Here is a 61,397-nt window from a genome sequence, read left to right on the forward strand (position 1 = left end):
GACAGGGAGTTGTGCTGTGCCTTTTGCATGTTAGGCATGTCCACAGAAGAAAAAAAAACTTTGGGGTCACTGATGTTAGTTGTCAGACCTTCGTCCCCGTCTTGAGCTGAGAATTGAGATGTTAGTTTCAAACGTTTCGGCCAGTTACTCTCCGGCCGTCGTCACTCGTCAGGTGTTCTTTGACCCTCAGAATGACCTGGATGTTGGTGGCGTTGCGCCGTACGCGTCCAATCGTTCGAAAGCTCCTGTAGTCAGCGGAATCGAACTCGGGTTTTCCCGGTGATGGTCCACGGTTCTAACCACTCCACTATCGAGGCAGATTTGTCTATGGCCGGAGAAGTTACTTGCTGAAACGTTGTGAAACTAACATCTCAACTCAAGACGGGGACGAAAGTCCGACAACTAACATCAGTGATACTAACAGGTCTCGTCTCAAGCATTCAAAAAAGAAAAAAAAACTAAAGCTTTTGGGGGTTGATGGAATGATGTGGGGAGAGAAAAGGAGAAGAGTTGGTCTAATTGACTTTGTCTTACTTGCAGACCCATATTTCATGCTAATTTGCATGCATACCAGCCCGGTATCAGCTTTTATCATGCATATCAACTCACCACTTGATGGCATATCAACTCACCACCTGTCACTTTTCTTAAAATTATAAAAAAGCATTGTTATAGGTGAAACCCAAAACTACCTGGGATCAGCAGTAAATTGATGGTAGTTTCTTTCCCAGTGCATGTTGTTCCATGAATATCCACCGTCTTTGCTGTAGGGTGGGGACTTTTCCTTAGTTTCAAAATCAGAAGAAAAAAAGGACTTTGAAAAAAGTAATGTGTTAAGAAGGCACTGCACCACATGCATGCCTTTCTCAGCTATATGCATCACTTATTGGTTGCTTCACTTCACAGAAAAATAAAACTAAAAATTGGTTTACAAATGGATGAGCAGCACACATTTTAACATTTTTCGAGCAATTTATATCTACTCACCACCCCATATCAACTCACCCCGGTTTACGGTACTTATTAACCCTATTACTGGTGGGCTCTCTGGACTACGTTAACCCGCGCCCTGCTGGGGGGTGTTTGAACACCCCCTTGTGGTTTTTCGCGAAGCGCTCCGCGCCGCCGTTTTTGATATGCAACATGACCCTTTACGGTCAGGTCATGACCTTGACCTGAGGTCAAATTTTCAAGTTGACCTTTCAAGGTCAACTTGTAGTTTATTCGATGCGTCTTGACGAGAGGAACACGATGCCGGTAAAAGTAAGCTCGTACAAGGCTTGGGTCAAAAGTTATTGCAGAAAAACTGTTTCCGAAAAAAATCGGCTATTTTTTGCAGTTTTTGCCCCCTGCAGGCAAACCCGTTAACGTTAGGTCAAATCTGAGAAAACTGCTCAGAAAGGGCGTTAATAGGGCTATCGGATGCGCTTTTCCGCGGCACTGTAGCTCTATTGGTTCCCGAGTTATGCGTTGGCTTCTTGGAAATTGTCGACATTCGACCTGGAAATCGGCGAAATTTTGCCTTCAATGACCTCTGGTGACCTGACCTTTGACCTGACCAAAAAATTGACCGAAGTGATTTCCTCATTATTTTTGACGCCCTTTCGAACACCGCCTTCCGTGTATCGCTACGTGGCCCAGGAGCCGATTTAGAAGGGGGGTGTTCATTCACCCACCCCCCCCAGCAGGGCGTGGAAATCCAGGACCCCCAGCCGGGCGCGGGTTAAATGGTGGAGGGGGACCGATTCGGCCCTCCTTGATATCTCGAAAACTAAATGTCCGATTTTAATGGGACAAACGCCATTCGATTGCTCTCATCGTGAACTATCAGATTGGCTTTAAACAGTCAAAAAAGTTCAAAATTGGGGGTCCTGGCAGCAAAACTTTTCGAGAAAAAAATCGCGTTTTACACCTCATCAAGAAAAATGATATAACTTCTTCCTGTTTCGATGGATTTTGATGAAACTTCAGGAAACCCTTCTTTATGAGCTAGTCCTTCAAAGGTATATATTCCGGTATTTTGGATATTTCAAAAATCATAGGCGGATTCAGGTAAGCTAACTTGGGATGATGTTTTGAGTTTTTGTCATGGCATATCATGCGTCTTATGACATGATGTGTCATATATCATGTAAAATATGCAACGTGAGCTCAAAATACACGTTTTCGTTAAACATAGGCGGTTTCAGGCACGCTAAGACGGCGGGCAGTACATTGATATAACTCCCACCAGTAATAGGGTTAAGGAATATGCTTACTTTTGCGTCTCTTTCTCCGCATTGACACGATATCATCGGAGAAGTAAAGGGGGCAACAAGTTCCCCAGCGCCTGGCAGGTGCCGTGGAGGCCCAGTGGCGACCGGGTTTTCTACATTATACATGTTTAAAGAAAAACAAAACAAAAACGAGACACAAAATCTGGCTTCAGAGCGCCAATGAAGGCCAAAAACGTTTTTAAGTATATTTTTCATTAAATAAGTAAAAATGTCATAACATTGCTATTTCTTTTGGCCCAGATTAAGTGGCAATATTTTTTCACATTTATTGTATTTTTGTCGTCATAGAAAAATAATAGTCTGTTACCGTCTTACATCATTAATAAGCCCCCACCAGGGGGAGGCACTCGCCTTGGCCGTATATGGGCCAGAATGTCTAACGATTTCCGCCATGTTGTGTATACCAAAGTCTTGAAAAGTTGATCACTGCAATCAAACTGCAAGCATGAAGCAGCAGCACTTTTGAGTAGTGTACCTCTCACTAAACTGCACCTCTGCTACCGTACATGCAATTTATATTTCTGGTATACACAACATGGCGGGAATCGATAGACAAAAACAAGTCACCAATGCTCCTTCCAGTATATATTAGAGTTCAGTGGCCCCCACCCTCCACTCTCCAGCTCTCCTTACCTTCACCCACCTATGATCACATTTCATCATATTTGACATAATGCATGTGTAAAATATATCATTTAGGGACAAACTACTTGCGACTACTTATCTAACAGAACGTTACATGCTTCAAAGAGACTAAATATGACGTGGGGTACAAATTTTGGCCGATTCAAGTAAAAAATGGCTACCAGCGACAATATTGGCGAGAGTTCAGCAAAACGTACTCCCGATAAATTGACCTTGCGGAGGACACTTGCGGAGGAAAGGAACTCAAAATTTAGCGGTACCATTTATTCAATAATCATTTAAAAAATATGCATCCGAGTTTCGCATAGTGATGTCGACACGGCAAGTGATTATGAAGCTTGTGATAGACGTTTCGGAGTTCGAGACAATGAAGTTGACCGGTTCCAACTTCCGACTCACCAGACCCCCACTCTTGCTTGCTACCATGGCCACGACATGGGCGACTCCTATCTCGACTCCGCCTACAACCCTCTGGGTCTCCTCTGCAGGCTAACGTGCACAGCGCAGCCCATGAGTAGCAATTACTTGCCTGAATGTCACCATGTTTAAAAATAACTCCAATTGAGGTTCTCTTCACGCCCCTTTCAATTCATCATGTCTCCCTCCTTCACCATGACGACCTCTGCCCCACAGGAGGCCACGCCTCAGCAGCCGGGTTAGGTGAAAGCCACCTTCCGACGGTCTGTTCCCCGGCCAACTACAGTTTTATGGTCGTGCCGCACCATGCAGACGCTGAAGAAATCTGGGTCTGCATGCTTTAATGCCTTCCTGGCCGGCAGCATGCACTGATAGGCGTGACGCCTGAGCCACGGTCATGCCAAGAGGTACCCGACTGCTCGTAACGACCGGTGATATCGACAATTAAAGCGAGCTGTGGACTGGAAGATGGAGACTAGCCTCAAACAGGGCAGAGGTAAGGACAGCGCTGTTTAATGTGGAGCTAGCAAATAAACTTCTGGAGAAGTAACTGCGACAGATTCTATAACACTTAATTGTAGGTTGAATTGAATATGTTGCGGACGTCTCTGGCTTTCTTGTGTGGACTGTATAGTGTTTGTTACGTCTCGCAGCATTCGGGTTGGCGGCCGGGGGAAATTGTGAGAGGATGTAGGATTAATAGAGGCAGTGAACGAATAATGAAGAAGGGAAGTATCTAATCGGTAAATAAATAAACACGGATGAATAATTTACGGATCAAAGGTTCAACAGCGCCCGTCTCAGAGCGCATAAGGAGCACACCTCGCGGCATGCATGTTGGGTCGTTCAACAGCGCCCGTCTCAGAGCGCATAAGGAGCACACCCCGCGGCATGCATGTTGGGTCGTTCAACAGCGCACGTCTCAGAGCGCATAAGGTGCACACCTCGCGGCATGCATGTTGGGTCGTTCAACAGCGCCCGTCTCAGAGCGCATAAGGAGCACACCTCGCGGCATGCATATAATGTAGGATGACAGAGGATTGATAGGAATAGTGAGAAGACCCGGCCACCGTGAGAACTGTGAGCTGCGCGCCGCTCTCCTTTCCTCCACTCGCCACTTCGGTTTCACTCACACCACCACCACTTAAACACAGTCTTCTAAATAGAAGAGTTCGCTATTGACCGAAGACGGCGAGATGGCAGCAGTACAGCACAGACACAGTAGTTAGAAAAGTTAGACGTGAGCGGCAGCAGAGCGCCGCCGTCCGCGTTTGAGAGCGAAGTGAACTCGTCGGCGACTAACAGTGAAGTGAGACCGAGCAGAGCCCGGTATCGGTTCAAATACGTGGCCAAATGTCACTCGATACAGGGGTCGTGACATAGAGCACAAAAAAGGCGGCCGGCACGCCGCGTCCCCTCACACACCCTTCTAGTTCCCAGGCCCAGGGCCCCGCCGGCCCCATTCGGAACAGGCCACAGGTCAGCCGGGTCGCAGGGTCACAGGGGGACGCCAGTCCACCGTTCGCGGCGTCGATATGGCCCATTGCCTCTGTCTCAGAAAAAACCATGCGCGGCGACAGGTGGCCGCTGGGCGGGCGGCGGCCCGGCTCGGCGGCGGGACCGGCGGGGCGGGGTGACGGGCGGCGCGGCGGCGGCTCGTCTCGGCATCGGCGGCGCGACATTTGCCTAGTTTGTCGGCAACATCACTCCCCCCTGTGTTCGGTCGTACGTTCCGAACACACCCAAATGACCGACAAACTTCTCATACGCTATTCCTATGACTACTCACTAGTAAGCGGCACACATAGACATCAGACATTTGCCGAGCGAATAAGCCAAGCCAGACCAGGCCGACCAACACGGCGCTCGCTCGCCATGCGTTGACTTTTCTCCTCTCGATTCGTCTCGTTCTCAGCTTCAATTCACTTGTGGTCCTCTACTTCATCGTCTTCTTCCTTCTTCGTCTTCCTTCATCTTCTCGACATCCTCCTTCTCCCCGTCTGCACAGATTCACTTGCATTCTTCTTCTCAGAAGCAGATCTTTTGGTGGCTGGTCGCGTGTGCAGTTTCGCGATAGCCGTTTGAAGCTCGGCCGACCGGACTCTACCACCGCTGCCGGAAACACGTGGCGGATGCGTGCCAATGGCCCCGAGCCCCGAGACATGTTTCATTCTTCTATCAGCACCATGTCCCTGACTTCCAGGTTTCGCTGCTCTTTACGCCACTTGCTCCGCTGGATGAGAGTCGGCACGTACTCTCTTGTCCACCTCTTCCACACATGTTCCGCCACAGCTTGGACATGCTTCCATCGGCGTCGGCGGCGCATGTCTCTGTCTCTCACGAGCCCTGGCGCGAGATGCCTCGAGGCGCCACCGAGCAGAACATGATTTTGCGTCAGAACCTCTGGGTCTGGCGGCTCCGAGCTGACGTGGATCAGGGGTCGATTGTCGACCATGTGCTCAACTTCCGTGGGTGCCGTCACAAGCGCTTCGTCTGTGAGCGTCTGTGGACCCACCACCTTCCTCAGAGTGTTCTTCACCGATCGCACAACTCTCCCCCACACTCCCCCCATGTGGCTAGCAGCCGGGAGGTTGAAGAGCCAGTCAAGTTCGAAGACACTGAGCTTTCCTGCGATCTCTCTTTCCATGGCTTGTAGCTCCGCCTTTAGCTCGAGACAGCTTCCCACGAGGCTGGCGCCGTTATCGGAGAGGATAACTGATGGTCTCCCTCGCCTTGCGTCGTGGTATGGTGAGTGCGGAGGCAGACCACTCTTCCCAGGTAGCTCTTTCCCCAGCGCCAGACTGTGGGTTTCCTCCGGATAGCTTGTCCTCTGCACTCGTTTGAGTATCCAGACTTCGGCATCCCTGAGTTCTTGGGCACTGAGAGGTCCGCTGAGACGTGTTTCATCGTCTGAGGCGCATATGGTTGTGTTGTGAGTGAAACGTCTCACACAGGCCGCCGCTCGACGGTACTTGGGCCAGCCTGAGCTCTTCATGGCGTCTGGTAGCACGGGCTGTCGTTGGGTTGTGAGTCCCATGAAGCTCTCTTCCTTCACTTCCTCTTGTCCTGGTCTGAGCGGGCTTGCGTCTTGCTTTGATGGCCATTCTCCCTCATCTTGCCACAGAAGCCCGGGTCCGCGGAGCCATCTGCAGTCTGGCGCTAGCTCTGACGCGGCCAGCTCTCTTGAGCAGTCGTCTGCAGGATTCAGCGTTCCTGACCCGTGACAGCACTGCTCCTTTCTGGTCAGGTCGTAGTTGCGTTTGAGTTTTCGTTCCGTGGCTTCGAGCCGTTTCATTGCGATCCGTCCGTTGTCGGGGAGCTCCACCCGGTCTTCCTTCCACAGCATGCCTGTTTCACACCTGTCCGGAGGCCCTTTAGTTTTGCCTTTCAGGATTGACAGCGCACGCTCATCCTCCCTGGACTGTTCTACAGGCTTGTCGTACTTGGTCCCAAAAGCCTCCGTGGACCAGTCCATCACGGCGGTTGCTAGGTCGTCGTCGCTGTTCTGGGCGTTGCGTTGAAGGAACATAACCTGGCGCAGGCTGCTTGGCACCACTGATGATATGTAGCCAGCTAGTGCCCATCCAAACCCGGTTCTTATAGCTGCTGGCTGGTTGGAACGACCCTTTCGTACTTCCTGTTGGAGAACAGCTTCCAGCACGTTCCCTCCGAGCAGCAGTTTCACATCCCCGCCATCATACTGCGGGAATTTTAGTCCACGGAGATGTTCGCATTGCTTGAGTTGGCGGTGAGATACCGTTGGGGCAGTCACATTCAGTGATGGTACAGCCCAGGCTTCAGGGATTTCGATGTACCCTCTCTTCACACCATCGCCGAGTGCGCTAACCGTCAGGGTAACGCGTTCAGATGGTTTCTGAGCTCCGCTTCCCTCCACATTTTGGATGCAGAGCTGGCGAAGGTCCCCGGTGATGCCCAACTCCTGCAGGACATCAGCGCTGCACAGTGACGTCTGAGCTCCGGTATCTAGCAGCGCCAGGACGTCTTTTGACTTGGCCGCTCCGTGGACGCGAACCTGAACGATCTGCAGCAGTGTGTCGGTCTCATTGCTGAGGGAGGCTGCTACAAACGGCGAGTTTCCCCTGCCTTTAGGTTGGGGCTGTGGTGCCGCAGCCGTCGATGATCCGCTCGAAGAGTCTTCTTCCCTTGAGCTTCCCTCCTCGTGTCTCGCGTTTCCTGAGCCTTTGTGTAGCATTGGATGATGAGTGAGCTTGCAGCCCTCCACTCCGCACTTCCGTGAGGATCTGCATCTCCTGGTCCAGTGGCCCTTCCTCAGACATGAGAAGCAAAGACCGTTCTCGTACACCATCTCCATTCTCGATTCCAGTGTTTTGCCCTTGAACGACGGGCAGTCAGTTACCCTGTGTTTTTCACTGCACACCAGACAGGGCGGCGGTGAACGTGGCTCCACTTCTCCAGCTTCGTGGGTCGCTCCAGTCGTGAGCGCTGTCCTCCGTACAGCTCCTTCCCGCTGCGTGCCTGTTGCACGTTTCCGTTCCGACGTCCCGGACTGGACGGCCGAGAAGCTGAGGATGCTGACTTGCACCTGAAGCCATTCGCTGAAGGTCTTCAGAGTGGGTCGTTCTGGCCGTAGCCGAAACACTTCACGACCCCATTCTCTGGCCAGCTCATTCGGCAGCTTCTCCACCACCCTCCTGAGGTTCTCACTACTGGACAGATCGCTTGAATAGCCAAGATTCTGTAGGACGGTCACTGTGTTATGAACGATGGCGTAGAACTTTTCCATGGCTGGAAGATCCGTGAGAGCTGGTGGGTTGGAAGTGAAGATTTTCCTCAAGTGACTTTGGATGATGTCTTCTTCTCTCCCAAATCTTTCTTGTAGGGTTCTCAGAGCTTCCAGGTAGAGGCTACCATTGAACAGCATGCCTTCAATAGCTTGGGCTGCCGGCCCTTCTACTGCGTTCTGCAAGTGAGCCATTCGCTCTGAGTCCGATAGAGACGGCTGGTCGTGGACGAGAGCCTTAAATAGGCCGATCCAGCGAGGCCACTCCTGAGGGCTGCCTCGGAAGGTAGGCAGTGTCAGACGTGGTATACTTTTCACGAATGCTGATGGACCCGGGACGTCACATCGCCGCTCGGAACCCAACGCTGTCACCCAGCTGGCTGGGTCCTGGTTGGCAGTTCTCGGCGTCTCGTCGGCCATCGGAGAGGTACTAGTAGCTTTCGGTGGCGGCGGCTTGCGCCGGAGCTCTCCCAAGCCACTGATCACGCGTCCTTGCTCTTGCTCGTTTCCCTTCTCGCGGCCGCATCCGGTGTTGTTTTGACGACTAGGCGCCACTTCCACAGCGACCTCATCTTCAAAGTCGTGTCTTCGTTCCCACTCCAACTCGTTGCCAGCGGCCCTCCAGAGACGCGCCTTCAAAGTCGCACGTTCCACTTCCTCTTCTAGAGCCCTTTCTTCCAGCAAATCTTCTTGTTTTCTCATCTCTCGTTCTCTTTCTTTCCTTGCTTCTTCCGTCGCCCGTTCTCTTTCTTTCCTTGCTTCTTCCAGCATATCTTCCTGTTTTCTCATCTCTCGTTCTCTTTCTTTCCTTGCTTTGAGATGCTTTAGTTCGAGAGCTTTCAATTCCGCGGTGATTTCAGCCTCCTTGAAAGTGGCTGAAGCCTTTGAGCCTCGTGATATATGAGACCCGCACACTTTGCTTCCTTCCTCAAGTTGCACCGATGGTAGGGGGAGCATTCCTGTGCGTGACGCTGAGCGGCTCGCTGATGGGCGAGTTATCGCCTCTTCAATTCTTGCGACCGTTTCGGCGTGCCGCGCTGTCATTCTTGTGGCGTACTCCTCCGCTTCTTCCAGCTCGCTCACATCTTGCAACTTCTCTACAAACTCCTCATTTGCATCCATGAAGGCGTCCAGCGTTGTGTGCAGCGTCTCGAGCCGCTTCTTCAATTCCTCCTCACTGGCTCGCCGCGCTATTTGCGCGTCAGCCCTGTTACACGAGCGTGTGAACATGGCTGCCTTGCGACCGCGATGAAGCTTTAATGCTTTCCGTTCAGCGGTGATATCTCCATCCTCTCCTCCTGCAGGGTCGCAGTTCTCTAGCATCGTCTCCCGGTTCTCCGTCTCCGTCTCCTCTTGCCCTGCAGGCTCGCAATTCTCAGGCGTCGTCTCCTGGTGCTCCGTCTCCATCGCGTCTTCCATCGGTCCACGATACTTCTCAACTCGACTGACACGGTGGGAGCAGAACTTATCGACGTCACGGACGGTTGTTCACGCACAGTATCGACTTATTGTACATTCTCTTCTAGACTTCTTACTTTCTTAGCTGATATCATCCGGCCCGGAGGACCAGCGAATGTTGCGGACGTCTCTGGCTTTCTTGTGTGGACTGTATAGTGTTTGTTACGTCTCGCAGCATTCGGGTTGGCGGCCGGGGGAAATTGTGAGAGGATGTAGGATTAATAGAGGCAGTGAACGAATAATGAAGAAGGGAAGTATCTAATCGGTAAATAAATAAACACGGATGAATAATTTACGGATCAAAGGTTCAACAGCGCCCGTCTCAGAGCGCATAAGGAGCACACCTCGCGGCATGCATGTTGGGTCGTTCAACAGCGCCCGTCTCAGAGCGCATAAGGAGCACACCCCGCGGCATGCATGTTGGGTCGTTCAACAGCGCACGTCTCAGAGCGCATAAGGTGCACACCTCGCGGCATGCATGTTGGGTCGTTCAACAGCGCCCGTCTCAGAGCGCATAAGGAGCACACCTCGCGGCATGCATATAATGTAGGATGACAGAGGATTGATAGGAATAGTGAGAAGACCCGGCCACCGTGAGAACTGTGAGCTGCGCGCCGCTCTCCTTTCCTCCACTCGCCACTTCGGTTTCACTCACACCACCACCACTTAAACACAGTCTTCTAAATAGAAGAGTTCGCTATTGACCGAAGACGGCGAGATGGCAGCAGTACAGCACAGACACAGTAGTTAGAAAAGTTAGACGTGAGCGGCAGCAGAGCGCCGCCGTCCGCGTTTGAGAGCGAAGTGAACTCGTCGGCGACTAACAGTGAAGTGAGACCGAGCAGAGCCCGGTATCGGTTCAAATACGTGGCCAAATGTCACTCGATACAGGGGTCGTGACATAGAGCACAAAAAAGGCGGCCGGCACGCCGCGTCCCCTCACACACCCTTCTAGTTCCCAGGCCCAGGGCCCCGCCGGCCCCATTCGGAACAGGCCACAGGTCAGCCGGGTCGCAGGGTCACAGGGGGACGCCAGTCCACCGTTCGCGGCGTCGATATGGCCCATTGCCTCTGTCTCAGAAAAAACCATGCGCGGCGACAGGTGGCCGCTGGGCGGGCGGCGGCCCGGCTCGGCGGCGGGACCGGCGGGGCGGGGTGACGGGCGGCGCGGCGGCGGCTCGTCTCGGCATCGGCGGCGCGACATTTGCCTAGTTTGTCGGCAACAGAATATGTAAAGCTGTGAAGGCATGGGTTTCAATTGCATCTTTTAGGCACATGTATGCCCCTCACACGCCGCTATTGACTAGAGCAACGTCGTTTATAGCCCTTACTAGAATAAAATATTCCCATTTCGTCTCACTTTCGGAAAGAGGCGTCTATAGTTGCTAGAAACGTCTAACGATATCACCGCCTATTTCCGAGTTCATGGCGAAGGACATAAAAGGCTTGCTTACATTAACACAAGTACGACGAAAACAACGTGCCGCTGCTCTGTGGGCTCAATGAAAGACATATCCATCACACTGTACATTGCACGCTACATACCCCTTTTCCTATATCATAAAAGATCGAGCACAGTGGTTTCCAGTTCCGCCTACTTTCTTTGCATTCTTGCCCACCGTAACCGCACGTGTGGTGTTAGCCCGCGGGGGGGAGGACGGAGGGGGGTCCTCACAGCCGCGCGTGCCGAACTGGTCGGCTGGCGGCGCGCGGAAGACGCGATCGCGGTCGAAAACCTGGCGACGGACGGACGGACGGACGAACAGACGGACGGACACCCTCCCCTCCCTCCCAGCCGCTTGGCTACCGCGCCGCTCCGCGCTGGGTAAGTGGGGACGGGGAGGGAGGATGGTCCGTTTGGCTACCAAGCGACGGCCGCCGAGCCGCGCTGGTGCGCTGGAGGTGCCGTTTCGGTTCGCTGGTTCACGAAGCTTGCTAGCCGGTAAGCCACAGCGCTGCCTCGCTTGCTGTCTAATGTCTGCTGCGATAGCTCGCCAGTTTGTCCTACAGTACGGGCTCATCCGAGTGACTCCCCCCGCTAAATTATCCTCCTAGCCATCCGATGTTCCGAGCTTTCTACATGGCTCTTGGAGCTGGCTTGCTTCGTCTGCTCACCATTTTAATTCACGACCCTGGCTCAAAACGCTTATTTACGTTTCTCGCTCACCACGCTGGCTCACGGCACTAACTCACGTCCTAGCTCACGCCCCCGGCTCACATCGCTGGGTCTGTCCCTGGCTCACATCCGTGCAGCTCACGCCGCTATAGCTCACGTTCTAGCTCACGTCGCCGCCCCATCACGCCGCGCCGGCCGTTGGGCGGTCGGCCAGGCGGTCGTCAGTGCGGCGCTCGACTGACCTTATTTCGGTCAGCTGACCATGCGGTGACTGGCCAGTGGTGGACACCCGGACATGGCGACCCGCTACACAGCTGATCGAGGTCTGAGTTAGGAGCTGAGTTCACTGAGTTCACTGAGTTCACTGAGTTCGCTGAGTCCGCCGACTGATAGAGACGAGAGGCTAATCGTTAATTGTTTAGAGCCTGAGTGAGGTCGTCTGGAGCCTGGATCGGTACTCAAGTTAAAATAAAATAAAACTTAGACTTCATGTCGCTAGGCTCATGTCAAGGAGTGTTCACGTACTTCATATCAAAACTCCAATATATTTAGTGCAAATGTTAATTATATGTGTCTGTGACCGCATATCACCCTCAGATCAGTCTTTGATTGAATTCACGCATTTATGTCCGGCTAGAATGCGGGTAGCGGTGCTCCGGCTGGCCTAATCGGCAGCGGGATGGCATTTATGCTGATTTAGTATCTTTTCATTTCAAGTGAAAGGGCTTACCAAATGTGTCGGATGGCTGTAATAAGCATCCGAAGAGTTTGGTACACCAAAGTATCTGGAGAATTCTATGAAAGTTAGGCCAGCTCTTTTTTCGGCACTGTTCAAAATAGACATTCAGCGTTGGACATTGAGCTTTGAAAATTGGACATGCTAGACATTGGGCTGTGCTGGTGGTGACAAAGTGAGCTCGGGTAGCTCACATGAATAAAGCTATTGGACTGGACAGAAGCAGCGTTTTGACAGCCCCGTTCATTATCTTTGTAAGCCTTTTGCTTTTACCCAATCCTATACCTAGCGATTGACGTTTCATCCTACTCCGAAGCTGGTTTGTTTAGTTTATAAGTTTTTAGACTCGACCCATACCAGGAAGGTTACTTGTTCTTTTATTTCTTTATTGCTAAGTTGTAGTGTAATTTGTCAGTTGGTTTTATTTACTGGTCGATACATTTATTGAGAGGTCTAATTCTAGTGCCGAACATAATGCTTGGGGATATAAATCAGTTGTCTTGTCCGGAAGTGTCTGTATCTGCTTGCTCCTTTCAGCTTATCCAGCCGTAGACATCTTTATACCGTGTATAGAGTTCTATGATCGTTATACAGAGGTCAATAATCTCACATTTGTATAGCAATCTAAATTGTGCTATAATTGCAGTTTGCACTCGCTGCTTTTTTCTTGACCGATGTCAAAGCCATTGAGCCAGCGGCCAGCGATGTGAACATGTGAACATTTCCCCCTCTCTGCTCCGGGTCTCGTCTCAGTCGCGCCGTTTCCCGTCACCACGGCGGCGAAAGTGTCGCGCCGTCTCACCGGCCCCGGAATGACAGTCACTGGAACAAAATGCCGCTGGTACGGCGTGGTCGGCTGCCGGCGGGTCTCACGAGGTGCCGGCAGCGGTACGGTCGGACCGGCTCCTATCGGGGTCAGTGGAACGGACCGGCCGGCGGGTCGACAGACCAGTCGGTCGGCCGAGCCGGACGGACGGCACGGGGGGGGGAGAGGGGGAGAGAGGTGTGGGAGGAGGGAGGGAAGGTGTGGCTTGGGAAAGAGGAAGGGGAGAGAGGCACCAGAGTTGGAAAAAAGAGAATGAACCGAACATGAAGGAGGCGACTGGCATAACATGTGAAAACTCCGAAGAAATAAGAGCTTGTTAGATAAAAAGCTATATCTGGAAGAAAAGATAAATATATCGGAAGAAGCAATGAAGTTAAAAGGGCCTGGCGATGATTAACAAACTGAAAACCGGTTATCTGTACACCAACGGCAAAAAAGTAGAACATACACAGACAAGAAAAAGATGGTGGAAATAGAGCCGCAAACGTTACAATACCCGAAGTGATTCGTTTATGACCTGGAAGTCAAGTTGGCTAAACTAGCTCATGTCCTTCCAACCAACACATCCCCCTGGCGAATCTAGCTCGTCGCTGCTGCTCCATTTGGCCGTCCCAGCCCACAAACGCGGCCAGCATGACATTGGAGCGCTCGGCGGCGCGGCGGCGCGCGCGGCGACTTTCGAGGCGGGCGGCGCGGAGAAACCGGCCCAGTGGCACTGAGTTCAGTGACCTGGTGGGGCGGGCGGGGTGGCCGCCCAGCCGACTCAGCTTTCACGACGGTCGGGACAGCGAGCCGACGGCGGGGCGCGGGCGGAGCTGGAGGAGAGCGGATATCGGGTCTGAGGGAATACAGATCGGGGAGAGAGGGAGCAGAGATCGGGTCCAGATCAGGGTCCCAGAGACCAGAAACCGGGTTCCAAAAACCAGAGATCAGGATCAAAGGGAGCAGAGATCGGGAAGGGGTCTGACCTTTTGGAAATGTTAGGCAAAAGGAGATTTGTCGCAGAGGCTGCCTTAAAATAAGAAATATCGGAGTTCAGAGCATAAAAAAAAATCGGCCAAAACCGAAATTCCTGAGACTTCCGTGACTGATATATTAACCAGTAAAACGCCTTTTGGGCGAAGAACGAGCGAGCGAGATAGGAGCCCTGCACGTGCAGAAGGGCGAGAGGGTACTTCCAACGGACTTGCGCAAAGCACCCTTCTAACCGGTCGATAGCCGTGTGCCAAATTTGAACGCAATCGGCCCAGCCATTCCTGAGATCTGGAAGCGGCATTCTGCACGTGCGCACGTGCAAACGGGGTCCAAAATGACTTTTGCACGGCACCCTACTAACTGGTCCCCAACCGTGTACCAAATTTGAGCGCAATCGGCCCAGTCGTTCTCGAGATCTGGAAACGCCCCCTGCACGTGCTCACGTGCAGTAGCACCCTAACTGCAACACATGGGAATGCATTGCCTGGTGGGTGCCTACCTGTATGCCAAGTTTCAGCGAAATCGCCCCAGTAATTACCGAGTTACTGAAATGGGAACAAATTTGGCACCTTTTATTGTTGTATTTTGCACGTGCAGTGGGGGTCACTCACATAGATGAAGAGTATCCGACCTTTGGTAGAAGGGATGCAGCTACCTTATAAAAATGACCGCAAGACAATCGCTCAAGCCGCTGCTGAGATATGGGCCTCTCAAAATCATTACTTTTGCAAAACTGCTTGAACACCCTTGACTTTTCACGTGGCACGTGCCACGGCGGTCACTGAGATGTATCAAAAGTAGTTAATTACGGGGTAGAAGGGATGGAGCTACCCAGAAAAAAAGACCGCAGGCCATTCGGTCCAGCGGCTGCTGAGATATAAGCCTCTCAAAAGCGTTACAGGCCGGGCCGGGCCGGGCCGGGCCGGGCCGCTCATACTGAGATTTTTCCGTTATATTGAAAAGACTTCGCTTCGCTCGCTGCGCTCGCTCGCTCGTAACCACAAATGCTTCCATATATAGTTAAATGCACAGGCCACAGCCCATAAAACATTGTGAAATGACACCCGTACTCCGTAAATTTTGCTCACTGAAAATCAACCGACAACGTAGGGGAGAGTGGGGTAAGATGCCCAGGGTGGGAAAGACGCCCCACCCCCTCTAGCGGCGAAACAATGAATCGAACCTGGAAATTAATGTTCATAACGTAAAGCGGAAGCCTGCCTTGTTAACTGCACAAAAATTTGCGAAGCTCAGTTGGGCAACGGCTGGCTGGTGATTGCATGTTTTTTATTTGCTGCTTTCAAAAAATATTTTGGTGTCAAAACATTGTAAATATCAAAGAAGATAGATAATTTTTGCGTCCCTTGTTATAGTCGTGATACATTAACATGCGTGCACTGTGTCCCAAACAGTTTGTTTCAGGGTGTAGTTTTATGGCTAACAAATTGTACTGATTTAATGTTACTTCGGTACCTTGGGGTAAGATGCCCCCTGTCCTGATGGGGAAAGACGCCCCCCTAAATCTGTAGGCTGTCCTTCAAGCAGCCCGTCAAATCATTTATTACATACTTGTGATGAGAGACAAAAGCCGATCTGGGACTATTGAGAGTCCAGTACGGTCGGGTGCTCCCCATGCCGGTCTCTCGGCCCACACAGCGACTTTTGGGGCGGCATCTGACTCTGAGCCCTCACGACGGCCTCTGTGGGCCCCATTATTGGCTCCAGGGCCCCTCACGACATCCTTTGAGGGCTCCCACGTTGGCTCCACGGGTCGCGCTGGCATCTGGGGTCCCCACGATGGGCTTGATGGCCCCCAAGCATCATAAAGACCTATAAGGGCCCCACAGTGGTCTCCGAACGCCACCACGGAGGCTTGTTTGGCCGCGCTGGACTATGATGGCCCTAACGATGACCTCTGAAGCCCCTTACGACTACTTTTGAGGGCCCTTACGATGACGTTTGATGTCTACTGCAGGCTCGAAGGGACTACTGATTCGTTCAGGCGATTCACGTGCCCATTTATGTCACTTATAGTGCAGGGGGCATCTTTCCCAACGCCAGGGGGCGTCTTTCCCACCCTGTGGGGTAAGATGCCCCCTTTCACTTATTCAGGAAAATGCTTAATAGCAAAAAAAGTTATCATATTTCAGGCGCGAAAGTGTGATATTTTTGGAGAAAAATGATGTCGGCTTCCGTTGAAACTCGAAGTTTTTGCTTTCCGATCGTCATTTTCGAATAATATATGACATAGTAAAACACTGGGCATCTTTCCCCACTCTCCCCTACACACGATTGCCTATTTTCTGGCGGAAGACGGGAATGTAGACGGGACGGAGACGGGACGGAAGGTGGGACGGGGATGAGACGGAAAACGCGACGGGAGACGTGACTGGTGATCTTTCACCGAGAAATGCCACAATTTGAGCATACATACTGCAGTGTTAGCGGCAGACTTCTACGTCGAGTTTCTCTCCTGGTGGCCAGGTACCGAACTACTGCTTCCACGACTGCTCGCCAGGTATCAGGGTGGCTGAGGCGGTGCAAGCGCTCCACTCGGGGCAGCCTTCAATCTCAAATGGTCTTTGAGAACGCCTTCGTCGTGGAACGGATACCGTTTATCATTTGATGAGACTCCACTGACCGTTCTTATCTGCTGCTTCCAGCTGACGGCTACTCTACCAAACAGCTGGTGAAAGGACGAAGATCTTACAAAATCATACCCTCCACGGTGACTGTTTGAGTCCTCCATTCCGTCGTTTCCATCCTCAGGAGTCAGGATAATCAAATCCTTCTCCTCCACGCCTCCACTTCTGTTCCAGGGCTGGACGGGCAACTTTATCCCATGCGGGTAGCTCCAATAGGAGCAGGCCCGTAGCCGGGTGATGTGAGTGTCAGGGGGCTGGGAGGCCTGTCCTCGTGAATGGCTCAGCCCCAACGAGAGTCACAGGGGGTTCGTCCAGACCAATGTCTCCCCCTAATTCCTGTCATCCTTCCGGCCCTGAAATGGTCTTCGTTAGACCGAAAGAGGCTAACCCAACAAACAGTTTGAGTGGTTGAGTGGTCTGTCCTCCTTAACGTCACTTCCAACGAGGCGGACTTGACATCTGAAAGCTATTCCTCATAAGTTCGTGGCTATTCCGCTTCATTTCTTCGATTTATGGCATGCATTAGCATGACTCCGCCTTTAAATAGCAAGCCAATCAATACGGCTGAGAATTAAAACAGCTGAAAACATCTGACTTTTTCCGAACCATTATAGAACCTTCAACACTGTTTAAAGGCACCAGGCCAATACAGACGTCCAATGTATTGACCAGCCCCATCAACAGCTATGGTCGCCCGTCACATGTCTGCCCCCTCCCCCTCCCCGTACAACCCCTCTCCCCCCTCCTCCTATGCATTATTGGTTGGCGAACGGTGGCCCAGTGTTGAGCGTTTCTCGTTACCCGGCCAACCAGTTGCATTCCACGGGTGGGGGCGATCGATGCACGAGACTGTGACCTGATTGGTCCGGTGGGTGGCCGGAGGGTGGTGACACAGGGGCGGTGTCAGTGGGTCAGAAAAGGGGTATGGGGGTAGCAAGGAGGGTAGGATGAGAAAAAGGGGAGGACCAAGAAAGGGTGTAGAAATTGGGAAGGGAAGAGGTGATGCGTGACGGAAATAGCTAGACAATCAGGTGTGATGTTTTTTTCTAAATGATATACATATATTCATAGATATGGTAAATTTCTTTGCCCACTGAGTGTTGATAACTGATGAATGCTTTCATGCTGATACGTCTAACATGCGCTGGCGATGATGAGTATCTGCGGTTTTATTGAGACCGTCAGTCATTTGATCTACACTTTCGCCTCATTCTATGTTCTATAGCATTGCACCCTCTGACACCCCACTCCTCGCCTCGCCCTCTTTACCTACTGCAATGGAATGTCGAGACCGTCGACCCCCTCCCCCTCCTACCGGCGCCGCCCCTGACGCCAGTGGAATGTTGTCGTCGACAACCGACGAAGGCGCGTCGATCGCGCTGCCGATCCTCATCGGTCTCGACGCTCACTCCAGTGCTTCCTGCTGTCCGTGACCGTCGCCTTCGACGCAGGGTGCATCCGGCTGTCTGTGTCTCGAGAGCCCTCCAGAATGCCCAAGAAGGCGGCTAAAGAAGACGAGCACGCATGGGTGTTCGATTCACTCGTGGATTTCCTCCGGGGTCCGCTCTGGAACATTCCGATCATGAACTTCATCGAAGAGAGGTCGATGTTATTCGAACCTGACGGAGCCAACAGCAAGGCCTACAAGAAGGTTCACGATGACTACAAGAACCTGGTGGATCTGATGCTGGGTTCCTACATGGAAGACATCGGCATCACGCCAGAGCAGTTCGAGAAGGCCTGCAGCAACGCGGCCGCCGAGATGAAGTCCAAGTTCCACCAGCTGCAGTTCGAGCAGCTGTGGGCGGCCGACGACTTCGACATGTTCCAGAGGATGATGATCCGCACCAACATCGAGCTGCAGTTGCAGGCGCTGGAGCTGCTGCAGCACCGCCACGGCGTCATCCCGGCCAGCTTCCTGCCGGGCGACGTTAGCGAGCAGGAGCGCCGCATCCTGGAGGAGGTGACGCGCCGCTCGCTGGAGGACCAGGGCGGCAGCGTGGACGGCGACACCCGCGCCCTCGAGGAGGCCATCGTCAGCACCGAGCAGACCAAGCAGCAACTGCGGGCCGGCCGCGACCGCGAGCAGGAGATCATCAACAGCACCATGAAACTGTCCATCTCCGACCCGCCGCAGGCCGCGCCGCAAACGGCGGCTGATAAAATCTCGCCCGAGGAGCTGAAGAGAAGGCAGGAGTACCTGCGTCAGCAGCGGGACAAGCTTCTGCTGATGAAGAGAGCAGAACGTGAGAAGATGCTGGCGGCAGAGGGAGAGTCCAAACAGGCGAGACCCAAGTCTTCACGCGCGGCGCGGTCGGCCATGGCCGGCAAAGTCGACCCCAAGACCGTGGAGATGAGGAGGAGCTTGGCCAAGGTTCTTCGTCAAGAGGTGGTTGACAAGAAGTAAGAGTGAAACAGATGAAGTCAGCAAGAGAGAGAAAAGAGGTACTGCGGCATGAGGTAATGTGTTCTGTGGAAATATTGTCCTGGTAATGGCGTGGTGAAGATTCACAAGTGAGTATCTAGAATCGATAGTTAGTTGAAAATATGCGATTGAAATTGAAAAGCATGCGATGAGAGGTGTGAGACGAGGAACGCATTTGTTCTGGCGATTGTACCATGCGGTGACACAGAGGCTTTCAGTGTCACTAACTGAGCACATGGACGAAGATTGAGATATTTGTGAAGTGGGTACCGTAATGTAGGTACTGCCGAATACACAGTGAACAGGACATGTCTGGTGCCTTACGTCGAAAGAGCGTTGACTGCAACCGAGTAGTAAGTCGTTTGTTGCACCATTGCAATTTTCGTTTTTCGCTTCACCTGTCGATATGTTAAGTTTTCGCGCTTCTTCGTCTTGACAGAACCCTCGTGCTCAAGTAGTCAAATAAATCAGAAAAGACAAAGACGTTTGTGAAAATGGAAAAGAATGAAAGATGACACGATCATTTTCTTTTTAGCTATTGCTTGTTTTAGCTATTGCAAACGACACAAAACTAGCCCTTTTCACGACGGGTTTCTGGTACACAGTTATTGCAGAGTAGGTGCAGATTTGGTGCAGATTTGGTCAAATTAGATTCATTTTGTTTCTTAAAAGTTGTCAGTGTGGATTGCACAGATTGTTACCTATATGCCTCATTTTTGACATTATGATATTATTTTCGATAACACTGAAATAAATTCATGATATGAAGATATTTATTGGAATTTGGTGCAGATTTGGTCAAATTAGGTGCATTCGCCAGACAGCCCGTTGTTAAAACGGCCAATATGCACCATGTTCGGCGGATCCGGCTGAGGCCTGCCTCTCCGACGGCCGTGCTGCGCCTGTCGTGGCGCCATCTCGCCGCCTCTAGCGCTGCCTGGTGGCCAAAACGGCTCACCTATGGACTGAAGCCGGGCCCCGTATACAGCTGTGCAATAGGCCACCTCAGGTGACAGGTCTAGCTGTTCATTTGTTCAACCGTGATTTTACAAATGGAGAGGTGCTTTGCAACAGATTGAAGTGATTGAAATAACTATAACAAAACAGATTTAACAGTTTTTTACAGTTGCGATTCAGAGTCGGCACCTGCAAGCAGTGGCGGATCCAGGGGGGGGGGCAAAATGGGCATTTGCCCCTCCCAAACGGCATAATTTTAACATTACGCCTATGGACGAGGCATGGAAAGAATCGATAAATTGTCATGATTTGCCCCCCCCCCCAAAAAAAAAACTCTGAGCTGGATCCGCCAGTGCCTGCAAGCGGATGTGACATGTCGGTGACTTACGATCAGCCCGATGAGACAGAGGCATTTGGCCCTCAACAACTAGTCCGCTATATCAAAATTCAAAATCGCTATATCAAAGTAAATTATTTTCATCTATTTACCGTGGACAAAAGCTCAAAGTCTTTTTAATGAATTCAAATGGACTCAATGACCCATCCTTTTCATTGTTAGGACCAATACCTGGCTAAATCGATCTTGCTCACACTTCACTTCTCTGGACCCCACCCCCTGCGGAATGCCTTCAGCCGCCGGACTCACCAGTCTATTAGCAACTCGTGGTGCTTCTCGTTTACCCATTATTCAAGGTAGTTTGATCAGTGTACGAGGCTAGGTTTCCTCACAGTTTTGGTTTTTCTTATTTATTCGTGGATTTTGTTAACCTGCGCAATACTAACTTGGTGAAATTTAAGAGCAACAAGCTGTTTTATTTGCATTGTTCATCCTTGTGATGCATGATGAAATCAGTGACAGTATGCACTTAGGCCATGGGCATAAATAACGGAATGCCACCGCCCTCCTGAGACGGAGCAGTTTGGTCGACTGCCTCACTCTAGCCGATAAGACATGTTCACTCACTTCATGGGTGTGCTCTATCAGATGATCGGATCGTTCCTCGCTGTAACGGTATTCCGTGCATCGCACGAGGACGTCTTACCTCACACCTCCTCCTGGTAGCGTTTAGTAGGAAAACTGGGCTCTTTCCTGATGGGTAAGAGTATATTCTTTCGTTCCGGAACTTCGATACAATGATCAGGAACAGAAGACAGGATTAATTGAATTTCGAGCAGACCAAGGATCTTAAAATGAGGTGAACTAGAGATATCATTTAGATGATGCGCTGAGTTTCATTTTCATTCATGATTCTAGCCAAATTTATTCATGTTTGTCCCCGTATGTGCATTTCAAACTGAAACACAAATAAAAACACACAGAAGTATTTACAGGGTGGACCAAAAAGGATGGAAACATTTTAAACTCGTATAAAACATGCAATATTGCATGCAGGTGACTGAAAATATTACTGTATGCCTGGTCTATTCAAATACATTAGCCAGAGGGGTGTGGTAATAACTGGTGTAAGCAAATTGACCACGGTCAAAAATGCATTACCAGAATGCACTTAAGCCAACATTTTGGGATGTTCTCGTTCCTAAGTCGGCTAAGAGCTTCGGTCCAGAAAATAAATTTATCGTTGGCATCGTTGGCATACAGTAAAATACATACCAAACTCGGCCGGTGATAAATTTTCAAGACCTCAGTCCTTACTGATTTTTGAACTCGGCCTTCGGCCTCGTTCAAAAATCCAGTAAGGACCTCGGTCTTGAAAATTTATTTACACCGGCCTCGTTCAGTATTATATAATACCAAACGAGAGTGCATTTTGTGGAAATTCATAATGACATCATGCTCAGCTGCTTTCTCTCGTTTTCAGTCTCTCACAGCAAATGTTCGAAGAGACCATCTTTGCGAGACAGGCACAGATCGGCCCGCCTGGCGGCTGACGCGATAGCCCGACGACACATGTCCTCTGGTATGACTCGCACAGCCTTGGTGATCGCTCTCTTCAGGTCACTAAAGCTTACAGAACCTTCTTTATAGACCTGACCGGTGACCCTTGAGATGACCCTACAGGAAAAAAATCCATAGGGTCAGGTCGGTTAGTGAGCAGACAGGCCAGTTCCACTTCGGTTCGAGGGTGGGAGCGACGTGGCTGACCTACCAAGCGACGCTTAAGAAGTTCTTGAAGTGAGATCAAGCGACATATGGCAGTATCTTGGACCTCATGTGGCTCCAGCAAGGCGGTGCGTCTCCTCACATTGCAAAACAATGCTCAAGTGGATCGAGAACCACTCTGGTGACCGGCTGATATCCCGCGGTGCCAGTCGGAACTGGCCCGTCTGCTCACTTGACTTGACCCCTATGGATTTTTTCCCTGTAGCGTCATCTCAAGGGCTAGGTCTACAAAGAAGGTCCAGCAAGCTTCTGTGGCCTGAAGAGAGCGATCATCAAGGCTGTGCGAGTCATACCAGAGGACATGTGTCGTCGGGCTATCGCGTCAGCCGCCAGGCAGGCCGATCTGTGCCTGTCTCGCAAAGGTGGTCTCCTCGAACATCTATTGTGAGAGACTGAAAACGAGAGAAAGCAGCTGAGGATGATGTTATTATGAATTTCCACAAAATGTACTCTCGTTTGGTATCATTTTCAGTCACCTGCATGCAATATTGCATGTTTTATACGAGTTTAAAATGTTTCCATCCTTTTTGGTCCACCCTGTATTACGGAGCGAGCGAAGCGAGCGTAGTCTTTCCTTAGATTAACGGAAATTTCTGAGTATGAGCGGCCGGCCGGCCTGCCGGCCGGCCGGCCGGCCGTGGTCACGCTTTTGCGAGGCTTATATCTCAGCAACCACTTGACCGATTTACATGCGGTAATTTTTGTAGGGTAGCTTCATTCCTTCTACCAAGTATTGGACTATTCCCGATGCATGTGGGTGACCCCTTATGCACGTGCCACGTGCAAAACGAAGAGGTGTCACTTTTGTAATTGTTCAATATCTCGGTAACTACTTGGCCGATTGCGCTGAAAGTTGGCATGTGGGTAGGCACCCACTATGCAATGCATATCCATGTGCCAGAGTTGAGGTGCTGCTGCACGTGCGCACGTGCAGGGGTCGATTCCAGATCTCGAGAACGGCTGGACCGATGGCGCTCAAATTTGGTACATGGCTAGGGACCGGTTAGTAGGGTGCTGTGCAAAAGTCAGTTGGGACCCATTTTGCACGTGCGCACGTGCAGGGTGCCGCTTCCAGATCTCGAGAACGGCTGGGCCGATTGTGCTCAAATTTGGCACATCGCTAGAGACCGGTTAGTAGGATGCCGTGCACAACTCAGTTGGAGGTACCCCCTCGCAATTTCGCACGTGCAAGGCTCACCATCTCGCTCGCTCCGTTAGTCGCCCCAAAAGGCGTTATACTGGTTCATACATGAATAATTACATATTAAAAGCATTTGGTTTTAATGCAGAGTAACAGCGATGCTCACGTATACAATATATCACTAGCTAAAGCTATGAAAAGTTTCTCCAACTTAACCCTCGCCGGCCGAGGGGGGGGGGGCGGTGCCGCCCCCCATAGGGTTTTTTCTCGATAGCTCCGAGCACGCTGGCGATAGAGAGCTGAAACTTGGTATACCTGACCTTTGATTCAAGCTGAATCTTTTGAAACCAACCGCATTTTTGGGTCAGGTCAGGTCACTGACATATGACGTCATAAGTGAACCTCTGCACGGTCTCCAGATGTCGCAACTTCGCAACGCCCTCACTGCCAGAGCAGATGTCACAGGGAAATGAAACTTGCAGGATCTAGTATCCATTATGAGTCACACAACTTGTATGTCTCGGATTTTTCCTAAAGGTCATATGAGGTCAGGTCATTTTCGTGACCTCACCATTATAAGTCAATGGGGAAAAATGAAAACTGCTTTTCTGGCGCCGGGAACGATCTCCAACTATCTCAAGCACACAGAATCGTGATTTGATGCACTCCTTGCAAGGTTAGATGCGTCACTTTTGCAATGTTGACCTTGCGTGACGTCATTTATGACGTCATCCAGGTCATGTTAGTTTTTCGTCAATAACTCCTGATCAAATTGGGCTAGCGAGTCGGGAAAGCCACCAATGGACTCAGGAAGACTTGCCGAATCGAATGATATGCGACATGACCTCTTTCGACCAACTTCGTGACCTGGGGATGCTGACCTGACCTTGACCTGAGGTCAACACCCAAAGTTGACCTGACCCGGACAAAAAGTATATCATTCGACGCGCCTGAGCAAGTCGAACATGATGCTGCCAAAATCGGCGCTCTGCGGCCGTTTTTTGCGAAGTTATTCACCAAAAACTGAACCGTACCTTGGGGCACTTGACCTGACCTCAGAGGTCACCGGTTGACCTAGGACCTTAAGATCGGGTACCAATCTCTGCGTCTCGTAACGGCGCACACGCTCGTTTCTTCCGCGACGCGCTAGCTTCACCAGGGGCGAAACGGCGAGGGGGGTCGTACCCGCCCCCCCCCCCCCGGCCGGCGCGTATGTAGAAAACCAATAGGTCCGGCGAGGGTTAAAGGGACCCTGCGGCCTCCCACCTTCAAAAAGCTCATGAATTGGGCATAGAAGTGATGTCCCTTGGATCAGAAAGATCAAAAATGAATATCTACCAAATTTCACCGAAAATCATTCACGGCCTTTCAAGATATTAGACTTTCACTTTTGTTTACTTTCTCTGAGACCTCCGCTGTTCCTACGACGTCATTTGGAAGCAGTAATTTGGCATTCTAAAATTGCAGCAGATGTTGTGCGCAAAGCAGCATATAACACCACGCGTTATACCACCACGCGTTACCAAAACGTTTTAGTAAAAGATTTAAAATTGGTAGAACTGCGCTGACGTCACAAATTCTAAGGGGGCATTTAAATGCATTAGCCCCTTAGGATCGGAAAACTGCAAGTTTGAAGTTAAACATCTCCAAATTAAAGCAATTCTCGATGTTGTGAGTGCCCAAACTGGTAAGTGCAAGCCATGGACCCCAATTTGGCTATCTCAACTCAAAAGTAATCTTAAGGTGCGATGGTCACTTTAACAGAAACTTGGTTTTTGTTTCATTGTCATTTGTTTTGCAGTTTAAAACAATCTGGTCCTATTAAACGTTGCTTAATTTTCTTTCTATGCCAGGAATGAGGAAAACTTACAAATTTCCGTCCACTTCTAGCGCTGCAGAAGAGGCAAATCCCCAAATGCCCCCAGGCCCCATGATTCGCCAGACAGGTTTTCACAAAACTATTGTCATCATGATGACAATAGTTTTGTCATGTGAAACACATGCATTCATGCATACCTTATTTTACATGCATGTGTATATGTGTACCTTATTTTATTGTATGATCAGTAATACACTTGAACGACACGTTCAAAAAGTGAGAACGAAACTCGGTCTCATTTTCGGTTGAAACTGCTGACAGCGACTTGTGTTAAGTTTTTACGTAGTTTTCAGTTTATTTTACAGTGAAGCATTGTTGGGGCAGAGACCGATGCATTTATGCCGGGGCGCTAGAGCATATAAACTGCCGCTGGGCGTTGCAAGTGATATCGTTCCAGAATCCGTCAGAGCTGGAGGTAGCCTCTGCCTCTCCACAGCGCATCGAGGCTGGACTGGGCTCGGTGCCCCCGTCCCAGTCCATGTAGCCGCTGGGGTAGTCCGTGCCGTCCTCCCACTCCCAGGCGGTCCCGCTCTCGGCAGTCAGACCGATCCATACTTTGTCGTTGGACGCCATGTCAGCCAGGGCGTACAGAGCCGCCGCGTTGTCGGCGGTCATGGTGGCCAGGGTGCCTCCCTGCTCCTCGCAAATGCCCTGGGCGTCCTCGAAGTTCGACGAGCCTTCGGAGAGTGCGAAACACTGACCGTTTACAGGCATAGAGCCATCGGCGCAGGAGCCCATCAGTTTGCTGATAATTGTGTCGAGCTTGGCATCGAGCGCCTCGATTTTGTCGCAAATCTCTTCCTGACCGGTCTGCAGTTCGTCCAGCTTCGTGTCAACGTCAGAAAGCTCGGCTAGGATCGACGTTTCCACGTTAGTCAGTTGCGTTGACAAATCAGAAATATCCGACCCCAGCGCGGTCTGTCCGTTCAAAATCATAGTCTTGGCGACATCGATTTGACTCGAGACGTCGGCTATGTCGTCATCAAGATCACCGATTGCGTCCAGAATCATCGATTTTGTAGTTGACAGGTCGGATGACAGTGTGTCAATGCTACTCGATATCATTCCTTGACCGTCCAAAATCATAGATTTGGTTGTGGCTAGTTCGTCGGACAGAGTGTCAATCCCATCAGAGATGTCCATTTGTCCATCAAGAATCTCTGTTTTTGCATTCTCCAGGTTGCTGTTCAGGTCAGCAATATCCTTAGTAATCTCATCCTGACCATCCAGTATAGCAGCCTCAGCCGATTCCACCGCCTTCAGAATATCGTCCAACTTCTCCGCTTCCGTTCCCAGCTCTCCCAGCGACGATTTGATGTGCGCCTGGCCTTCTTCCAGCTCGGTGAGGTCGCAGGTGCCACCCCCTCCGGACACCGCCTCCAGAATCTCCATCTGTCCGGCAATCAACATGTCCTTGGCGCTCATCACCGCCTCCAGCAGTTCGTCCAGCGCCAGGGTCTGGTTGTCCAGATGACCGGAGAGCGAGTCGAGCTTCTTCTTGGTGTCTTTGCTGCTGGAGCCGCGCAGGGTCAGGAAGCGCCCAGGCAGTCTCTGCTCCGGGGAGGAGGTTCCAGTGAAGGGTAGTCGATCGGATGAGTCGGCTGTGACCGGGGAGCGGCTTCCGAGGGCCGCGGAGGCCGCGGGCTGTAAAAGAGAAAACATTGTCACAAAGGCAACTATGGCAAGCTTTACATATATAAGACTTTATATAAGTTACATTAGCAAGAAGCCTCTTAGCCTCTATGATGAAAAAAGATAATTCTACATAGTTTTTCTTTTTATAATATCTTATCGAATATCCTACATTTTGTCAAGCCAGTCAGTGTCACTCATATGCTTCATGAAATGTAGGCAATAGGTAGGTTTATGTATTTGGTGAAGTGCGTAGCACTTTCGGATTGTCATCTTATCCTGAAGAAGATGTTAAACTAACCCATTCCTTTCTCCCGCTTTTGTCACGGAAAGATAACCGACGTTGCAGAGCTTTCGTGACCTTCCTGTGGACTGTTTTGGTGGCTGTTTTTATATAAACATTCAACACACTGACTGTCTTAGTCCACCTGCCCTGCCATTATCAGCTGCATTCAAAAGTTCAAAAACTGAATTATACACGGAATGACACCTTCCCATCCCAACAATTCTGGGACACCGACAGGAACCCTGTACTTACCAGCTCTGGTTTTCGTCGGTCGTTGGTCTGGTGCGGTGTGGGAACTGACACCGCTGACAGGTGGCCAATCAGTAGGAACAAGATCAACAGAGATAAAGACAAAGTGGTTTGCATGCTCGGCACAACGGTCCAGTCAAGTGAGACTGAACTGGAGAACCGAGCTGCTGAGCTGGAGGTTCAAGTTGCCGAGCTGGAGGTCCACGTCGACGAACTGATGTTCACGTTGCCGAACTGGAGGTCCACAAAGCTGAAGAAGCTGTTCACCAACTTCAATAGCCAGCCTGGTGAACTAAGCTGACCGCCCGCGAGATTGAAGGAACAGTGAAGCACCCGTCCAATAACTGGCGGTCTGGGCTGCTGAATTGGTTGATGTTGAAGGTAGAGGTGCTCCCACGAATCGGAGGCCCTTCGTCAGTCCACAATCCAGTCCCAGACCACCAGCACTATGGCACTCCTGTCCGATGTGGAGGGTCGACTGGACACGTTCCGCGGGCGGCACTTCACAGACGGTGCCGGGGGCTTTCACATGTAGTTCGTTGGTCAGTAAGAGCCTTGTTTTTGTGTGCAGCTTCCTGAATATCCACCGGGAACGGGGTTTTGTTGCGGAGTCTGGTGTTTTTGTCGTGGGTAGGTTTACAACTATTTGTTTTTTCAGTTGTGTATCACTTTGATCTTGATCAGGCATCAGTTAGTCAAGCACCGAGAAATAACGTAGTACCTAACAAGAGCGCACACAATGGCAATAAATCATAGCAACGTCATTTTGTTGATACGACAATGCCTCTTATATTTGTATGCATTCAGAACCTAACACCTTTTATTATCACACATGATACTTTATAATTTACCTTATATCAACCGTTTGTTGAAGACGTTTATGTAGGTGAGGCAGCCGAGGTCATTATCAGAGTGTATCTGACGTCAGGGTATTGGTGCTAACTACTGGCACACGGCCCGAACATAACCGTTAGTGAGTGCCCGACCATCTCTGTTAGCTCACTAATAAGAGCCAGAGGGCCTGCAAGCCTGTGTTCTGACTGACCCAGACCGTCACGACCCGCTAAGAAGAGCTTCGCATGTCATTACCTATCTAAATCCGTACTGAGGCGCTCCAACAGAAAGCTAAAGTTATTGACAGCATCCAGTTGCAGAGACGAACGGGTAGCCTGAAAATCTGAGCTTTGCGGATGTGACGTTACGTGCTGTAAATTGTTTGGTCACACATTTCGTCTATTTATAGTCCGGATTAAGCTATATTTTCGTCAACAAAGCGCATCAGAAGCGAGATGTTCAATGTAGCATCGTGTCACTCAAGCTTCCTTGTTTTATATTTTCATATACAGGGTGATCCAAAAAAAATTGGAACCCCTAACTTAAAATGTCTGTAAGTCAGGAAATTTTCACTTGATTGATAAATTTCAAACACCATTAGAAAGAGCGTTCAATTCTCTATAAGACCAAGATGATTGTACTTACTTATTATTATTAATATTGCCCTAGACATATGCCTATAAAATTTGTGTCACGAAACTCAGTGAAACGGTTTTGAACATTATGCGCAAATCAGTGATTGGCGGTTTGCTGTTCTGATTTGCTGTTCTGCTTGTTGGAGGTTCATCAATAAAAATAGCTCATTCACGTGCTATTGTAAGGAAAGGAAAGGCTGACAGCCTGCTGGGACCAGTTGTCCCAGAGACTGCTGGCCCGCGCAGTCGGAGCTGTCCCCAAGCAACTGCAGGCCTGCGGGACGGCCCCCGGAGCTCGCGTTGAGCACATGCTGTGATGAACAGCGGAAGTTAGGACGCGTGTATCTGTTCTACTGTGTGCTTCTGTGTTAACTTTTATGAAATAAAACTGAATTTGGAAGTGGTGTTATTCGCAAAAAGACAACAGATAGAGTGCTAACGGATTTCAGCTCATTGTTAAATTGGACGATTTCGTTTCACTCAGTTTTCTGTCGCTCATTCCAAAAGCTAATAGTGTGCCAATGCTTTACAACAAACATGCACCAATTTGACGTGATTTTATAGAAAATTTAATGCTCTTTCTAATGGAGTTCGCAATTTGTCAATAAAATGAATACTTTCGGACTTATAGACATTTCAAGTTAGGGGTTCCAAATTTTTTGGATCACCCTGTATATCACGGTTGAATGGAGCTGTAGTTCAAGGGATGATCAAAGTTATGCCCGATAAAAACCGGCCTATTTCAGCGTAAGTCGTATAGGAGTAAAATATGCTGCATGATGTGTTCTTATTGTGGTTCCTTCGATGTATGACGTCGAAACTACCATGGCTCAGCCTACCATACTCTTACCAGATGCATATGTATGCTAATACCAGGTATTGCCGTGCCATTTCATACGTCCAGCCCCTATGAAGCTGTCCAGCAGCTACCCATTACCGATCAGCCCACCTAATAGATGGCCTGTAGGAACTGACCGCTGCTGTCAACCCTCTGGGTCTGAGAGCATCACCTGACGACTCTGCAGCGTCCGAACGGTAACCGGTGACCTGTGTGGTCAGCCGGCACCGTTACCGAGCCGCCCCCACCGCCAGCCGCCCGGTAAGCAGGTCAGGTCACCGCTGCACTGGCGGGGGTTACCCGCCCGAGAGGCAGCTCTGCAGGCGGCCAGATCACGAGAGGTGACGGCAGTCTCGGCCGTGGTCAGCATGCGGCCGGCGGTGCAGCTTCTGGCCGCTTTGGCCACCTGTTTGGGAGTTGTGGGGGCCTCCACCCTGTCAAAGGTTCCAGTGGCTACTGGGAAGGGGCTGGATGATGGGGACAGCTTGGCAGCGGAACAGCAGGTAAGGGTAAAGGGTTAAAGGCGGGCTGAGTCGGATAAGCCCCGGGAAGGTAGCTCTGCTAGTGTAATTATCTGATGTTTATAAATGCAGTTTGATGATGAATAGGAGAAGAATACAGAACACAGGTGAAAGCAATAAACAACTTTGAGCTCAATAGTAGGTAGTAGCATATATGTGCGTTGTGTAATTTGCATGGTCACCGATAGGCAGTCACGCTCTAAAGTGAACATCCCACTTTAACATTAGTTTTGACTTGAAATAGCCAAAATGGGGTCCCTGGCTTGCACTTACCGGTTTGAACATTCACAACATCGAGAAATGCCTCAACGCGAAAATATCTAATTTCAAAGTAGCCGCACTTTGGATTCAGAGGGGCTAATGCATTGGAATGCCCCCTTTGAATGTGTGACGTCAGCGCGCATCTAACGATTTTAAATCTTTTACTAAAACGTTTGGTAGCACGCGGTGGTATATCACATACCGGGGTTACATGAGCAAGTAAATGCGTATCAGGAACGGATTTTCCTATTCGCTCACCATTGTAGTCCGTTTGTAATGCGTATTAACTCTGCTCATGTAACCCCGAGAGTGTGGTATATGCTGCTTTGCGCGCAACAAGTGCCGCACTTTCAGCTGCAAAACTATTGCTTCCAAATAAAGTCGCTAGGAACAGCGGAGATCCCAAACAGTAAACAAAAGTAAAAGTCTTATGTAGATTGAAAACCGGTGAATATTTTTCGGTGAAATTTGGTAGATATTCGTTTTCGCTCTTTCTGAACCGAGCGACATCAATTTCATGTCAATTCATTGACTTTTTGAAGGTGGGAGGGTTCCTTTAAGGAAATGACCTAGCGGACATCGGGCGTAAAGTTATCATTTGATTAAGCAATAAGTGTGTTATCGTGTACCTGAGACGGGAGAACTCTGAAGCTCACATCGTTAGGCGTACAGCAAGGTTACGAGATATCTTTAAAAAAAAATATTTATTGCCAACTTCTTTACTTAGGAACGAATTGTTTGCTGAATTATTCAATGACTGAGATATATAGCTGTCGGTCAGAGATATTTACCCCGTTTACATGAGTCAGCGAAAGTTCCGTTTAGAAAGGATTTTTTCGCTTAGCGAAAAGTGCGCGACTTTCGACTCATGTAAAGTGGTTAGCGCGGGCTAAGATTACGTGGAACGCAAATATCCGATGAATTAATTAATGTGATCTGTCCGTTTAGAACGTCATGTCCAAACGTATTTATTGTTGTGCGACGTATGCCTATTGGTGAAGTTGGCTGAAAGTGGTCTGGGTAGAGTTTTACACTCGACTGTTAGTTAAAATGCTGATTCATTTCACATTTTTATATCTTTAAAAAATTTCAAACTCTTCAATAAGCACTCTGTAAAAAAATCGTTATTTACCAAGAAAAGCTTTCAAATAATATTCGAGTGGCAGCTGTTAATTCGTAAATAACTCAAACTTCTACTGTTGCATCTTGCACTGTAAAAATACTTGTTTTCATTTTTCGATAGTAGATAACTGTAGCCAAAAAGGGCGTTCGTGACTAGGTCACTTCTTGCAAAGTTCGGTTATACCATGAGCTCCCGGAAAAGACGAAAATTTTGCTACTTCACTTCGGCCTTTTTTGCAAACGGTGGACAATAGTTGCAAGCGACTGGTACCCCTTAGCTGGATAATCCGATTGGTTTTTCTTTTCTTTATTGAGCTATCACTACAATGTGTCGAGTGTCGAAAAACGTAAAATGCCAGTGTGCATGTATGTCTCGTTTGTGCGTCAAGCTGTATGGAATTAGCGTGCCATATAACTAACTTAACATTGCGCACCTTAGCCCAAATAACTATGCTTCAAAAGCACATCATGGTGACAAATGTCATACAGCACATTCACCGAATGTGACGATTAATTCTCGAGTACCTACCTACCCGAGCAAACTCAATGCCCCTGTTCGAGCCTTGGTACCCTGATGTTCACCGCCACCTCACGGATACGCGGGGTCACGCTGAGTCTACAGAAGGCACAGCATATGCATCTGGGGCTGGAGGAGGGTCACGGACTCCCTGACCGCGTTTACGTAACAAGGGACAGTTGTGTTGTGCTCTTTGACATCAACAGTCGCTGGATGCTCTGAACAGTTTGCACGTCATTGTCATCTCCGTTCAACTTGTGTTCCACATGAACCTGTTGTCGAGCTTTCTGTATACGACGGACCTGTCGAAAACAGTGATATTAGCATTGAGGGACGTCATGCGACATGACCCCGACAGAAATCACGGGACGGACGGTTGACGCGGAGGCATATGCCATGTCATGTACCCCGTTTGTCCGTGTCCACAGACGAGAGCTGATGTTCCGGAGTACGTCCGACCCACGACCGTTGTGGAGCTGGCCGCTGTGCCGCCGGTCCTCCCACCACCCAGCTCACCCAGCGCCCCGACCGCTGCCTCGCGAGTCGCTCGTATCTTCCTCCCGCGCAGACAGTTCACCAAGACCTGCGTGGCAATAACAGCCGGGTCAGATGACAACAGCGAGGCACTTGCTCAGATCCTGGAGGCCATCAACAGCAGCAAGGACATGTTGACCGCCGGCCAGGCCGCGATCCTTCAGGCGATCGCCGGAGTGAGCACCGGTGGAGGCACGGGCACGTGCGACCTCTCCGGGCTGGAGGAGGGCCAAACGACGATTATGAACCAGCTAACCACCATCTCAATGGATCTAGAACAGCTGGATGATATTCAAGCTCTCATTGAAAGTGCTAAGAGTATGATCCTTGCCGGACAGACAGCACTTGCCACTAGCATCAGCGACCTGGGTGATGATATAGACATGGCAAAGACAGATATCTTAGCTGGACAGAGCACAATCATTACCGACATAGCCGGCGTGGCGACCGATATCGACATGGCCAAGACCATGCTGCTCAACGGACAAACCACCATCACCACCGACATTGCGACTCTCTCAACGGACCTCGGCATTGCCAAACAAATGATACTGGATGCCATCGACGCCCTTTCTACAGACATCGATAACATATCAACTCTGATCGACTCGCTAAAGACGATGGTCCTGGAAGGCCAGGATGCCATCAACAATAACATTGAAAACCTGTCCACTCAGATCACGACCCTGCAGACGACGCTGGAGTCGGAGCTGACTGACATCGACAACCAGCTGGACGCCTTGGAGGCGGGCCAGCAGGAAATCTGCGACAAGATCGAGGCACTCGACGCCAAGCTCGACACCATCATCGCCAAGCTGATGGAAGGCAGCATGGATATGTGCGATGATGGCTCTGAGCCAATCAACGGACAGTGCTTCTTCCTATCGCCGCAGGCAGAAAACTTTGATGACGCCCGGGCTGCCTGTGAGGCCCAGGGAGGTACCCTGGCCACCATGACCGCCGACAACGCGGCGGCTCTGTACGCCCTGGCTGACATGGCGTCCAACGACAAAGTATGGATCGGTCTGACTGCCGAGAGCGGCGCCTGGGAGTGGGAGGACGGCACGGACTACCCCAGCGGCTACATGGACTGGGACGGGGGCACCGAGCCCAGTCCAGCCTCGATGCGCTGTGGAGAGGCAGAGGCTACCTCCAGCTCAGACGGATTCTGGAACGATATCACTTGCAACGCCCAGCGGCAGTTTATCTGTTCTACCACTCCCTGAGGTCAGCAGGTCAGCACTCGTTACGGGCACAGTGACGTCTTCAGCCCGACATGTTAAAAGCACTGAGCTGATGGCTGCCATGTCGCTTTTCTACAGGGTGACACAAAAAAAGGTCATCACCAAATTTCGAATAACTTCGGAAGTTTTATTCAGATCATCACCAAACTTCGGCCCCTTAAGGTCACACCTATGTAGCATACATCCACCAAGTTTCAAGTCTTCACTACGAATACTTTTAGTACAGTGTGTGTTTTACTGACGATCCACAATGTGCTCCAGGTGAGCGCCACGGCGCTGCAGGGCGTAGGCACACTTGCATCCGGCGGGCAAAGTTGTCGATAACCCGATGGCTGTGCACTTTACAGAGTGCAATGGCCTCTGGAGACAGTGCTCAGGGGGTGTGCTACCCCTGAAACGTTATTATTATCGGGTTATCGACAACTTTGCCCGCCGGATGCAGGTGTGCCTACGCCCTGCAGCGCCGGGGCGCTCACCTGGAGCACATTGTGGAGCGTCCGTAAAACACACACTGTACTAAAAGTATTCGTAGTGAAGACTTGAAACTTGGTGGATGTCTGCTACATAGGTGTGACCTTAAGTGGCCGAAGTTTGGTGATGATCTGAATAAAACTTCCGAAGTTATTTGAATTTTGGTGATGACCGTTTTTTTGTGTCACCCGTGTCCCCTGTATGTCACCCTGTTTTGTGTGTATGTGTCAAAGGCGTGTGATAGTTGTGGTTTGATGACGTGTTAGCACGTCTGGTGATCGGTAGTATTTATTTACATTATGTCTGTAGTGACGTTGAAGTTTGTATGAGAATGAGGAATTGCATTATGAGACTCGCACAAGGGCGTGATGAGAATATTTTGGAAGGCTCTCTGTGTAAGAAACGCGCATTTGTGAGGGAATAAATTATTTATTGATTCGTTTGTATTATGTCAGTAATATTCAGTGATCTCGAACAGATAAGTGACAGCTAACAAAGTAAAGAAACTCAAGCGCAGAACAGAAACATTGCAATATAGCCAAGAAGTCTATATTATTTATGATTCAAAATTTCAAAGCAAAAACATTTTTTCACGGTAGTAAGAATAGTTCATCGTAGGAGAGCTTAGCATTAATACCCGCTGAGAAACGAGTTAAAGTAAATGGAGCTCAGTACCTATGTACATCAAGCTTCAATGCATGTAAAAAGGCGAATAACGTTCAAATAACGTATCATAAAATCTCGTCAACCAAAGAAACACTGATACCGGAGTGCACTCTTGCGAAAATCTTAATAGCTCACCGATCAATGATGATGCAGATTTCAGGCTCTTTAACCCGGCCGGGCCCGGGGGTAATCCCAACCACCGCAGCCCGGGGGGGGGCGTTTTTCGCCCCCCCCCCCTCCCTGTCTAACTCCGTAAATAAGGGAGCTACGGAAGCAAAAGGGATACCAAACGAAAGGTCCTCACGAGTGACGAGACGATTCTAAAGCACCTAAAATTTTTGACCCCAGGTCAATTTTCAAGGTCAGAGGTCAAGGTCAAAGGCAAAAACCGGCACACGTGTAGTGATCTCAAAGTAAGCGTTCTAGAGGACGGCAGGATGTATAAAACCGGCAAAATTGGGTGTCAAACAACAGAAGAGAATCTGAGTATTCCGTAAAAATGCTCAAAATTAAAGATCAAGGTCAAGCTCATGCTCAACATTGACCTCAAACATTGCACTTTTTCGTACATCTTGCGTGTTAATTTCCAATATGTTTTGAAATGTTTTGAGGCTTATCAGGTCCCTATTTGTGGTTCATCTTACGAAACAAGGCTGCTCAAAGGTCAAGGTCACAGAAGAGTATCCTTGCCAGAGGCCATTTCACTGATTCAAGCTTAGCTAGTAATAATAAATAAGACAATTTTGCCATCCGGTGGCTCTAAATGAAGGAAAAGAGGAAAATAGGTTCCAGATTCGTGATCAGCGGGTGCGAATGCATCATTAACGACCTTTCATGTGTCAAGGTCAACCAAAGGTCATTCGAGGTCACATGAGGTCAATATAAAAAAATCCGTAAAAATGCTCAAAATTAAAGATCAAGGTCAAGCTCATGCTCAACATTGACCTCAAACTTTGCACTTTTTCGTACATCTTGCGTGTTAATTTCCAATATGTTTTGAAATGTTTTGAGGCTATCAGGTCCCTATTTGTGGTTCATCTTACGAAACAAGGCTGCTCAAAGGTCAAGGTTACAGAAGAGTATCCTTGCCAGAGGCCATTTCACTGATTCAAGCTTAGCTAGTAATAATAAATAAGACAATTTTGCCATCCGGAGGCTCTAAATGAAGGATTAGAGGAAAATAGGTTCCAGATTCGTGATCAGCGGGTGCGAATGCATCATTAACGACCTTTCATGTGTCAAGGTCAACCAAAGGTCATTCGAGGTCACATGAGGTCAATATAAAACTTTACCTTTTCCAAACAAAATATATAGGTATCATTTGACGCTGCTTGACAAGGCAAATGCGATAGTACCACTGCCGTAGCTCTAGGGTCATTTTTATCGAAGTTATTTGCGAAAAACTAAAACCATATTTCGAGATCCTTGCCCTGACCTCTGACCTCAGGTCACCAAAATATTTTTTCTATTTTTCTCTAGGTCTAACGCTACACAAAGTGCTCGTAATTTGTCTTTATCTCTAAAACTCTATTTTTAGCAGCTATTTGAAGTTCGCGTCTGTGACGCCGAAGTTTGCCGTGCAGGGGTCTAGAAAAATCGACCCTGTAACGTCATCTAGGGGGCTAGGCCCACATTTTTTACTTCAGAAGATGTCAAATTGATGGGAGAAAAGCTACTGAAAGTTTCGCTTTCTTATTCTTAAGCGTTCAGGAGCTATCACAAATATTCGCCAAGGGGGGGGGGGCGAAAAACGCCCCCGGGCCCGCGAGGGTTAATTAGTCTAAGTGCCATTATAATTACTTTACTTTTGCACCTAGTTGATTCAAATATCGGCTTGTACCATGCCTTTCTTCATGAAGTAGGACACCACTACATAACACAATATTAGTAGTAGTAGTAGTAGTTTATTGACACAGTCTTAGGTACTAGATGGATAAAACCCAGAAGACAAGTGTCCATTAAAACAGATCATATACAAAACATATTAAAACCGTCAAACATTTCATACAGAGAACCAGCGTCAATTAAAACTATACCTAAACACCACGTTAAAATCCGTCGCGTCATACGTTCTCACATGCCAGCAAAACTCTCTGAGAGTATATGGCCAAATCATTTGGACTACTTTTCATTAAGCTTGCCAAACTATCAAAGCTCAGCATTGTAAAATTTCTCCTAAGTGGCTCAGTGATTGGGCAGTCCAAAAGCACATGCGCCTCTGTTTGCACACCGAGCCGACAGGAGCATAGCCTCTCTTCTGTTGGGATTCTAGCCCACCTCCCTGTTTCTATCCTAAGGCGGTGTGAGCATAGCCTTAGTCGTGTAAATGCTGTACGAGCCCGTTCTGAAACATTGTTAGTATAAATCGGGTGAACCGTAAAATCATTATTAAAATCGATGTATGTTTTTCTCCTGGAAGATTCAGACCCTGTTATTTTCATGTGTATGTTTTAAAGGCTCCGCTCGCGAATGGACCCTGGTGTTTCTCTCATAATATTACCGATATATGAGCTCGCGGCTGTGTTTGCCTGCCTGTTCAGTTGCATGGCAAAGTGAGCTGGGCTGCCCACAAAATCAGATCGGCTTGTGAGCTTCCTCAGAAAGGAAATTTGAATTTCCTGGACCACTGCTTTGCCGTCTGGGGAAGCTAACTCTGCATGTACTAAGTCGTTGCAGGTTTGGCTTCTTACAGATAATAATTGCTTTTGAGCCGTTAATATTGGGGAGATCACTGCTTGGAGGTTGTTGCACAACCAGCTCTCGCAGCCATACAAAACTGTGCTGCTCAAAGCACTCTCAAAAACTAATTTCTTTACTGAAAACGGAGCTTCACTGTTTTTCTTTAAAAAGGAACCGAACTTGATCAAGTGACTCCGTTTCATGTCTATGTTTGTTTTCACTTGATCAGACAATCGGGCATTCATTATTTGAGAGCCTAAATACACGTACTTTTCCACATGTCCTATAACAATGTGATCGTTATAAAACGGAACATCATCGTTGCTATTTACTGTCATAAACTTTGATTTTTCGGGATGAATCTCCATATCGATATTCTTCGCTGCCCGAATCAAAAGCGATAGTTTTTTGTCTAAAGCTTTTCTGGACGTTGCTAGGACGACTGTGTCGTCCATGAATAATAGACAATGCAGGTTTTTTAAATACGTGTCGTTACCAAATTCTTTCAAAGCCCTGATGGTGCTGTTAATGTAAAAAGTAAACATAGAGCAGCTGTTTGCCGCTCTCTGTTTTACTCCCGTAGTTGATTTGAAGCAAACGTTTCCTAACACGTTCTTGGTGTCTGTTAAACTACTCGCAATAGCTCGGAGATACCTTTTGCCACAGCCGTGATCTACTAGTTTCTGAAGAAGGGTCTTTCGATTAACCTTGTCGTAGGCTTTTACATAGTCTATGTAGGCTATATACAGCACTTGCTTTGTTTTTCTTGCATATTCAATAAGTAGCCGTAGTGTAAACAACTGTTCAGCACAGCCCTTACCTACACAGCCTCCCGCTTGTTCATCATCAGGTCTGAACCAGCTATTGAATCGGCTGTTAAGTACACTTTCATAAATTTTTACTAGAGCCCCTTGTATGCTAATACCACGGTAATTATTTGTATCACTCGGGCTGCCTTTTTTAAAAATCATAAAAATCTTTGCATATGACCATTGATCGGGGTATTCACCTGAGAAAACTAAATTGAACAAAACCGTTAAAATATCCAACCATTCGCTTGATAGGAGTTTGAAAATCCCCGGAGGTACACCATCGATTCCTGCTGCTTTATTTCTATGCAATTTTCTAATCGCTGCATTGACCTCGGCCGGTGTGATTGGGTCGTCCAGAACGGGCACGTACATATCTGAATTCGGAATTTCCATGTCAGTATACCCGGTGGGTGGGTTCAGTAGCTTCTCGAAATGTTGTCGAAAATCTTCATCGCTTGGTTTGTTCCTTTGGTCTCCTTTATACTCGAAATCTCCTTTCCAGTTAATTGAGGACCAAATTAACTTTGGATCATTTTTAGCGACTAATACCTGCCACCGCGCATGTGCATCGCTAATGGCTGTTGCTGGAGCACGATCGTCCACATGATTAGTCTGCCCCGCACGTTTACAAGCGTTGTACAGTACCTCGCTGAGTCTACTTACTCAGTTCGCTAGCTGGGTTGTCCCCGCCAGCCAGCCCCGCTCCGTTCTGGTTCCACCAGGAAACCGGGTCCGGTATTACATGAGACTGTCCCGGTCCAAAATAGCCATATGTGATGAAGTAGAGATGGGCAATAAAAAGAACGCTGTAATCCCTTATTCACGGATGCGCCAGATGCTGCCTACATAATGTGGCACCTTTTGTGCACACGGCCTGCCTTGCTCATGTATCATGGGATCTTGATGCATAAATTTCCGAAGGAGCTCGACAACTGTACTGACTCCAGGATGTCATGTAAAAACACCTGATCAAATGATTAAAATTGACACAGATGAGCCAACGTACGTTTGTGACGCAATTCGATGAAGAAAAAGAGGCTGTCACTAAAAAAATGTTGCTCATTCTACTGCAAAAAGAAAGGTGTACCATCAAACAATTACGAACCCAAGAAAATAGAAAATAAATGAAATAAACTCCTACAATTTCTTGCCTAGGTAGTAGGTAGGTACACTGTGCGCAGTATCATTGATAAACTCCACTCACGCTAAAACCCTTCTGCAGTTACACAGCCGAGCCATTTTTCACGAGCCCAATGGCATGGTAATCGGTGCAGCTCGCTGTTTCCACTGTGCCGGTTAGGTCGATTGGGTCGTGCGGGTCGCCTCAGGATGGAAGTGTCCGCCGGGGGGTCCGGTGAGCTGCAGCAGGACCAGTCACGGTCAGACGGTCAAGTCTGGTGTCAGTTGCTCGGTGTCCGTGTGTCAGCTGTTTGGTGTCAGGTGTCAGATGTCGGCTGTCAGCTGCGTCAGGTGCCAGCTGTTCGGTCATCGGTGTCAATGTGTCAGCTGTTCGGTGTCAGTGTGTTAGCTGCCAGCTGTTGGGTATCAGTGTGTTAGCTGTTTGGTGTCAGGTGTCAGCTGTTGGGTGTCAGTGTGCTAGCTGTTTGGTGTCAGAGTGTCAGCTGTTGTGTGTCAAGTGTGCCAGGTGCCAGTTGCTGGGTGTCAATATGTTCGGTGTCAGGTGTCAGCTGCTTGGTGTCAGGGTGTCAGGTGCCAGCTGCTGGGTGTCAGTGTGCAGGTAAGTTTTAGCATTCTGATTAGATGTGACGATCTTTTTCAAAGGCGTTGGATGGACACTACTCAGTAGTCATGCTCGTTATTACTTTTTTAACCCGCGCCCTGCTGGGGGGTGTTTGAACACGCCCCTTGTGGTTTTTCGCGAATATCTCAAAAACGGCGGCGCGGAGCGCCGCCGTTTTTGGTACACCTTATCATACATCAATTCTACACATGTTGTGAAAATTTCAGACCAAGGTCATTCAAGGTCAGGTCACCAGGTCACTTTAAGTGACCTCACCTCATAAAAAGTTTCAATGTCTGCCATAGCTACACCGAGTGACCGATCGCTTTGAAACTTTTAGCGATTGCTAAGAGCAATAGCATGTACAAAATGTTTATCTCAGAATTTTGATATCAATGACCTAAGGTCAGGTCAATTTTGCGACCTCCCCATTATAAGTCAATGGGAGAAAATTGAAATGCGCCTCTTTTGGACAAATGACATTATAAACACTCCCAAACACTGAATTACAAGTGGTTTAGACACAATGAACATGAAAATGGTGTCTGTGACCCCTGTTTATGCCTCTGAGGTCATCTTAGGTCACGAATGGCATCTAACAGTTTTTCGCAAATAACTTTTGATAGAGGCATGCTAGAGCGATGAAAACGCCTTAGATGTATTCAGCTCGACGATACGGATCGACTGATATGCAACATGACCCTTTCCGGTCAGGTCATGACCTTGACCTGAGGTCAAATTTTCAAGTTGACCTTTCAAGGTCAAGTTATAGTTCATTCGATGCGTCTTGACGAGAGGAACACGATGCCGGTAAAAGTAAGCTCGTAAAAGGCTTGGGTCAAAAGTTATTGCAGAAAAACTGTTTCCGAAAAAATCGGCTATTTTTGCAGTTTTTGCCCCCTGCAGGCAAAACCGTTGACGTTAGGTCAAATCTGAGGGAATTACCCAGAAAGGGCGTTAATAGGGCTATCGAATGCGCTTTTCCGCGGCGCTGTAGCTCTATTGGTTCCCGAGTTATGCGTTGGCTTCTTGAAAATTGTCGACATTCGACCTGGAAATCGGCAAAATTTTGCCTTCAATGACCTCTGGTGACCTGACCTTTGACCTGACCAAAAAATTGACCGAAGTGATTTCGTCATTATTTTTGGCGCTCTTTCGAACGCCGCCTTCCGGGTATCGCTACGTGGCCCAAGAGCCGAGTTAGCAGGGGGGTGTTCAGACACCCCCCCCCCCCCCAGCAGGGCGTGGAAATCCAGGACCCCCAGCCGGGCGCGGGTTAACTGTTAGATTAAGCCTGTCAGATAAACTTCTCAACCCGTAACATACAAAACAAAAGTTTTGCTCGATAATAAACAGAAGACGCAAAGCTCTCGTGTGAGAGGTTCGGCACTTAACAACACGCTAAATTCAGTGCCTACATCATCTCGGGACGGGTTGAGCTGGTGGTCGTGGTTTGTAGCAGCCGCGTGCCCATCTTTCTGATAATCGCGGCTGCGAGCTCCAGGCCGCGCCGCTGAGGCCACCTTTGCACATTTACAGCGCCATACATCGGCCTCTGGCTCCGTGTATTGAGACCCGTGCACCGTGCAGCACTATCTGACCGAATAAGCACCGGGAGAGGCAGCAGAGAGCTCGCCCCGGCCGGCGGGCGGTAGCGGATACCGCCGCTGACCTTTGTAATAAAGATGCCCACAAATGGTAATTTTGTGGTAACGCCTGCCGCAGGCTGATCTAGGAGGCGTTCCAAGTGACTTTCTCGGGTCCGATGTAGGTTATGGGACCTTCTAGGCATCCTAGGAGGATGTTGCGGGGATATTTGCAACACGCTTGTCGAGCAGCAATGGTTGGAATGCACAGGAAGTAATGTTTCACAGCAATGCAAAAGGAATGCGCTATTGAGCAATCCACACTCCCTCCGTTTCCACGTGGTGTTATACACGATATCACATGACTTGTGACAGAATGGAAGAGAAGTTTGTCGGAATCAGTGGATTAAAATAATCATTTTTTCTTTTCTAGAATATGTATTTAGGTACATTAATTTATCAACCAATTCAAAAAATAATATGTGTTATGGAATAAAACGTTAAGCATACTTGAACTCAAAACCAGATGGTGAACAAGAAGGTTCAGCTCACAACTGACATAATTCGACCTGTAGACAAAGACACAATCACATGTGAGTTTAGGACCCATTGAATTATGAATTCCTGAGAACCACATACTGTCACACAAATGAGTATCCGGGTGCTAGACATGCACATAAGGAATACACTTTTATATTGTCTCTATAGATATAGGCGCATCTGAGACTGCATTTCCTCAGCGGAGGGGTTTCCAAACTTGTCACTGTTTTTCTGCATCAAATCCAATATGGCCGCCATCTGCTCAGACTCCGCTCTGTAAATGAGGAGAATTACACACGTCAGTTCTTATTTTCACGTCAGCAACTAGGGATATTGTCAGATAAATTCAAATTTAATCATCGCAATCGCCGAAGAGTGCGAAATGCTTGAGCTTACCAGTTCCCTTCCCAGTATTCATGATTACGGCGATTAGGCACGGGTCCAGCACACAGCTTCACTCCCATCCCCCCCTTCACTCCCGCTCCTTTCTTTTCTGTTCTTCCGTCATATCTTGCTTCCCTCTCTCTCTCTCTCTCTCTCTCTCTCTCTCTCTCTCTCTCTCTCTCTCTCTCTCTCTCTCTCTCTCTCTCTCTCTCTCTCTCTCTCTCTCTCTCTCCTTCCCTCCTCCCCCCTCCCCTCCCACTCACTGCCTCTCCTCCCGTTTCTGCTCCTCCGTCATATCCTGCTCCAGGCGCCGCCTCATCGCCTCCCGCTCTGCCCGCTTCAGTCGGCCGGGCGGCAGCGGCTGTGTCGTGTCCACCAGCACCGTCAGCGGCTCATCGTCCGAGTCCTGACGTCGGCGGCGCTCGTCCAGGACGGAGTGGTCGTCAGGGGAAGGGGTGGTGGTGGAACTGGCCTCCTGGACCTCCTGGAAAGGGCAGTGAGGGCTGACAGGGGGCGAAGGGAGGGTAGCCCTCTGATCTTTTATTATTTCATGTCATGGCTAGATTGATGGGTCGAAGGATTGAATTTACCCTCCATATAACTATCTTATAGGTCCCGATTTTCCCGACTTTTGGGTCATTGACCTGACCTGGAAGGTCATCCGATGACCTAGGACCTTAAAATTGGGTATCATCGGCTTCCTCTCGTCACAGGCAACACGCTCTTTTTTCCGCGACGCTTGAACTCGATCAGGGGCCAAACGCGAGGGGGAGGGGTCGTACCAACCCCCCACCCTTCCGTCGAAGGACGCAAGATGGCCTGTGCCGGCAAGGGTTAAATACTCTGTAGTTACTAACCGTTTCTGACGGCGTGTTCGGCCGGACGCGGACTGTAGCGGACCTGGCGCACCAGACGGCAGTGTAGAGCCAGCCGAGCAGGACCGTGGCCACGGTAAGAACGACCGTCATCAGAAGGTACCACCTGAGAAATTATAGGGGCAAGGGGACGTTTGGGGTCACCTGAGGGACCACAGGGGAACGTAAGGAGACTGAGGGGCAACAGGGGAACGTAAGGAGACTGAGGAGCAATAGAGGAATGTCAGAGACTGAAGGACCTACAGGGCAATGATAGAAAGCCGATGGGCAGCAAGGGAAACGTTAGGGGACTGAGGGACTTAAAAGAAAGCGACATGGGAGTGAGCGGCTGTAGGAGGTCGCAGTAGCGGCGGAACACCTTCAATTAAAGGGACTATCCCACCTTTAACATGGGGTTTGAGTTGAGATAGCCAAGTTTGCGGCGAGGTTCAGAAACCACTATCTATCTAGGTTGCAACCCCCGCGGCCTCTTGGTGTTGAAGAAATTCGTTCCCTTCATTTGAAAATGGGCCTTGTACAAGGCCCTATCTTCAACATGGAGCGACCGTTAGTGTGACGTCACCTCGTTTAGTCATTCTGATTTAAATGGGTTTGTTCGTTGAAAAATCGCTTAAAACTTGGTCTGAACTTTGTTGTGGTGCCTACAGAGTAAAAAGAATCAGCTTTATGACAGTAATGTGGCCTGGGGAAGGAGGTAATTTTGGGCTGTGACGTCACATATTTGAAACTTTGTGTTTGGAATATGGGAAGCCTAAGATGTTTAATGAAAAATAAATGCCAGAACCGTGTTCCTGGTCATCCAATCTATAAAGTCGGGCACAATTTAACTGGTTTTAACAACATTTTAGAAGGTGGGATAGTCCCTTTAAGGGGGGCACCGCCAACCTTTGGTCCCATTCTTTCCATGCACAGCCCATAGGGCTAATGTTAAAATGCCAAAATAAAATGCCTCCCCGTTCCGCCGCCTTTGGGAGGTCGTCAGGGACTTTGGGGCGACAAGGAATGTTAACCCGCGCATGACTGGGATATTTTCCATAACGCGAGTGACGGGGGGTCTCCAGAGCCCCCCCCCCCCTCCTATCTCCGAAACTACTGGGCCGATCGTCAAAATTCAAACGGCGTCTGATAGCCCTGGAAAAACTGTCGAGCAAAACCTATTTTCATTGACCTCGAGGTCACCGATGACGTCACAGGTCAGGTCAAAGTAAAAATTATCGACATTTTTGCTAGTTCACAATTTAGGCTCTGACCACCGGACGGCCGGTCCGATCAGGCTCATTTTTAGTTTACGCACTCCTTGACGGATGCCTTAGATACCCTGAGGGTAACGAACTTTTATTTCGAATTTTTAAGGTCAAGGCCAGGTCATCCTAGGTCACGAAAATTGTATATCATGTATCGATCACGTGACGCATGATTTATGGTCCATTTTACTCGTAGATTTAGAAAATAGTGTAGTCTGTGTCATTTGAGGTCATTGTCAGCTGAATTGCAGGTCACTTTCAGGTCAGAAAAGGTCAAATTTTGAAAATGAAATTTTTCAACAAAAAAGGTGCCTATCAGATGCAGTTTGAGCTCAGGAACACGATGGTGCCATTTATATTGCTGTACGACGTCAAAAAGATACTGAAAAATGGATTTGAAAAAAAAAAAACATAAAATTGTAAAAATTTTGACAATAATGCGAATGACTTGGCTATTTTTGAAGATATTGGGCTAAAACTTGCAAATGTAGTTCATCAGTGTGTTTTCTATCACATATATTCCGGTTTTTGCGAAAAGTCAAAAACTTTTTGAAAAAAAATACATTTTTGTAATTGTAAACACATATTTTTCAAAATTTTCAAAACATCGAAAATTCGAGATAGCAGTTTGATATCTACGTGTATTTGTAGTCCACTCATGCAAAGAAAATGGATATAGCTTTAAAACCGAGCTCTTGAGAGCGTTTGCCGTAATTCAGTATTTTGCATGAAAATCGGCCGACATGACGTCACTCTGACGTCATTTCCGGTCAAACTATGGTAGCTAGAAAGTTGAAATTTTGACACAAGGTGTCAAATTGATGCCTTTAAAGCTGCCGCAAGTTTCGTGTTGATCCGTCAAACGGTCTAGAAGATATTGCTGAAACACGGGAGGGGGCTCTGTACAGCCCCCCCCCCCCACAGTCATGCGCGGGTTAAAGGGCTGAGTGACTTCAATGGAACGTCGAAGCATTCCCGAGGGACCAACCACTGCGCATGTCAGGGCCACCAGCGAGGGAACGGGGAGGCTGGGGCTGCTACAGAGATTAGAGTCCCACTAGTAGCAGAGCATGATCGCATGACGCGTTTTGATCGCATGACACTATCAGAGTCTACACAACAAAAACTTCGTTGAACTCCGTGCAAAACGGTCAGTAAAAAGATTCATTCTCCTCCGTATGGCATGAACGACCTACTTTACCGGGTGTTCACTAAAAAATGGGACAAACTTGTTTCGTGTGTATTTCGTGAAAAAATCACGCCAGTGAAACAAGTTCAGCACCACTACATTATCCTTCTTCTCCTCTTTCGAACTCTACAGCTCTCGAAGGCCTGTGTTCCCCTTGTCTGCCACAAAGCGGATCTTTGTCCGCGTGCGCCTCCATAGCTTTTGGCACGTGTCTGCCGTAATGGCAGCCATTTGGCGGCGGATTGGCTTGGTCAGCTGCTTCTTGGTCTCTGCTTCATAACCACCAGCGTACACACGTGACTTCAGGAGAGCCCAAAGTCGTTCGATGGGGCGGATCTGTGGTGCCGCTGGTGGGTTATCCTCCTTAGCCACAACAGGTATTTTCAGCTCTTCGAGGGTGGCAAGGACGTCCTTCTGGTAGTGCGCCGGAGCGAGATCTGGCCAGAAAATAACCTTTTTACCACGGTAGTTGGCATCTACAAACTCCTTGAGCCTCGGTAGGCACTGGGTGCGGTAGATGTAGGCGTTCATTGCACCACTCTCCATGATGAAGGGCTTGCTCAGCCCGTGTTCAGAAAAGGCCACCCAAACCATGACTTTTGGCGTGAACTTCTCCACTGTGGCGAACCGCACACCATCCCCGGCTCCAGATGCATCATCTGTATAAAATCCAACATTTCCCGGCTGACTGTGACCTTTCATATAGGGAAATATGACTCATCGTCCATGATAATTTGAGTTTTGTTGGTGGGCTTCATAGCGCTCCTTCGAAGCTTGCCACACCTGGTGGCAAGCTTTATTTTTTGGTCCTCTGTGGCCGCCGGAACACGCTTTCGGCGTCTGTAGCGTAACTTCGTCTTAGTGCTAAGTACTTTGCTGATGTAGCTGAGGCTTACACCAAACTTCCGTGCAGCCTTTCGCTGTGAGGCGCCGATATGTTCCTTCATGTACCTTTGTAGGTTTAAGATCTCTTTTGGGGTCATTTTTTTCGCCTTCCGACCACTTCCCGGCTTCCTGCTAAGGGAGTCCCCTGTATCAAGCTTTTCCATGACGCGATACAGTGTTGTTTTCGAAATTCCCATCTTTTGGAAGTGTTTGTATGTAAATGACTTCCCTTTGGACCAGTGCTCTTTATAAAAGGTGCCAATGAGCTCCCTTCGCTGTCTGCCTGTTAACCCGTCCATTTTGTCTGGGGGCTGATCAAAAATGAATTCAAGCGCGGCCATGTGTTAAAAATGTTGTATTTTCCACGTGCACTAAAATGCAGTGATCTATCCAGACGCACTTTCAACTGACAGCGCACAGAATATTGTCCCATTTTTTAGTGAACACCCTATATGATACGCTGGACAATATGCGGAAGTTGAAAGATAGCGAAGTTTAGGCTGTGTGAGTTTTATCAAGCAGGAAGTTTAGTCAGCATCTGACGAGTGAGAACGAGAGAGAGAGAGAGAGAGAGAGAGAGAGAAGAGAGAGAGAGAGAGAGAGAGAGAGAGAGAGAGAGAGAGAGAGAGTGAGAGAGAGAGGAGCTGCAGTGGTGAGCGAGGGGAGCTCAGGTCCAACTAAACGTTTCTTTTTCAACGTTATAGCCTTTTGAGCTTTCGAATAGCAAGGCAAGGTTCTAACAAAACAAACACCGACTTTACCCTACCCATGCACAGCGACAGCCGTCGTCTCACCAGCACCTAGTATTTTCCCAGACGAGAGACAGGAACACCTTCCAGGCCAGAGGCTCTTTGGCCAGCTCCAGCAGGGTCCAGAAGCTCTCCATCGAAGAGGTGGCGGCGACCATTGCTCACCGGTCTACTCTCACGGACCTTTGACTCTCACCACAATGTCTCTCACTAGTGCTCGTGCGCTCTGCGTTGACAGCTCCTTTACTGAGCTCTCTTTGAGTCAATAAAGAAATCTTTTGACAGATGGAATTGCCGGAGTGGATAAACGAATGGAATGAATACTGGATAGGTGGAAGCAATGACGTACTTTGTCGCTTGATTTCGGTAAAATGACAAAGACCCAAAGTGGTGTTCCAAATAAAACGAGCCTTATGTTGGAAACGCGAGCTACGAACAAACGCACGACGATAACAGCACCGCCGCACAAGTGTCCAAAATGTCACTCCTACTCCATCCTCTTCCAACTTGTCTCTGACCCGTCTGAGACATCGCTCACAGGTATCGAACGAATGAGCCCTCTTCTATGAACCGGGATTGGCTGACAGAGTGTCCCCTCTCCAACTTGGGCCAATAAGCGCCTAACAGATCCGGCGGGGCCCCGTGTATCGAATATTGACTGAGAGCAGGTATATGAGCTCGACATAATTGAGAGCGTCGATCGAGAGAAATAGGGAGCGTTATTGTGGGTATAATACGCATAGACTTAGCCGTGGAAGGGGAGAGAGGGTAGAATGCGTGTTGGCTGGAGAACACATAAAAATCGATTTAGGTATATATCGGCGATGGAGGACTCAGGTACAGTCCTCAGCAGACTGCGTGGTAGGTATTCTTTTTTTCAACAAAACCAGTAATAACTCAATGACTAATGTTGTCAGTTGGTCGGAACTCACTGAAAATAGAGGCGCCATGCTCTACTCCTTCGATTGGGTATATCACTAAGCAAAGTATATGCCTTGTGTGGCAACAAAATGCAAAAGTTTGTTTTGGGAGCAAATATAAACTTTTGGGTTTTGTTGCCAAACTGGGTGGCAAATGAATGCGATGGTAATGCCAATCTAAGGTGCGGAGTCTCGCGCATCTTGCTGTTATGATTTCCGAGCGACCGATGGCATAGTATCCGCGTTATTCTCGGATTTGTCGATGAAAGAATACCTACCACGCAGTTTGCAGAGGGCTGTACCTACCGATCCTGTGATGCCAAAGGCTCAAAAGCCGAAAAGCCCGGAGAATAGACAACTTGACGTCCCAAATATGAAAGTACTTTGTCCAGCCTCATATTGTATTAACCCCGCCCTGATGGGGGGGCCATTTTGGCCCTCCCCTGTGGTTTTTCTTAAATAGCGAGAAAACGACGGCGCGCAGCGCCGCCAAATTTTGGGTACCTTACTGGGCATCAATTTGACACCTTCACACAAAACTTCAAGTCACAGGTCACCTTAGGTCAGGAGTTATTGAGGTCAAACTGAGGTCATGTTCGAGTAAAAATGAGCAAAAAACATGACATCCTGAAACGCTCACCAATTCTACAGTTAACAAGCAATTTTAAAGTTCTTTATGTGGTTGTGTAGAGAAAAGACGGCGCTACAAAACTATGATCTCGGATTTTCGAAATTTTGGGATTTTGACCCCCAAAAATAAAAAAATGAATTTTTTAGAAAAACTAAAAAAAAATCCAAAAATTTTCGAATTTCGAAAAAAGCGGAATATTTGTGATAGTCCCTGCGCTCTTCGATATACATACCAAATTTGAGATCGATACCTCTTTTTTTAGTTAAGTTATAGCGAAAAAACTGTTAAAAATTGATGACGTCAAATTTTTGAACTCAATTTTTAGCAATTCTAGACCTCGTAACGCAAAACGGAGACCACCATTGAACTCCCCGTGACGAGCTGCATCGAATCGATACCCATTTTATGCAAAATATCAACTTTAAAATTTGACCTAATTTGACCTGACCTTGACATGACCTTGACCTGACCTTGACCAAAAACTGACCTAAGCTGGCCCTAAAGTCTGTCTGACCCACATAATCGCATTTGTCAAGTAAAATGGACCATAAAACATGTATCACACGACACTTTCATATTGTGACCCCCCCAGTGACCTGACCTCTGTGACCTGACCTGGTATCAGTGACCTCAAATAGCAAAATATGTGTTTGAAGAACATTTCCCCATCGATGATTTTCAATGAAATGCATTTCACTCGATTTTACAACGCATTTCTTGAAATGCCTGTAAACGGTGAAAATTCGACCTTTGACATGACCTGTGACGTCATCGGTTTGACCGAGGTCAATGAAATTGGGTCACAAGGTAGTTCCCCGTTGGGGCTATCCAACACCGTCTACCGCTTGTCGCTATGTTGCGTGGTTCTCGAGATCTGAGGGGGGGGGGCAAAATGCCCCCCCCCCATCAGACCGCGTTGCTCGGCAGACCCCATCTGGGCGCGGGTTAAGGAAGTATTTTGTCCGGTTACATTTTTAAATGACGAGACTCCTGGAATCGGCTGAGCGAATTTCGGGGGAAACTGGAAAATTGAAAGATGCTGAATTAAAGGCATCCGAAAGTTGAGTTAAGCATATGAAAATGATTGGATGGAAAAGGAAAATTAATATTTTGCTCATAACTAGGTTGGTAATAAAAATTAAAAATAATCAAAATTATGACTCATATACGCCCTGTTGTTCATTGTTCACTGTATGTTTTGTACCATCTTGTACGTATGACTCATTCAAGGCCAAGCCTGAAAAAATATTGGCTTTTTTTCTCATGTTCAACAGCTATGACCAAAACGTTATGATCCTTATAATGCTTGTACTTTTATTTCTTTTTATAACTGTTACTCTGTTAAACACAGTTTTCCAGTGATACAGACTCCATGTAATATGGTTTCTTACCTCACCAATATGCGTGACCTCAAATGAGGCTTTAAAAATGACTCCTGACGTCACGATCAGGTAGAATCGCCGGACGACCGTACCTTTTCAGCTTCCCGAAGTGGCCGCTAGAGGCGCTGCTCTCCAGTGCCGGCCGGGCGAGCTTGCCCTCAGGGCTGGTCTCCTCTCCTAGCCTTGGCTGCTCCACCGAGAGCCATCTCGGACGGGCAGGCGGCCGGCCGGCCGTTGACCTCAGAAATGGACCCGATGGTCGCTGGATGCTGCTCCGTGGTGCCGGGAAGAGGGAAGAGGGAGCAGTGGAGTGTCGACAACGGATAGGAGGTAGGACGGACGAAGGAGGCAGAGAGGGAGGCAGTGAGAAAAATAGTGAGATAAGTGTCGGCAAAAAGTGAGCGACAGGAGGGAATCCTTCTGGACCGCCATCGGCGGTATATACAGCACTCCGATCATGACAACACCAGCAGGTTAGTAGCTCGGCATACAAACAATATTAAACCGCTGCATAAGTGAAGGCATTGAAGGTGACCGATTGAATTGATATATTATTCATAAGCAAACAAACAGCATTGCTAGTTCGATGGTTATTGTTTTCGTGATTTTCACGTAACTTCGTATTTGCTTGATCAGTAGATCGCAGGGAAAATGGGCCGTGGTGAGCGTACCGTTTCAAACCACAGAAGCTAAAGCAAGGCATCATCTGTAAATGCTAATGGACACGACACAAAACACATCGGTCGTAGTGTGTTTACATGCAATTAACACTTAAAGTCGAAAGAAAAAGGTAAAGGAAGTGAAAAAGAGCATTTATTTGTGCCCGCCACCAACAAAACTAGGTACGCAATTCGTCGTGAATGCAGATATACCAACGCTTCACATTGGTTATATGTATACGAGGGGCGTTCAAAAAGTTCTCGGCCCAACCATGAAGGAGTTGGAATTTCAGCCTGCAACGCGGTATGTTCAATGATGTGTTATAGGGATGTCCACTTACGTAGCCATTAACCAATCTGCCCTGTGATTGGTTCAGGCTGCTAATTAATCGTAATATAGTTTGCCATTCCCGGTCAGAATGGGCGAGGCCCAGAAGAGAACAGTGATTTGGTTCATGCATTGCAGAAAAATGCACCAAACGTTATTCACGAAAAGCTAGTGCCAACACATGTTGAGGTTTGTCTTTCTTACAGTAGCGTCAAAAAGTGGGCATCTCTGTTCAATTTTGGTCAACAGATCATTAATGGTCACCCCCGCAGTGGCCAGCCATCAACAGCATTGACTCAAGAAAATATGAAAAATAAGCACTTCTTTGTAAAAAATGACAAATTTTCTGGTATGGAACAACGCAGCAGAAGCGGAGGTGTCTATCAGGTTCCTCAAAGTCATTCTTCAACAGTGTATTAATATATTTAAGATCTCTGCAAGATGCATCCCTCATTTGCTGACTCCAGAGGAAAGGCAAACTCGAAAGGAGGCGTAACGCGAAAATTTTGGCCCCTATATCGAAGATCCAAAAGAGTTCATTGAACTACTTGTTACCGTGGAGGGATTGTGGGTGTCACACGTTGACCCTAAGGGCGTGACCGAGTTGCACAAGTGAAAGCACACTGATTAAAGGCCACCAAATGTGTGCGACGTGTTTAAGTCAGTCGGCAAGGTGACAGTGGTTGCATTTTGGGATGCTGACGGGGCTCTGCTCGCTAACTTTCTAAAACAGAGGAGCACAACTGATGATGAATACTACACCTCCCTTCGATAATAGTTGCGAGCAGCAGATATCAAGGAGAGATTAGGGAAGCTGACTAAAAGTGTGCGCCTGATCCAGGACCACGCACCAGCACACATGAGCAGGGTGACGGTCAGCGAAGCAGTGAGCTGTGGCTTCGAAATAATGTCACAGCCACTTTTTTCTCCGTACCTTGCACCCTCTGGTTGCCATCTCTTCCCCAACATAAGGAAATTGCTTAGCAATGGCAACTTCACTGACAGCAAGGAGACAAAAGCAGCCGTCTTGGACGTGCCAGATGGGTCCAAAGCCCACTTGGCTATGGAGACCCTGGGGTCTCTCGCGAAGCGCTGCGCGAAATGTGTTTGTCTTAACGCTGGTTATTTGACTTAATGAACATTTTTGGTCTAATAAGTCGACGTCGTATCTCTGCTCCTTCATGGTCGGGCCGAGAACTTTTTGAACACCCCTCGTAGTAGCACCCTTCAATCTCAAAAGAACTTCAGGCTTTTTATTCAGCTCTAGTGGTAATCAACCCTCTCAGCCGTCTAAAAACTGCATGATAGTTTGCACCGATTTACACCACTGAAGGATCGGAATTGGTGAAATTTTGGATCGCGTTCGCCCTTCAGTTTTGTTGTCTGTTTTCTGTGGGGTACCTACATGGACTGCGTTTTTGCTCGATTGGGCAAGCCGTTTGGGTAGTCACGCGAATCGATGGAATATGATGAGAAAGGAGAGAGAGAGAGAGAGAGAGAGAGAGAGAGAGAGAGAGAGAGAGAGAGAGAGAGAGAGAGAGAGAGAGAGAGAGAGAGAGAGAGAGAGAGAGAGAGAGAGAGAGAGAGAGAGAGAGAGAGAGAGAGAGAGAGAGAGAGAGAGAGAGAGAGAGAGAGAGAGAGAGAGAGAGAGAGAGAGAGAGAGAGAGAGAGAGAGAGAGAGAGAGAGAGAGAGAGAGAGAGAGAGAGAGAGAGAGAGAGAGAGAGAGAGAGAGAGAGAGAGAGAGAGAGAGAGAGAGAGAGAGAGAGAGAGAGAGAGAGAAGCATCGTTTTGTGTCAATTAACCCGCGCCCCACTGGGGGGGCTATTTATAGCCCCCCTCCCGTTTTTCTGCAATAACTTCCAAACCGCTTGACGTATCGACGCCAAACTTTCAGTACCTTTGGCTGCATCAATTTGACACCTTGTGTCAAAATTTGAACTTCGTACCTACCATAGGTCGGCCGGAAATGACGTCAGAGTGATGTCATGTTCGGCCGATTTCGACGAAAAACATTGAACCACGGCAATCGCTCCCAAGAGCTCAGTTTTTAAGCTAGATCCGATTTCTTTGCATGAGAGGACTCAGAATAGACTGCGCTATCAAACTGCTATCTCGGATTTTCGAAATGTTGAAAATTTCGAAAATTTTATTTAATAAAATTCAAAATTTATATTTTTACATTTTTTTCATTTTTTTTTTTAACTTTTCGAAAAAAAAAACGGAATATATGTGATAGAACGCATTATTTTGACTAACTCTAGCAAGTTTTAGCTAAATATCTTCAAAAATGGCTAAGTTATACGCATTGTTGCAAAAAATTAACAATTATTAATTTTTAAAATCAATTTTTCAGCATGAATTTGACATCGTACGCCAATATAAATAGCACCATCGTGTTCCTGAGCTCAAACTGCATCCAATAGACACCTTATTTGTTGAAAAATTTTAACTTCAAAATTTGACCTTTTTTGACCTGAAAGTGACCTGACCTGAGCTAAATTTGACTCAAAATGACCTCGAATGACACAGACGACATCAAATTCGAAATCTCTGACCTAAATGGACCAAAAACATGTGTCACGTGACCGACGGATGATATAATATTTTCGTGACCTGTGATGACCTGACCTTGACCTGAAAATCAAAGTACAAGTTTGGTACCCTCAGAGTAACTAGAGCATCTGTTCACGAGTGTGTGAACCAAAAATGAGCCTGATCTGACTTGTAAGACGGCGGCCAGAGCCCAAAACGTGAAGAAGCCAAAATGCTAATAATTTTTACTTTGACCTGACCTGTGACGTCATCGGTGACCTCGAGGTCAATGAAATTAAGTTTCGCTCGACAGTTTTTTCCGGGGCTATCAGACGCCGTTTGAATTTTGACGATCGGCCCAGTAGTTTCGGAGTTAGGAGGGGGGGCTATGAATAGCCCCCCCCCCCCCCGTAGGGCGTGTTATACGCAGACCCCAGTGGGGCGCGGGTTAACGATCACGGCGTTGAATAGTTGGATAAATATGAATAAACGTCCATATATGTGTGCATTACGTTGCCCCACACCCGTAAGGTGTTTGCACGACTCTCGCATACATGTTGCATTAAATATGACATTGAAATGCTTCGGGGTAAAATTCCAATTAATCTCATTAAATAGCAAAACTTCTGGATCGACATCAGCGTATTTCTCATTGCAGATTTGCAACCACGCTGGAGTGTTTTTCTCGGCTATCGTGCGTTGTGTAATCGGTGGTCGTCCGGTGTTTTCCGCTAATTAGCAAGCATAGTTATTTGTCTGTTATTTATTTGCCGGCTTTATGTTTGTTTTCTCAGTGTCTACCCACGCCCGGGAGGCTCTGCTGGTTCTGGTTATAATGGCCTGCCTCGCATCAACAGGAGTTATCGGTAAGTGTATCCAGGTGCAGAGAACGCATTGCCCATCACCGATGGCGTACGATGTTTTATTTTGAGACTGATAATTCAATTTTTATTTCTGTAAGCAATACAGGACGGTGCCGCTATAAAATGTCAACATCGTTGCTCCCAAAACGACAGTGTATGAAGAAATCGGCGCCATTGTGCAAATTGATACCACATTTATGCATGGATGCAGCCGCATAGACTAGGAATTTCTTCCGAAACCATTAATCGTTTATCCTATCCCAGCTATAGATACTCACATAAGGTTCGAAATATTACCCAGTTAGCCCCATTTTCAAAAGCGATAAGTTTGGTTACTCATCCATTGGTTTTCAATGCATACAAAGGTGAACACGGCGCAGCCTCTCAACAATGACGACCCCGGTGCCCCTGACGTGACCCGACCGGTGCCATTCTCAGACAGCCAGTGGTGGCTCCCGCCCCGCGCCGACGACCCAGCGCTGGTGGCTCACGTGGCTGACCAGCTGATACCTCCGAGCCAGGAGCCGTACAACCTCCAATATCCCAACAGGCAGCTGTTTGGTCAGACGCACCAGGTCCGCTTCATCCAGGCCATCACCAAAAACAAGGTAAATTCACTGATAGGCCATCACAAAAAAAAACAAGGTAAACTCACTTATCATAGGCACTCATCAAAAACAAGGTAACGGCACTGACAGGACGTGAAACGAATAATAGTTTGAGCCGGCCGAGACCATTTGAAGTTGCAGTTGTATCTGCAAGTTACAGTCAGCAAATTGGATATTCGGTGTAATTTATAAATCTAGAGATCGTCAGTCTCTACTCTACCTTTTCCCTCAGAATCGTGATGAGGTATAAAACTCAGTAATGGTTGATGTGAAACTAACCAGTGGAGCTTTTTTATGTGAGCAATTTGGATGGATAATCTTGATACCACTATACAAGTTTACATCCTTCTTTATCTTTGCGCAGACGGGCGGCTTTTTCATCGAGACGGGCGCCTACGACGGTGAGCTGATGTCAAACTCACTAGAGCTGGAGCGCTCTCTCGGCTGGCGGGGTCTACTGATCGAGCCTGCCAGGGGGCTGTTCGCCACTATGATGACAAAACACCGCCGCTCGTGGGCGCTGCAGGCCTGCTGCAGTCAGACAGGAGCTCCCTTCCAGGCAAGGAGCGCGGCATCGTTGGGCATCGGTGCCTAGTGGGGATGGATATGAATCGCAAATAAGGCTCTAGCTATACTAAAATATAACGTCACATTTTTTTTTACTTTGCTAGAACGTCACATTTCACCGAACCTACATACATAAATTTATGCATACTCTTGTTTGACAGAAGACTTATAATGCATTAGACATACACTATTCGTTAGAATTGTGTTTTTCTATTTGCGAGATAATCATGCTGAATTGATAGTCTCTCCTAGGTAGGTGTATGCCGTTACATCCGTTGAACCGACATCTTACTCAGGTGTATGTGCTCTTTAGTCTTCACTGACCTGGACCGCTCCTCCTCCCCCAGGCGATGTTCCGAGACCAGGTCAAGTACGGTATCGCCTCCGTGGAGGACGGCTTCTCGGCCCAGAAAGTCTCCAATAATATCAAAAAGCACCTCCATCCGAACGAGGCCATCGTTCGATACCCGGTGGACTGCTACCCGCTCTACACGATATTGCTGGCCATGAACATAACCACAGTGGATTTCTTCAGCCTAGATGTGGAGGGGCAGGAGATGGGCGTCCTGGCCTATCTGCCCTGGGATAAGCTGAATATAAAGGTAAGACGAAAACAACGACGGATGTATAGCTATTGAAGGCATCTAAGACTTACGTGGTCTAGTGCAGAAAAATGGAGTTTCACGAGGACTTCAATACGCCCCCATGCTCTCATACCTCTCTCGAATCTCGCCTCATCATATCTCTCATATTACCTCAAAGTCAAGTACCCCATACCCCTGCTCTCCCATGCTAAAACCGTTCTCCTTTCCAGTTGGTGCTCGTCGAGTTCCACATGGGTCACTTCTGGAACCCGCATACCGACCAGATACGCTGGTTCATGGAGCAGCAGGGTTACCTGGCCTTCCACCTGACACAGGACTGGCTGTTCGTCAAGAGGGACTGTGAGTTCGCTCAGGAAGCGGACACTATCCTGAGGAGGGTGAAGCAGGAGTTGGCTGGTGTGATACCTGAGCCAGGGGACTATCTTCACCAGGCCTTCAGTCCGTTCAATGATTGAATTCGGGGGAGAGTTTAACCTCTGTGTTGGTGTGATATTATTGCAGCTAAGGGCTATGTTATGTTGTGCGATTCTTTTCAGGGATGTGCGTAAGCTACTAAATGAGTAAGTAAGTGAGCGCGAGAGTGAGCGAGACAGAGAAAGAGAGAAAAAGAGAAAGAGTAAGAGAAGGAGAGAAGGATGCACGCAGGCCAGGGAGAGAGGATGGGAAGGAAACAGGGCGAGGGAGGAACCGTTTATGTTACCACTGAAATCGCAACAGAACTGCAATTGAAATTGCAAAAGACTGACGCATATATTACCTGTTATGTTGGCATGGTTTGTCATTGTTAAAGAGGTGAATGAACGCTAAGCGCTTATACATACCTAGATGTGCCGGCTTTCACAACGCACATGTAGGTCTGGTGTTAACCAGCGACCGGAAGGCCTTCATGCAGCAGTGTTTCATCACTCGACCACTCCGTGCCAACCTATTTGTTAGGATGTTTTTTATTGCTTATACCCATGCTCTGATTTCTTAACTCTGGAGCTTGCATTGTTATCAGAGTAATCAGTAGTGCCATGCCATCCTGCAGATTGCAAGTCTGATGTAATTCGACATCTGCTTTAGCCGTTCTTCATTATGTTTGTTGCGCAAAATGGGTAGAAGCATTTTATTCGTTTTCGTGAACTTGTGTGGTGCGTAATGTTCTGAAATAGACTGAAGTTCATGACTGTGAAAATGCCTCCCGCGTCCTTCGCTTGCGTTAATGAAATCATACTAATGGAGCACTTACAGTGAAAACTCGTGCTATTGCTGGGTATGTTTATTTTGATATTTATGTATTTTCTTTATGTCAAAGCACCAATGCACAATAACGCGGTAGAACAAATCTCAAAACGGCACAGGCACATCGCACTGATTATTGTAAAACAAAGCGACAAAACATTTGGCACCCCTTCTGAGTCACTGCAGATGTACCATACCACACTGTAACATGAAAATGATATAAAGGTAATTCATGGTTTTTGTATCCCCTCTCGCGGCCACCATGTGTTTCTCATTAACATATCATAACAACGACCTCCGGAAGGACAAATAAAACAAACATCCTCCGGCACAAGTTAGCAGCAAATTGCTGAACAACGCATAACTCACGACGGGGGCGCGAGAGCACCAAAGAGATTCAGCTGACTCGGAGGCTGCTGTTTCAGCTGCTGGTCACCAATCGCCCGTCCAAAAGATTGCAGATCAAACGACTGATCAGAGATATTATTCTGTTCATCTGCTTCCTGCGCTTCCGCCAAAGGTAGCTGACCCGCCGGGATCTCAATCTCATCCACCGCTCTGACCTCGCCCAGTCTCTGACTGACTGGATTCTGAGACTGCTGGCCAATCTGCTGAACAGAGGACGATCGCTGGAGTATCAGCTGGTCGGAGGCGAGACTCTGAGAGGACTGACCGGTCAGAGGGAGCACGGAGGACGGAATTTCATTTACCAGTCGGGGCTCGCTGAGTCTCTGGCTGACCGGAGATTGCTGAAGACCGAACTGCTGGTCAGAGAATGACTCCTGTCTGATCTGCTGATCAAAGACAGGCTGCTGAACGAACTGCTGGTCGTTGAGGATGATACCCTGGCCCTGGTTCTCGGCCCAGAACAGCTCCGGGTGCTCGCGTCTCAGCTGGGCGTACTCGGGAATCTGAGCCGGCGCCACTGGCAGGTGGGCGGCCTGCGGCTGGAAGCCACCCTCGTCGGCCGTGTAGTCCACCCGGTAGGTGTTGCCGTCGTCTCCGATGTACGAGTAGCTCCCGCGCTTCGAGAGGGTTCCAGTTTCGGGTGCGGGGCCCGGCTGGGAGCGACCCACCTCGACAACCTGGAACGAGAGAAAGAAATGCAATAATGGACTGGCAGTGGAACGAGGCAATGGAAATGAAGTATTGGACTCATAGAAGCACATTTGCACCAGTTAAGCACATCTGAAACCGTACAAACCAATTTGTGCAAACGTTTACTAAGAATTTGCGAAAGATATTAAATATGCACTGCCCACGTCAAAAGAGGTGCCATATGTAGGTACTTACTACAGGGAATGTGAATGGATTTTGAGAACATCGTCTCGCTTACAATAGCATCCAAGCACTAACTCTTCCGTTCCGCTCTATATTCCAGTTTGGATCATATCAATTTCAGCATCGCTGCGCACGCCGAAGTTCCCGACTGTGCCATGTTCATTGAGGTCGTTACCCTCATGTCATTCCACATCTGTCCCTGAATGATCGCCATCCTTTCCAGACACACCCGCACACGGCGCATATCACTGATGATATCTATGTATGCTCATAAAACCAGATTACGAAGCGTAAACACGGTATTTACAGGCGCTAGGCATTGCGCCACGGTGCCCATGAGATCATGAAACGAGTTGCTAAACCTGTTTTCAGCTAGCTTATTTCGTTTCAGATGAGCAATTGCTTCAATTTTTGTGTAACAAGCTCGTAAATCAAGACTTTCGAAATCAAGCTAAACATAAAAGGCTAGAGAATTCCCTAAAGCTTTCACGCAAACGGATCTTACAGTTAAAAACATCAGCTAAAAAGCAAAACTTACCGTTTGACCGTTGTCCTGATCGTAGCTGTACTCGTAGTTTCCGACAATGTCCTGTACAAATTTCTGACTGAGAATCCGCGTCTGGGCATCACTGGAGCCGTAATTGGGCTGGATTCCTCCGCCCTGACCGAATCCGCTCTGGATGAAATCCTGCTGCTGGTCTGGTAGGAACTGAGGAGCAGCCAGCGCGCCCGCCACGCAGAATAGAACACGAATCTGTGGAAAGGGAAGGAAGTGTCGAGTCAGAGGTGATGTTTTGGAGAGAAAGAGAGAGAGAGAGAGAGAGAGAGAGAGAGAGAGAGAGAGAGAGAGAGAGGGAGAGAGAGGGAGAGAGAGAGAGAGAGAGAGAGGGATAGGGAGTGAGAAAACCATTTATATGCCTTAAAACCAATTACGCTACAATTATTATCGCATGACATTCTATTGGCCTGTTAATTAATCTATATGAGCCACTGATGTCGAAAAATAAATGATCACGATTTGATATTGTTATATCATATTGTCCCGATGTCCTCTGTCACCCTCAGGCCGCGACCTATAAGTGCACATAAGCTCCTTAAAGCGCCTTGAACTATCATCCAACCCTGCTGTGACTGCCGAGCAGACCGGTATTGGAGGAACGGTTCGAGACGCATCGGTGCTCGCCGTTTGAAGCTCTTTAACAAGATGTCATGCGTGCAGCAGTGGCGGTCACATTCAAGACCAGTTGGTCAGTGAGCGAGACGGGAAAGACCACTGGATCCGGAAGGCTCAGCGGTCGCCACGAAATACTGTCGTCTGCCTGGAATTTCCCGATAGGGCAATGCGAGCCAAGCGTGTGCAATATGGTCTACATAGCTGCAAACTAGACTCGTGATGTAAATGTTGATTTGGAATGAGAAATACAATCCTTTGCACATTTTGATCCACCAATTGAAACAGTCCAATCGATCCAATCGATACCTTTTCAACCAGTTTTCCCCATTCAGGTAATCATTTTTTACATAAACGGCTACTCAATAACCCGGTTTACATAGCATATTTGACGAGGCTCCAGCTCGTTAATTTGGCGATAATTTCGTTGCAGTGGTCTTCAAATATTTAGAGGGGATCATTTTGTAACTTGTTAAGCACCATTGTCATCTTTTGCAACATCACGGACGGAAATATAAGCTTGCAACAAACCCTATGTAAACGCGTCTATTGACGATAAAGAAAAAAATGAACCTACGATGTTCTTTTTTTTGTTACGGATGCAGTCGAAAACAACTTTTGTTTAGATGCCATTTACGCTCTTCAGTCTACCCAAACCTTATCACTCCAGCACAAACACACCAAAACCCATAGATATTCCACTCTGTAAGCGCATTGCGAGCTCGGCTCGTACTTACCACCTGTGGTGCGG

At 48.4% G+C, this 61,397-nt stretch overlaps 5 protein-coding genes across 5 annotated transcripts; 3 read left to right on the forward strand and 2 right to left on the reverse strand.

Annotated features, from left to right (window-relative positions):
- The first annotated feature begins 18,265 nt into the window (after window positions 1-18,265).
- On the forward strand, window positions 18,266-19,762 carry LOC122374163 (cilia- and flagella-associated protein 36-like). Its single transcript, XM_043352765.1, has one exon. The coding sequence runs from the start codon at window positions 18,346-18,348 to the stop codon at window positions 19,261-19,263; it is 918 nt and encodes a 305-aa protein (XP_043208700.1). The 5' UTR covers window positions 18,266-18,345; the 3' UTR covers window positions 19,264-19,762.
- A 5,954-nt stretch (window positions 19,763-25,716) lies between these two features.
- On the reverse strand, window positions 25,717-30,224 carry LOC122374524 (C-type lectin domain family 4 member M-like). Its single transcript, XM_043353331.1, has 3 exons — window positions 30,155-30,224; window positions 27,551-27,603; window positions 25,717-27,024 (listed from the first exon to the last, which is right to left on the reverse strand). Exons 1-3 carry the CDS (start codon window positions 30,222-30,224, stop codon window positions 25,717-25,719), a joined length of 1,431 nt encoding a protein of 476 aa, XP_043209266.1.
- LOC122374173 lies at window positions 30,196-34,960 on the forward strand. Its single transcript, XM_043352777.1, has 3 exons — window positions 30,196-30,357; window positions 32,704-34,126; window positions 34,746-34,960. Exons 1-2 carry the CDS (start codon window positions 30,223-30,225, stop codon window positions 34,033-34,035), a joined length of 1,467 nt encoding a protein of 488 aa, XP_043208712.1. The 5' UTR covers window positions 30,196-30,222; the 3' UTR covers window positions 34,036-34,126; window positions 34,746-34,960.
- Window positions 34,961-42,685: 7,725 nt separating this feature from the next.
- LOC122374181 (matrix-remodeling-associated protein 7-like) lies at window positions 42,686-48,352 on the reverse strand. The gene is made up of 4 exons (XM_043352789.1): window positions 47,926-48,352; window positions 43,790-43,913; window positions 43,196-43,416; window positions 42,686-42,822 (listed from the first exon to the last, which is right to left on the reverse strand). The coding sequence occupies exons 1-4, from the start codon at window positions 48,030-48,032 to the stop codon at window positions 42,711-42,713; spliced, it is 564 nt and encodes a 187-aa protein (XP_043208724.1). The 5' UTR covers window positions 48,033-48,352; the 3' UTR covers window positions 42,686-42,710.
- A 2,640-nt stretch (window positions 48,353-50,992) lies between these two features.
- LOC122374191 lies at window positions 50,993-58,147 on the forward strand. Its single transcript, XM_043352799.1, has 6 exons — window positions 50,993-51,280; window positions 55,122-55,193; window positions 55,629-55,798; window positions 56,163-56,357; window positions 56,713-56,967; window positions 57,180-58,147. Exons 1-6 carry the CDS (start codon window positions 51,265-51,267, stop codon window positions 57,423-57,425), a joined length of 954 nt encoding a protein of 317 aa, XP_043208734.1. The 5' UTR covers window positions 50,993-51,264; the 3' UTR covers window positions 57,426-58,147.
- The last annotated feature ends 3,250 nt before the right edge of the window (window positions 58,148-61,397 follow it).

This window comes from Amphibalanus amphitrite, unplaced genomic scaffold (assembly GCF_019059575.1).
Source record: "Amphibalanus amphitrite isolate SeventyFive unplaced genomic scaffold, NRLGWU_Aamphi_draft 000039F_arrow, whole genome shotgun sequence".
Classification (NCBI taxonomy): Eukaryota; Metazoa; Arthropoda; class Thecostraca; order Balanomorpha; family Balanidae; genus Amphibalanus; species Amphibalanus amphitrite.

Coding starts and splice junctions, on each gene's coding strand:
- LOC122374163 (XM_043352765.1), top strand. CDS start 18,346: ATGCCCAAGAAGGCGGCTAAAGAAGACGAGCACGCATGGGTGTTCGAT.
- LOC122374173 (XM_043352777.1), top strand. CDS start 30,223: ATGCGGCCGGCGGTGCAGCTTCTGGCCGCTTTGGCCACCTGTTTGGGA. Junction 30,358..32,703: donor GCTTGGCAGCGGAACAGCAG/GTAAGGGTAAAG, acceptor CCGTGTCCACAG/ACGAGAGCTGATGTTCCGGA.
- LOC122374524 (XM_043353331.1), bottom strand. CDS start 30,224: ATGCTGACCACGGCCGAGACTGCCGTCACCTCTCGTGATCTGGCCGCC. Junction 27,604..30,154: donor CAGAGCTGCCTCTCGGGCGG/GTAACCCCCGCC, acceptor GCCACCTGTCAG/CGGTGTCAGTTCCCACACCG. Junction 27,025..27,550: donor ACCGACGAAAACCAGAGCTG/GTAAGTACAGGG, acceptor TCTCTTTTACAG/CCCGCGGCCTCCGCGGCCCT.
- LOC122374181 (XM_043352789.1), bottom strand. CDS start 48,032: ATGGTCGCCGCCACCTCTTCGATGGAGAGCTTCTGGACCCTGCTGGAG. Junction 43,914..47,925: donor CTCGTCTGGGAAAATACTAG/GTGCTGGTGAGA, acceptor ATAATTTCTCAG/GTGGTACCTTCTGATGACGG. Junction 43,417..43,789: donor CGAACACGCCGTCAGAAACG/GTTAGTAACTAC, acceptor TGCCCTTTCCAG/GAGGTCCAGGAGGCCAGTTC.
- LOC122374191 (XM_043352799.1), top strand. Junction 55,194..55,628: donor CGCATCAACAGGAGTTATCG/GTAAGTGTATCC, acceptor TGCCATTCTCAG/ACAGCCAGTGGTGGCTCCCG. Junction 56,358..56,712: donor AGACAGGAGCTCCCTTCCAG/GCAAGGAGCGCG, acceptor CTCCTCCCCCAG/GCGATGTTCCGAGACCAGGT.